General features: G+C 37.7%; 2 protein-coding genes across 4 annotated transcripts in view; one reads left to right on the top strand and one right to left on the bottom strand.

Annotated features, from left to right (window-relative positions):
- Nucleotides 1-5,289: 5,289 nt before the first annotated feature.
- nat16 (N-acetyltransferase 16) lies at nucleotides 5,290-38,506 on the bottom strand. 2 transcript variants are annotated; one of them, XM_059354586.1, is made up of 5 exons: nucleotides 38,322-38,506; nucleotides 9,620-9,845; nucleotides 8,220-8,444; nucleotides 7,760-8,097; nucleotides 5,290-7,494 (listed from the first exon to the last, which is right to left on the bottom strand). In XM_059354586.1, the coding sequence occupies exons 2-5, from the start codon at nucleotides 9,833-9,835 to the stop codon at nucleotides 7,266-7,268; spliced, it is 1,008 nt and encodes a 335-aa protein (XP_059210569.1). In that variant the 5' UTR covers nucleotides 9,836-9,845; nucleotides 38,322-38,506; the 3' UTR covers nucleotides 5,290-7,265. The 2 variants fall into 2 exon arrangements, with proteins under 2 accessions (XP_059210569.1, XP_059210568.1); XM_059354585.1 differs by lacking the exon at nucleotides 38,322-38,506 and adding an exon at nucleotides 16,441-17,211.
- Nucleotides 38,507-59,775: 21,269 nt separating this feature from the next.
- The window catches only part of mtm1 (myotubularin 1), a 53,654-nt gene continuing 52,347 nt past the window's right edge, over nucleotides 59,776-61,082 (top strand). For both annotated transcript variants that reach the window (XM_059354577.1, XM_059354576.1), the window contains exon 1: nucleotides 59,776-59,836. The gene's annotated coding sequence lies outside the window, so the exon portion shown is untranslated. The remainder of the gene's footprint in view (nucleotides 59,837-61,082) is intronic.

Genomic DNA, 61,082 nt, shown 5'->3' with positions numbered 1-61,082 from the left:
TAGTGTAGTAGAGTAGAGAGTAGTGGAAAAAAAAATTCCCCGTCCACGCCACAATGTATTGAATGACCTAACGGGCACTGTCGTCTACAACACAGCCTCCGCTTTTGTTTCAAGAGGTAGATTATTACAACCTGCTCCACTGTCGCCAAAGTTGTTGTTATCAGAAACTTTTGACTATGAGCTGTGCTGCCCTCCAGTGGATAAATTGCTTAACATCCATGCCAACATAAGGGACGCATGAATGTATGTGGGCAGTGACGGTTGCATTGTGATGGACATATCTATAAAAAAGGGAGCATAAATGAGGCTTAACTCTTGTAAATGAGTTTGATGGCCAAGAGTACTTGCTTTGTTTAGGGTTTGGAACCTCTTCTTCTTACTTTGTGTACTGACTGAAAACAGCCATACCTGTTGCTAGTGATGTACGAATGAAGCTTCATGAACCGTTATTTTTATTTTCTGAGCCCACTAGATGGCGGTCTCTGTTCAAAAACAGGCTAAAAGCACACTCAGTTGCCATTGCTTGAGCCTTTTTCTTTAAACCAAGAGCGCCATCTAGTGGGCTCAGAAGAAAAAGAAAAGGTTCATGAGGCTTCATTGGCACATCACTACCTGTTGCGCCAACTAAGTTGTAGCCTAGTTTGTTCGCTCTGAACAAATTGATGGATACATGCCTCGGAAGTTACCAAAAAATATACTAGAAACATTGCTTACAAGAGCAATGGAAGCCATGTTATGATGCTAGCTTTCATGTTGTTATTGTACCATTATCAAAACCTGGATGGGTCGACGCTGTTGTATGGGATAGGGCAACAAGTAAGTGACCACTGTTCGTTCCCCATTTCCTACCAAGAGTCAGCATTTGTTTTATTCATCCAATATTCTCTTGACAGAGGTTTCTTAACCTTGACGAAGTAGCTATTTACCCCAAACCAAAATATTTTTGCACCAAGCAAGTATTTGATAGGACATTAGGTCTAAGCAGGGAAGAGCACCAACGCCATTGAAATGGATAGGTAAAACTCATTAATGTGCCCATCTGTAGCAAAAGCCCCGTAAGATACTTTGCCAGAGTGCTGAAAAATTATTTCAAAATACAAGACATATTTTGCTGGAAGATGATATACGGCATGCCAAATGGGTTTTTCACAATCCTGCAACCCAAATGGGTGACATACCATTGGTCTGATGACCCAACAGTCCAAAGAAGAGTTCTTTCTCCAACTCTAACATAATGCTTTTCGTGCCATTCCTCAACCAGTATTTATTTTGCACGTCACCAATGCATCAGAACAATGGGATGGCACAATATTGAGTAGACCACTTCAAATATCCTTATTACTAACCTATTAAGCATGAATAAACAATTTAATTGTTAACATTAATAAGGTTATTAGTTACAGTGTGTAAACCCTTTCTAAAGAATTACTTTAGATTATACATTAAATTTATATTAAAAAGATCTCTTTTGGAATGTGTTTTGCTATCAAATTCCCTCAATAACTGCTTTTGTTAACTCTGAAATAATAAACAATTTAAGAACAAGCATCCCTTGTCTGAAAATGGTTCTGTAAAGGGTTAGTTCAAGAACTCTGTTGGGCTATGAGTTGTCATACAGAACCATACTGTAGTCCAATTCCAGTGCAGAGATTCCTCCAGATTTTCTAAGCAGAAGTGCATCAAGCAGAGTACAGATAATTGGACCACTATAATACTGTATAGTCTCAAGCCTTGGTTAAATGATCTTATTCTCCTTTATGTGGTATTGAGAAGTGTTTTTGATCACATTTATATTGGCGATCTCTGAAGTTCATCAAAACACATTTGTTGGATTGATCTCAATCTGCAGAACTCAGTGGCAGAAACCTGTTTTTTAAGGACTTTTATAAAGACTTCTGCTAGATTCATTGGCATGCCAATGCCAAATTGATGTGATGACTGAGTGAACTTTATGAGAGTGAGGAGAGTTGATGGGGAAGAAAGCCTTAGGACCTGAACCATTTACCAGACTGGTGGACCAACAGCAGATCACTTATGTCTTCAGTCTGTTGTGGAGCTGATAATATCAGGTCTCAGAAAGCAGAGCATGTTGAAATGGTGCTAAAAGTGAAATGGCAGCAGGGAGCACTGAGTGAAGATTGAAAATAGAAAGTTTTATTTCTTTTAAAAGTGAGGTGATCAGTGATGGTTTGACAGGTTTTCAGAGATAAATTCATAACTGGCCACTGTTTGTTTCCTCTGAATAAGGCTATCATACGCTTTTTGGCCATTACAGTGTTAACATTAGTTCTTCATTCTGGCATCTCACAAGCTCCAGTGGCTTTCCACACAACGTACAGTATTTACATATACATTATAATGACAAGACAACAAAAAATAAGTTAATGGGTATATTTATCAATCTGTTGAAGGGACCTCCTACATACTATTCTAGTGTTAATGTTATGTAAAACTTAACAGAGGGTGCATTTGATTGTGAGGAAAATATCTAGCTAATTGTACAAAGTATGTTTCAAAGATTACTCAGCTGGTTGGAGAGTACCATACTAACTGATTGTGTGTGTACGTGTAGTAAATCATAACATTTTAGGTTACAGACTAAGGTGAGGTTAAGGTCACGGTCAGGGTAAGGGTTGGGGTTAGGGGTTAGGGTAGGTCTCCAGGAAATTAATGTAAGTCATTGTAATGTCCCCAAATGTGATGAGGACTAATGTGTGTGTGTGTGTGTGCGTGTGTGTGTGTTAGAGAGAGAGAGAGAGAGAGAGAGAGAGAGAGAGAAAGAGAGAGAGAGAGCGAGAGAGAGAGAGGGTGGGGTATGTAGAGAACAGCTGCATATGTACATTTGTACATCACTGGATAAAGGCTTTTAAAATCTTTATCTTCCTAGACATCATCTTCATACAGAAGGCAGTAGAGCACATGGGTTAAGATGATTGTTTTTGTTTTCTTTCAAATGGTAAAAATGAACAAGCTTGTTTTTTCGTGAAAACAAAATGGAAAAAAAACCTTCTCATGATTATTTAGACAAAGATTTCATGTGTGGCAGTTCTGCTATGCTTAGCACCGCCAATAAACTCATGATACTAAAAAGGGTGGATTGCCATCTTTAGCCCCTTTCACACAGCCGGTTCAGAATTGGAATGTTGTTTTTTCGTCTTGGCGTTCTGTGTAAAGGTATGAACACGTAATGTGGAGACAGAGTTGTTCCGCCATTAAGCCGTCAGTGGAGGTAGTAACAGAGCCAAATTGACATCTGTGTAGAAGAGACAGCCAGCATGGTGGGACACCGACGTGGTTGCGTTACACACCACGTCTCTTTTGCTGGCAGAATGCTGGCACGCTATCCAGATCACATGTTGGGGCAGCATTATGCTGCCATGGTTTGGTTCAGTGTAAAAAAGCAGTGCCGGCATAATGGCGGATCTTCTTTACTGCAGTATTGCGGTTAATCTCTGCGTGAAAGGGGATTCTAAGTCTGAGAACAAGAAAACTTCCAGTTCCAAGAATCTTAGGGTCTTGTTTACAAGTGCCAGAAAATGGATTTACCAAACTGTCTTCGTAAAGAGATACTTGAAAGCGTGGATTTAGCACTTTTGCCTACTGTCCTGATGGTTATGGGTGACTCTGGATTGAGACAGTTAGTGCCTTAAGTCAAGGAATACTCTTGACTTGGTTATGTGTGCCCTAATAATTGGTCCTGACCAAAAGAATGAGATACCCCGCTACAAGGCATCTAGAAGGAACTCTGAGTTAAACCAATGCTAATGACTTAGTGCCAAGATCACAAAAAATGGTTAATAAGACAGAGATTTTTATAAATAGATTATAAAAAAATATTCTGTGATCACGAAAAAACTTAAAATAATTACACCCATGGCCTTCTAAGCTTCTATATCTTCACTCCTGGCAGCAAATGATAGGGCATCGGTTTAGATGAGTGGTGACTTTCTTTGGTTACAAACAATAGGGCAAAAAGATAGTCCTCTTGTGTTGTTATGCTCCCTGGAATATGTTGAGGATTATGGCCACTCTTATAGGTCCTTCCTAAAATATTAATAATTCCTGAAAAAGGATTTCTGTTTACTCATTTCCTTTTTGTAAAACTTAACTACTGAAGGATTTGACTCATCGTTTATCTTTCTTCAAAAAAAATAGGCCCAGTCATCCTCACACCTAGAAAATTGCATACCAGAAGAAGAAGAAGGGGGTCAAGTCAAGATGATAGCTGGTAAAGGCATCAGGGAGGTAAATTCGTTCTACAACAACTGTGATGCTTTTCTAACAAGATATTTCTGTCTTGCTCAGACTACTGGTTTTGTGTCACACCCTCTGCATGGGCATTTAAAGGGAGATTTAGAGAATGCAACAAGTGTGTAGTGGTGCTAAAGATGTGCATATGATGTCATTTTAATGTCACAGGGGCAATTATGAGAAAATGTTGAAAACATTTTTCAGCATGCTATAATTTATGTCCTCTGGTAGAGGTTAAATATGGTGGTGATAATGGACTATGTGTAGGTGGAGGCCAAATAATGTGAAGTTGAGTGTTGTTTCCTCCACCAAGTTAATTATTTTCCATATTAGACACATCGGTGTCTGGTATTGTGCTTATACCATGACCACTTACTAAGGAAAGTGTGAAAGTGTAGTCTAGATATCAGCTTTGTGCGGCATATAGGTAAAGTGATGCTTTGAGCTAAATGCTAACATCAGCATGCTAACATTCTCTAACTGACAGTTAAAGGTTGAGAAAAGAAAGTTCCACTCTTCTTGTTTTTTTTGTTTTTTTTTTCAACGTTTTACATCAATTTGTAGGTTTCTAGTAGTGTTCCCTATGCATTCAAATCCAAACATTAACATTTTGGTTAAAGTATCTATGTTTTTGCATCTGTACATTCCCATTCCTTGTTCTTCAAACAAGGAATGGGAACAAATTACTGTTATTGTGTGACTTTTTCGATCCTAATAAGTCCACATCAGTATTCTGAGCCTTGATTCCCAAACTTGCTAGCTAATGCTTTTTCATGTATACCGGAATTAGCATTAGCTAAGTTTTTATTACTAGCATTCAAAGCTTACTGTGGTTTATCTACGTCATTGCTATTTGCTAATGATGGGTGGAAGTTTACATTAAAAGAACGCAGATGGATCTGTCTGCCTTTAAGGCAATGTCTAGCAGGTAAAATGTTTGCGGTCTTAGTTTAGCGTGTTAGCATTCTAACATTAGCATTTGCTCATCAATTAAAAAAATAAGACCTAAGGCTGATGGGAATGTCATTAGTTTTGCCAGCATTTGGTCATAAACTAAAGTGTTGGAGAAATGGAAATGTAGACCTGATGATGGCGCTACATCTAAAGTCAGAGGACCACCAAAGTTATTACAATTTACCCTTAGGGGAACAGGAATTTGTGCACAGATTTTGGACTAAATTGTGGGCCAATCCTGTCATAGATATTGTGTTATTTCACAGGATAAGTTAAAACCATCACTAGCACTATGCCATCTACTATGCTGGTTGTGCAGGAATTACTTCTATCCTTGGCCATGGTATAATTCACAATATTTTGTCTGGATAATAAACTGGAAAATTGGTTAGCTGTAACAATGCCGAAGCATCTTGTAGCACTGGTCTTGTATAGTCACAGGGAACACTACAAAAGCTGTTTGCCAGCTAATATTAGTGATGGTTAAAACATATGAGAATATTTCTGTTAATTCTAACACAGTTATTTTCATTCTACTTCTCCCTGCATTAGCTGAAGCCAGTGGTAAACTGCACAGTAGTCTGTTAAATATGTTCAAGCATTAGCATTTTGTTTGGCATTATGCTAGCAATCTACAAAAGTAAGCCTAGATTTCACTTACAGCTTCAGAAGTTAATAATTTCTGTTAAAATTTATTGCAGCATTTAAGTGAAAATATTAAATTAGTAACATATATATACAGTCAAAGATCTGAAATAATAAAAAGACAAATGCTAAGACATAAGTTTGACGATAACAAAGGATAAATTGTCAGCCTTTTTGAAACCGTACATGTTCCTTTTTCTAACAGGCTTTGTTTGTTGTTTCTGCAGGGATTTGTTGTTGAAGTTCCTAAGGTAATACTAGTTAATAGATGCACCCATCAACATTAGAGTGATGGGATCTGTAAATTACCCCTATTTGATCCTGAACTATTCCTTTTCATTCTAATGTAGACACAACCTGTCTGTGTAGTTTTAATAAAGTGCCTTCAGAGTTGTGCAGATTTAGTAACCCAACTCAGCTTGTGTACATATTTAGAAGGTTCATATTTACAGAAAGAACAGAGATAAAAGGTTTGAGATGCCCTAAAGGTACTTGATTTTTTTCTTCAAAGAATAGCATTTGCATGTTGACTGGGTTTTAGGTTTTAGGTTACATCACTGCTACCGGTGTGAGAAAGCCTCCCCAAGCTCTTCACTCTTTATACACCTTCTCGTGTCATACGGCATACAGAGCGTGGACATAATAACAAAAAAAACCTGTAATCATTGTTATAAAACTCAAGGTAAGCTACTAAGGTGATGATTCAACACTATAATCACTTTTGAAGCTACAGTTTGCAATATTGTTGACTGCATTTGGGTCCAGTCCGATCAGCATTTAATAAAGCAGTGTATTGGACCAAAAAAAATGCACCCAAATTTGCACAGTGGACCAATTTTGAATGATAATGCTGACCCATTCATTCAAATTTTGGAACCCATTTCAGGGTTGGATATCTCAAAGAAAGAAATGTATAAACTTTGAATTTTGTAATGTTTTCCATGGGTCTGTTTTGGATCCAGTCCAATGGTGTGAAGACTTATGTTACAAAAGGGTGCTGGTGCTTTTTAGTCCCACCCTTGTTTATGTACACGTAGTACACCTCAAAACTATGGACTTAGAAATGTTACTTAAAGAGATAAAGTTGTATCAACACCTCTGACATCAATTAAATATTTTTTACAAATATATTTGGAACAGATCTATTGTAGCTGATTACACGATCTGTTCATGATTTTATGTCCACTCCCTGTATTTGTTTGTGTATTGTTAAATTTAACTTACTGCACACTTAGAAGTTGTTTTGTTTTGTAGAAACTACATTTTGTTTGCTTGGTTCCTATCTCCTCATTACAGAGGGGTGTGTTTTTCTGTTAAGTGTAATTGAGTTGTGTCCATTCCTTGTGGTCTAAACCCTTGTCTTCATTCCTTTCGTGCTCCTTCATCTTCTCCTCCATTCTATCCACCTTCTGTAACTAGATGACGTCTGACTCCACCACGCATTGCTCGGTGTACTCCTTCACCAGCTCCACATTCAAGGTGTTGTGGCAGAATTCGGCCATGGGCTTCCAGAAAGGTGGGTCCAGGAACATCTGGCACATCACGTGACCCTTCAGGGTGGAGGTGTGGCGCTGCAGGTGGCACAAGAACTGCTGCCGAACCAGGTCCAGGTCTTTACCGAACATGTCAATGTTCAGGTAATACCTGGTTGAGAAAAAGTGAAAAGCACGTTTTATTTTGAAAATGGGTTAGGGTTAGGGTTACCGTTACAATAACTTGTACTCTTAACGCCCCAATGTGTTTTATCTAATAAATGTGCAACTCTGGCATAATGGTCCTATCAAAAGATGCTATGGTAGACAGCAGCTTATGTAACTTCATTGCTGTACACTTTTTTAAAGACAGTATTTGTCCCTGACTTAACCAGCATTATGAATTAATAATGAAGAACCAAAGAAAGAATAGTTACCAGTCATCTCCAATGGGCACCCTGAAAGGGAAGGTGCAGAGGCTGGCCACAGTAGGGTTGGACACATCATCCACCATCCAGTCAATGTCCTTCTTCAGTAGGATAGCCATGTTACTCGGCAGTGGCTTGAATGGCTGCCAGTCTTGAATGATGGTGGAATTAGGAAGAACCTCCTGCAACAGGTCATTGGTCAGGTACAGCCGGCGGACGGCTGTATGGTCGAGACGCACTGGAGGATTGGAGGAGGTGGAAAAAGACGATTGGATGTCTGCATCCAGACCAAGCTCAGACAGACGGAGCTTGAGGTCTTCAGCTCTGAAGCGCACCAGCAGAATACCCTGTAGAGAAACAAAAGCCAATGTATCTGTTGACAAAGAACTAAAACAGTATAGACACTAGGCCTTGTGCATGAAGCATGCTGATCATTATTGTTGGCTGTTCATTATTTTGTTGCTGGTACCTGCTTGGTTATGAGGCGATACTTCTGGAAATCCTTGGGTCCAAGCTGATCATCACGGGTCAAGCGGGTTACTTTGACCTCAGGGAACTTGGATTTGACCAGCTCGGAGCAAAAGCGCAGCAGAACTCCTGCCACACCCTTGCCCCTTTCCTGAGGGGCAACACGTAGGCCTTCCACCAGCATAGTCTCCCCATCGTCAATGACAACCACTGACTCCAGAGCAATCTGTTGAGTATCACAGAGAAAGACGGAACAATTACACTGACATGTTCTTTGATTTTTTGCTGTTTATTTGTGTCCAAGTTGAGGTGGCAGCAGACCAAGCAATGTGCCAACAGAACCACATCATCTGCAAAAAGTAGTCTTTCTGTTGGTGTCGAGGGGGATCGCAGTTAAACGGCTGCTGCTTCGTGTCAAAAGGAGCCAGTTGGGATGCTTAAGGCTTGTGATTAGAATCTTTCCTAGACACCTTTCTTTGGCTGTGTTCTAGGCATCTCGTCTTGAAGGAGAACCCAGGGAAACTCAGAAGAAGCTGAAGAGACGACACATCCCATCTGACCTGGAAATACCTTGGAATATCCCAGGACGAGCTGAAGAGAAGGCCTGGGCTACTGTTCTTAGACTACTGCCATTGCAAGCCCCCTATAGCTCAAAACCTAAACTTGCCACATTGCAGAGACTGGTGAACTCGTAGTTATGAGATGGATGTAGAGATAATATTGCTTGTCCATATGGTTGGGATCGTAGCTTATATCAATATCCTCTTCTTTTTCTTCAGTTTTCTGTTGACGTTTACGTTTTGTAACCTAGCAGCATTGGTAGAGTCGGCAAGAGGAGAGCCCCTTCCCTGATGTAGCCATATGTCATCATTGTGCAATGTCAATCCCCAAAAAATCCAACAAATATTTGTTAAAAAAAAAAAAAAAAAGATGCAAGAACATATATTTGCATAGATTTTACAAAATTTCAGAGGAGTTGACAGAGGGGTGCCAGGATGGGAGTATATCTACACTGTCGCCCATAAAGTTGGAATAATTTTGTTTTCAGACACAATCCTTTGTTTTATTTTTATTGTGATCTGGAAGAGATTGATTAATGAAGTTTTCAGAAGATGTGTACTTTATCCGTCAAGACTTAATCACATTGTCACAATCATTTCATGGAAAAAGATCAAAAATATTGATTCCAACTTTGTGAGCGACTGTGTATGTTCTCAGGGTCCTATGTTCGCCAGTTTGGATCTAATATAACACACTTTAATTAATTAATTAAGTCCTCATACCCATGAGTCAAGTGATCTTATATAGTCTCGAGTGCCTATAATTGTGTGAAATTACTCTCACAGCCAGAAGGGGGAAACAAAACTTCTTAACTTTTTGCATAACAGTCATTGAACTTACCACTTTTCCCTGTTTGCGAGCCAATATAACTGTGCGGTTGCTCTCCTGCAGCCAGTTGGTGTATCTAGTGGGCAGGTAGTCAAGGCCTCCATAGATGTCCTGGCTCATAGCCATGATATCATCGAAGTCCTCTTCAGTTGCCACAGTGAACTGAAGGCCTGCCTGGGACAGGGCCTCGGGCAGCTGGAGCATAGTCAGGCTGGTGTCAATCTTCATCTTGAAATAACTGATGAGATACAAAGTGGAGGAGAGGTTATTATAGATTGTATTTATTTTCTTTAACAAGGGTTATGGAGAGCCCAAGAGTAGAGGTGGTGCTGGTGCTGGTGCAGAAATACAGAATGCACATTTTGATCCCAAGCAACAACAAACCTCATCAAAGATGTCTGCTTGGATATCAGCTGTTTGTGGCTGTTGTAATCACATCAACAGGAACAACTGTGTCCACTCCACACAAATGTAGCATCTTGGTGCTTAAATACAACACATTCAATCATGTATCTGACACTTAAAGTGATTTAATGCAAAGAATAATCACATTAGTGTACAAAATACAGAATAGTGTACAAAATACAGGCATCCAATACAGAAGCCTAACCATTGACTTACAATCTTTATCGAGTCATAAAGCATAGCCAATTGTAATTAGACCTTCTATGATTTTGGTTAAGAAATTTGTAATAGTCAACATTTTCTCAGACTGAAAAATAAATTGGGTGGAAAGGGATGAGATTGGTACATGAACTAATAACTAGTGGGACAGGAAAAGACAAACACAGCAGGGGACAAAAGTTCATCATAAACACAACAACTGACTGCCACATTTTGAGTCAGGAGAGAAAAGTAAAGCAGTTCAGAGACATGTGAAGGGGAAGTTGGGTGGAAAAAAAGCAAGACAGAGGGAAACAAACCATTGATGAGACAGGCTGGATAGGCAGCAACAGACAGAAAGATAGGACAAAACACATAAATGACAACAGACGCAGGAAGTGGAAGACTGGCACCTATCTTGATCCCTATGTCTTTTCCCATAAATCCTATAAATCCATACCCTCACCACCCTAATCCATACACTAATACCCTCTGATACCCACTCCACATTACAAACATTGGTATTTGTCCAGAACTTGGCTGGATAATTTCACAAAGATTTTGAAAGCTGTGAACAAATTTGTGTCATCAAACAGTTATGCCCTAAAAGCCCACAAGTCTCCACCAAATAAGATACATAAGGGTCATCAGAAACTCGAAAGAAACTCAGATGGGATGAAGGTCATTGGAGGGGGTGCACACAGTGTTCTGGCACCAAAAAGTTGTGGGCTCTAACCAAATCGAACTAATGTTGAATAATACTGAACAAGAGTGTACAGGTGACTGGTGTAAGGGCTCTGCACCGAGGAACACACGAACAAGATGCTTGCTCTTGTAAAGATTTTTGCATTTAATTAAGTTGAGGTACAATGCATTAACACATGATGCAGTACAGTGTGATCAAATAAAATAAAACACGCTTGTGCAAAAAGGACACATGCAACATAACATAAGAAGCCATACAAGAGAGAAGTGATACAATATGATAAGATACAACAAAATATGACATACAATAACAAATAGAGGAATCGAGCGATTGGGTGTATCCCCATGTGGCGTCGCCGCCATTACTGCGGTGTCGTGGTGACTCGGTGTCGGCTGCTGATAGCAACATGGCTTGACGAAACGAACAAATTCATTACTTTGGCATATAATGTGGACGTTGTTGATTGTGTGCAAAAAAAATGTTCCATGTTAAAAACAAAATCGCCCCTACTAAAAAGAGGGTTGACGGTAGTTTAACAAGTCACAGTATTAATTGCTGACTTTCAGCAGAATGCATCTTGGTGACTCATAGTAACTTACATAAATGTTTGGTGGAGATAGTAAACACAGATGAGTATGTGTTTAAATTAATTACAGTAAGGCTGAAGGCTTTTACAAGGACACCTACCTGCTGTCACTACAAGCAACCATGACGCATTCGTCTGAGAGTCACCAGTTAACAAGGTCCATCTAAACCATAACATCGGACACCATGATTTGTGTTTGCGATGTCATCCGAATGATGTGTACTTTGTCGTCATTACGTTGCTCAACTAACTTTACATTTCACATTAATGCCAGTTAGTTGAGTTGAGTGGTACCGATACAGTTCCTAGGCAGTGACATAGCCCACTAGCTTTAGCTAGCTGAGTGTTAAAGAGCCACTTTGCTAATTTTAAGCTAGCTTTGTGTAACCTCAGTGTTTGTAGTCTGCACAGATGAACAGTGTATGTGTTGCTCGAGCCCACAGTCCCCACAAGCCTCTAGTAGCAGATAGCAGAAGGATGTCACTCAGCAAAATTTGCTGACGTGAGACGGGTCATGCAACACATTTCTGCTGGGACGGGGTCTGGGGTGCGCGGGCGCTCGCAACACGGATGAAAGCTAAACGCCATTTATCTCACACTGAGATAACACAAAGATCGTTAAAAATCAGCAAAGCAGTTCTTAAATTTAGCAAACGTTTCTTTCTTCGCCATGTTAAGCTAACATAGTAAGACTGTTCGGAAACATTGTTTCCCAAAATAACATAAGTAGGTACATAATGAGTAGAAAATTGTATACTTCCTAGGACAGCTTGCATTAAAACGTGTGCATAACACAAGGAGACGCCACCGCAGTAATGCCGACATTTATGTTTACTTTCACTATTTTCCCGGATTCGGGTATAGGTGGGGCTGGGTATGACATCTCAATAGTTCTTGAATACCTAAACAAATTTTGTTAAAATTTATTTCAAACGGTGTCAAGTGCTGTAATCTGCCCCCATTGATCGGATGTTGGATATTAAACAAAATTTGGGTAATGTGATTCCTTGTCTCGTGTTTGCGTTGTATACCGTATGTTTCACTGAGAGGGAATAACACTTGAAAGATTTACATTATCTCCCTCCAGGTCTGCCCCATATTGTGCAGGTGTACCAACCCACCAGAAGGAATGCACTACCATGAACATTGAGGAGCATAGGAAATTATGTTTGATGGAAATCGAAACCAAGTGGGAGTACCTGATGGGCTCTTGACCAGAGTGCTACCTGTGCACATAACCAATACAAAGAAATAATTTGATATTGGCTGCAACACTGAGGTTTTGCATTGGCACTGATGACAAACAATTTCAAATGATACCCAGCCCTAACTATGGGAGATGGCAGCGCAAGAATAATGAGCAGAAGAATGCAAAATTAACTGAATGAGGTCCAACACAGTTCTGTGAGCTCGCTCAAAGACAGGTCCTGGATACTGAAGCTGTACAATTAAATGGCCATAACTAAGGCTGCTAGCCAGACTAAAACAACTCTACAGAAGCAGAGGCCAAAAGACGTTGACAAGGAAAAACCATCATCTACTGATCCATATACCTGCCTCTTCAGAGAATTGTTTATTGCTACTCCCACCAAGCTAAATAGACATGCACTATCTGTCAATACATGATGGAAAACTAAAAGTCTGTAACACCAAGCGCACCGGTTTGGATTAGTGCCTGAACTGACAGCAAGAAAGCTTTCAGTGCAATTCAATACTATTCTCTACTATCCATTATTTAATGCCTGGCACCTGCAAAGGTCAATAAGACATGATCTTGTCCGAATCCCATCACACTCATAGTGCTCTCCATATAATAAAAAGTAAGCATGGTTGACCCCCTCAACCAATTTTTCATGCTAATACCAACCAGACACAGATCAAAGGACACAAGGCACATACTCTGGATACTGTATATGCTCTCTCTTTCTATCTATGAAGCATCAACGAAAGTTGAGAACAACCCGTCAAGCATTTCATCTACTGAGGCAATGAACTATTACTACTGCTTTTCTGCATTAGCTTCAGCCTTCCCAGTTGTTTTTGACAAATAGTGAATACACGTTCAAGAATGGGACTACTATTAGCCTCCTCTTCTGCATGGACCAGATCTGCCCAATTGTGGACGCATGATTGCAAAGAGAGAGGGGATTACTGGGACTGAATAGCTTAAACTAACAGATGGCCACACAGACACACAGGGCAGCTTTATACTTAAGGATTTCACAATCACAATGGGGCCCTGAATCAAGGAAGGCAGAGAGAAATAGTAGGACTGTACTGGAGTGCCACATCAACGGAAAGAACTAGAAACAAAGCAATCAACATATAAGACATATCAGTCTTATATGTGTAGTAAGTTGGCCAGTGTGGGACAACAGCAGACATCAAGCCCTCAAGACTCTTAACAAAGATAAGATGCGTTAAGGATGTTTCGTTGGCAGCGTGATGATGATAGAAGAGAAGGCTGGATTCAAAGATAGTACCGAGTACAAGAGCAGGCATTAAACACCAAGTCACTACAAACAAGAGTCTAAAAGCCCAGTAAAACCCAAGGTACAGACTGTGTACACCACTCAGAATTCAATGGCATGACCAAGGTCCTGTTCACATCTGGCATTAACATACATCTTGGGTGATCTGATCACAAGTAGACAGCTTGAAGTACATCAGTTCACACCTGGCACTAGAATGCATTTCCACATGTGTCTCAACTGAGACCAGATCTCACAGTCTGAGTCTGAAAAGTACAGAAGTACAAAAGCGTTGTAGTGTCCGCCAGAAAATGAAGTTAGAAGAAGTAATCAACACAATAAAAATAGAGACTGGGTTGCCCAAGATATTGATTCAAAAAGTTGATTCAATTAGTTTATCAGTTAATTTGAAAAGGCTGTTGACACACAGAGTACTATTTTCGAGACCACCTTCGCATGTGGTTTCAATGCACTTCAGGTCCATTAACAATTCTACTCTAAGCTGTCCATTTTTCATCAAGTCACCCAAGACCCATGTTAATGCCAGGTATGAACAGGGAGTTGAAGAAGTTGAAGAAATTATAATGTAGAGAATTATGTTGAGAATGCTAGAGCACTGAAACTCCAAGAGGGGGACAGAGAAGGTCTTGAGAGAGGATATGTTACATGTTTCAAGCCTTGAGTAAAAACCCTATTTATATGATACCAATTTGTCCAAAAAAGTGACAAAATGATGAAAGGTTTTGCAAATTACATTTATTTCAAGATCTAGCATCCTGAACATTTTAAACACAGCTTTTACCACCTATTTGATACATGAGACATGTCTACAGGTCATGTTGGTAACATAACAACAAGAATGATAGCAACACTAACTGTGGCTAGCTACATGCTACAAGGGAACCATTACTTCTCCAAAACACAACAGGCAGTTCCAGTAAGTCAGTGAATCTAATACAATTGATTTAGTTTTTCTGTTCTCTGCCTTATACACATCTAATACAATGCCTAGACTCTTATTTAGTACAGTAATTTACACCTGCCACATACACATGCCGTTATTTAGCAAGGGTAGATAGCAACATAAATTAATATGGAAGACTTGGGGGGGGTCTGGTGTAGACACTGTGAGACTTCACAGGGAAACTGGAAAGTACAGAGATGCTCAACACTTCGTCTGCACTTGGTATTCCTGAATAAACATGGTGCCTATGGACAAGAGTCTCCTCTACAAGGATCCATGTCCAAAATCCAACCCAACATAGTGATTCATCAGTGTATGACAAATGGATAATTTCTTTAAAGATTTGTGTAAAAAAAAAAAAAAAAACGGACACTTTGGTAAAACACAACTGCCTGTGTCCATTTTTAGTTTGTTGAAATTAGTTATAAGCCCTTTTTCAACAACACCTTGTTCGTGTTTAAGCACTGTCTTTTTAAGCCATTTAGAGAGGGGTTGTTGGTTTGTAGGGGCTAAAACAGAAATGCGAGACATGTTCCAATAATCTATCAATGGGCCATGTGAGCTGTAAGGGCATTTGTAGTGAAAACACTGTCTGGTCACAGCAGACACACACGTACACACTGTGGGCACTGGTATTTTTCCATCATGCTTTGATGCTTTGAGATGAGGTGTCAGGCTTGGCTGGGTAGTCTGGTCCTGCCAATGAGAGCGATGCTGTTTTGTTTTTGTGTTTCTCTCTCCCGCTCTCTCACACACTCATTGATTCACTCTCCTCCTATTCACTCTCTCATGCTCTTACTTCCTCCCTCTCTTCGGCTGGCAGTGTACTCCAAACAAAATGGAATTTGGCACATTTGCAAAAGACTGTTGAACTGCCATCAAATACGCCACTGAGGGCAACTGCCAGTATGCTTGCAGCAGATTGGGGTCCAGTTATTTGACGATGCCTGTGCCAGATTGGTGAGCTTTGGAATCGTGATGTGAAAAGACACAATGGAAATGAGAAATTGGTAATCCAAAGAACGCACACAAATAAGCACATTCCGCCACATGACTTTGTTGGTCAAGTGACCAACATACCCATATACTTGGCAAAAAAATGGCACCAACAACGACCAGAAAGAAGAGCTACCAATGGTTATCTTCAGCCAGAATTGGTGATGGAGTTTCAGCAATGCCCAAAAAGCATCAATCCCATTAGTTGCATTGTAGGAATTATATACTGTGGCTCCAAAAAAAATGTTAATCTGATGAGAGCGAAAATTTAAAACACCAAGACAGGTCAAGTGGTATAAAATCCCACTACACACTGACGATCAAAGTCAAACACGGCACAAATTCCTCATGACCATGCCATTTTGTGTCTGTTAAAACACCAGATTTGATTTATTTGGAGTACGCTACCAGCTCTCCCCTTTGTCTTCCCCCACTTCAACACAGAATAGATATTGAAAAAACAGGTCTCTTGAGCATCCGAACAATACAAAACTCAAAGGAACACACCATGTCTTCAGTAGATTATCCTGTTGGTGTGATGACAACATGGACACCAAAATCATTCATGTCTCCTGGGAAGATCCTTGGCTCCAGTGCTTCGTGCCAGTAGGCTCCATGCTGACGCAAACACATAAGCAAACCACTCTGTTGCGCGATAGCAGGCTCCATGTCATTTTTCCCACGTAGCCCCATCTATACATGAAACAAACCATTGACACAGAGGCACCAGAAAATGATTAGTTGGTGAATCTGTCAATCATCACTCTGTGTTTGTTGCCATGAAAATAAGACAGCTGTGCCATATACTTTGAAATTGTGACCCACACTAGTCGGTTCTGTCTACAAGTTATGCTTTCAGAAAATTAATATGTAAGATAAATCAACTTGTTTCTACAAATCATGTATAGTGTGTATTTGCTTTAATACATAATATCAACAGTTATGGAAATTTGATATTCTTTAATATATTCTGCTCTGATTATAATCTCAGATAATGGCATGATGCCAGTACACAGTGCTCTCACAGCTTATTATTACAGTATAAAACCCAAAAAAGCATTGTTGCAGCAAAGACACACAGACATAAAACATCCTGTGTCTCTCAACAGACAACTTAAATCACTTGCACCCTTATAGCAGCAAGTGTCTTTTTAAAACATAATATTTTTGTGGTTTCAGGGTATATTTTATAGATATCTCCCAAATACTATTAATGTTATTATGAAGGGTGACATAAAATATAAGAAGTAAGAGAAGTAATAATGAATCTTAAGTCTTTTTTCTTTTAAGAAAAAATGATTGAGGTTATATAGATAGACACAGTGACGACACAAGATACAAATAACTTCTAACATCTGTGTCCAGTAAGGTTAACTTGAGAGATGCAACTTACCATCCTAATGTTTTCTATATAACATCAGGTTGATAAAATGCTAAAAGCCATAGGTGTGACTTTAAGCTAACTGGGGGACCTCTTATCCTGTTAGCATGTGACTGTAAAAAAAAAAGAAAAAAGAACTCGTGCCTTCTAAAATGTCCTTGTGTAATGGTATCTTAATCTTGGGGGCTATCCATTATATGAATGACTCTATAGCCAGACATTATAAAGTCAGAGGTCATGGTTAATGGCATTGGTTGAATTTATTGGTACTAAAGGCGTCCTTCTCCTCGAGGTGACCCCCATTGGAAATAGATTAATACAAAAGTGAACTTATGTAATTTTAATTAAATAGCATGAAACGCCACAGGCTAAATTAAATGCTTTATTAGATGCTCATTGTTTCATCAACATTTGTGAGTTACAAATGTTACTGTATGAAATACTGATTCACAAATTGTGAATTGACAGTCCTATGATTTTATATACATATATATTAAGCTTTTTCAGCTGTCTTCAGCTGTTTTAATATTTTGGTTTATTTTAGGGCCCCATTTACTATTAAAGGGGTCATATTATGCTTATTTTTAGGTTTATACTCGTATGTTGTGTGTTTACTGCAATATGTTTACATGCTTTAATGCTCAAAAACAATAACTTTCCTCATACTGTCTGTCAGAATATACATATATTTAGTCTCTGTCTGACACACTGTTTTAGCACCCCATCCACATATGTGCTCTGCACCATCATTGCAGCTTGGGAATGACTGTAGCAAAACTCTGTACCTATATATATAGTCTAGTTTTGACATCACAAACATGTGAAAAATCAAACATTTCTTTAAAGGCACAGCTTGTGAATACGAACTGTGTGCTGCTGTCTGGATTGAGCACTTTGATACTTAGTTTATAACTATATTTTTAATTAAAATGGACATGGGAATCAAAATGGGACCTTTGAGTCAAAAAATGTATTTAATGTGTTTACATTACAAAATCCATGTATAGTTGTTAAAGCATTATATGTTTGCTAAAAATAAGCATTTTTAAGACACCTGGTGTCTATGCAACAATATGCAGTAAATATAAATCCCATTTAAACCCCAGTGAAAATGACCTTAATGTGCAATCTAACAATCAATAGCTGCCATGTTAAGAAAGGCAACCAATACTGGGTCTCATGCTGCAGCAGACGGTTTAATAGGTCATAGTGTGAGTCCCCGGTGCTGAAATAAAGTCCCAATAAATCACTAGTCTAATCAGTAAGTGTGTTTACATGTATAGTAAAGTAATTGTGTTTTATGAAACTGCTACAAGGAAAAAGCCTGGAAACCAGACGAATCTGCAGGTCACATTTGTGTTAGCTCTGGCAGATTAGTTTGGTCACATTTCCAGCTGCTAAGTCCCCCGCAGGGCAAATCAGCAAGTTATATAGGACGAGTCACAAGCAACTCACCAAACTCAGGTCAAACTAGGCTGATCAGATCTAAATCAAAATTTGATGACTGCATTGCCGATGTCTTGCCTCAAATGTTTTAGAAACACCTTTTAGTGACTGTAATTTGAGAAAGTCACTATGTTTTTTCTTCTTGAAAATACTAACTAAGCACCACCCCAACTGCAGGCGTCACATGCTTCGTTGCTCCAATTTAGTTGGGGGTCACATTTTCTTGCTCTGATTGGTTGTAGGTCTATTCAGGGGCACTTTTGTTTGCATGCGTTGATAACGACCCTTGGAAATCACAAATGAACTGAGACGTTCCAGACTAATACGCATTCTTGAATTATCATTAGCGTTAGCCCTATGGACGTGAAACTGACTGACTCACTGAGTCACTGAGTGGCAGAGTATGCCTTTGGTCAACGTCAGCACTGACTCAAGTTGGTCAAGTTGGAGCTTCCTCATTGACCATTGCTCTTTCAAAATGCATTGGCGCGACTGTAGAATTAAAATAGGATAAAAGGGACATTGCAGTGCTGTCTTAGGTCGTTTTTCTACCACAATCAAAAGACATGCAGCTCAGGTAAATGCATGCAGTTGCCTGTCCAGGGTGTACCCCGCCCCTCTCCTAAAGTCCGCGGGGATCAGCTCCAGCCCCACGTGACCCAGGTTCATATTAGCGAAAGGAGAATGAAAAATTCAATGACCGCGACAGTCAACTGGATAAGTTGTTCACCTTTGCGATTGCCAATCAATCAGCTGATCAACTTGATAAGCCACTGATTAATACGAGGTTGTTGTTGCTGTAACCACAGTTTACATGCACAGGCTTACCGGGGCTTGTCTCTGGGACCGCTGATCGTCCTCAATAATTTGTCTCAAACCTAGCTTAACCATGCCATGTGATATGCTACTTCAGTATACTTCAGTAACAACTATTACTGAACCACTACAGAAACATTTAATATTCTGGCAGCTGTCTATCCCCATAACAACTTGGCCACAATTTAGCACATTGACAGGCTCTGGCCTAATACTAGGTTTTGACCTAGTCTTGTTTACTTTGGAGCCACCTGGTGCTACTGCACCAACCACCACCGCCACCACCACACACATACACACACCACCATCATCACAAGCACACACACACACACCACCGCCACCACACGCACAAACACAGACATAAAAAACATTGTAACTTTTAAGAGAGGTTTAATTGTTGTTGAGTTTCCGCATCCAGGATACCTCACAAAAAGCCGCCGGGAAGACCACCACGTCCGAATACTTAATCTTCTCTTAAGTAGTTCTTCATTGATGTGTTCCCTGTTGCTGTGGTGTTTGACTTTCATTACATTACATAACGCATGCTGCGAACGACTGCAAGCTAATACTGGTCCGTCTTGGAAGGCCATATGATCGTATGGACGGATCTAGCGCGGTCTGGTCCAAGCAGGAGAAGAAGTAAGTTTTGTTGAATTTCTATCTTCCCCATTGAGTCTTCAGGTGAGAAAAGATGAAATTATACAAAATGCATCACTTTGATAGTTGGAGGAAATCTCAGGTAGCGTTTGATGTAGAACATCAAATGTGGAAGAAGCTAGATGCTCTGCACGAGCAACCAGTTTTTCTCATAGCTCACCAAAGTCGAACTTGATGTGAAAAATTCGCAAACTTCATCTTCACAAGTGAATCCGGTAGTTGTGGCTGTTCCATTGTAATTCATTAATTTTGCCACAGAATTTTGCAGTTTTAAAAGCTGGTGTGACCGGGCCAGCTGTGTAAGAGAAACCCAATGGTGTCATCTCCTTGGTAACAGAAGATATCCCCAATTGCCTCTTAAACTTTTTCAAGAACAAAAGCTCAATAAGATCTGTAGGCTGACGAATTTATGAAATCCAAATCCAAATCCAATGTTCTGGGCGGTATTTTGATTTTAGAAAGTTCTCCAAAGTAAAATTCTTCAGGAACAACAGCTCTATCAGATCTGTGGGCTGATGAAATTTATGAAATCCAAATCCAATGTTCAGGGCAGTATTTTGATTTTAGAAATTTCTCCAAAGTAACCAGTTGAGCCAAACAGCAGACAAAAGAGTCAAACACCATTTTGTGTTCACATTTTTATTTTTTAGAGCATTCACATTTCTTCTTCCAATGCAATGTCATCCATGTCACCTAGGTCCATTCTTCTTGCCTTTAGCTGGTACCCGACAGCGGCTCGGGAGATGGTAAATGGATGTTTGTCCTAGAAATAAAGATAGGAAGATGAATTTAGACATTTATATGTAATTAACTACCAAATGAATATAAACCTCAATTTATTCATGATGCCCTTACCTTGGCAAGAACTCTAGAGTCCATATACCAGCACCAGATGAAGCATTACCCCACTATTCGAAGAATTACTTTCTCCAAGCATTCTTTCAACCACTTCAGCAAATTTGCTTAATGGTTTATGACCTCCACCTGTACAATGTAGTCAGTCATAAATAATGCGTTATTTGAGGCACTATGCATAATTCACAATGGAATAGTATAAGCTTACCAGTTGGTGCAGTACCTTTCTTGAAAGCTACAACTCCCTGATGAGGTTTGACATGTTATACCACTTCTAGCATTCCTTTGAGTTACAAATACACTAAAGCAGAAACCCAATACTGTTTTCCATTTTCTTGTGCTTACATTTTGCTTCAAAGTTTGATATCATTATATCTAATGTGAGTTAGCCACCAAATTCTATATCTGAACTGCCAACTGGGCTGTGACACTACATAATCTGACCCGTGGCTGATCCCAGCTCTCTCCTTGGTTAGAGTGTGATCCACCAACCAAGACAAGTTTTTTTTCCACCAGCACTAGCAGTGATTATGGTACTGCTACAGACTGCTGTACTACTCATTTTTCTAAATTTTCCACTGGACATTTCCATTGACCCAGTACCTAGAATCAGTTTTTCTTATATTTATGTGTAAGAGGGAGTGTGTTTCCTTAAGAGAAAATAAAGCATTTTATCACATCATATGGTCAAGAAAACATTATTCTGCAGCTTTTTGTAAAACATTGTAAACAGGGCATCTTTTTGCATCAGTTTTGGACATGTCCAGGATGGTGTGTCAGTTTTCACTCGCTACATGCATAATGGCTTTTCAAAACAAATTTCAGTGTTCATTGGAAACAGTTAACTGTAGGCGATAAAATTAAATTTAATAAGGTTAGGGTAAAAGAATAGGTTTGAGCTCAAAAACAACTTCTCCCACACTGAACTACTTGCCGTTACGCAGATTGATTCCAAATTGCAACACTGGCTGTTCACCTTCACGCTCTTTTTATTATGTCCGTTACTCTTATTATCTTATATTGCTGTGGATTAATGTTGGAGTGGGCTCTGGTTGCATGCAGTTAAACAGTCCATGTGGAGAGCAAAAGAGGCGGGACACATTGGCTGAAAAGCAATATTGGAACCAATCAGCTATCGTCTGGTGACTATTTAGCTTTTAAGCAGCTTTCTAAAATTCACCTGCATTCATAGGCACATAAAAAATATGTCTTCTCTCAACTCCAACTCGGCTCTTATGTCTCAAGTTGCCAATCAAATAATGGCTGGCGCAATGGAGAGGATGTCATTACCCCAAGAGGCTAAATTAATTTCAGACTGGCCGCCAATTGATTCCAAAATTGCTGATTATATCATCTACTCTGTGCCATAAAAGTTTCATTAACAGGACTGTAGAGAAGAAAACCCATACGCATAAAAAAAAATGCATACTAAACAGAAAAGCCCCCTTCACACATGCAGTCTATCTCTGAAATATTCAGAAACATTTCTTGCATGGGGTCATGTGTAATTGGGAGCAGGGATTGATAGTCCAGGAGATCAGCTTTGGGCAGATTTCTCACATAAAGTGTTCACAACTGTGACTCTGCTTTATATGCAATTTTAGTTCACATGCTGTCAGTTCATAATGCGATTTTTCACTGAGCTCTTAATATATCTGTTAGTTTATAGCTGAATTTACTGTGACATGGTTGCAAAAGTCAAATCTGCAGGTCATGACACACTGCTGGGCTCAGATACTTTCAATATACACCTACAACGTAATACAAAAGAGCTCAAATATTATATTATGTATAAAGATATTATTTTTGTCCCAATCCTGTGGGTGGGTAGCTCAGCCAGGGGATGTGTCATGGGCTAAGAAGCAGAAAGTAGGAAGTAGAAATAAGTATTTTTGGCATATGCATTGGGTGAGCGTGCTTTTTACTGCATCTTCGAGGCCGCACATTTAAAGTGAAAACAAACTAGCTTTCCATTTCAGCGTCTGTGGTGCTCCCCAAGCCTGTTTGTTCTTACTGAACATGTAAATCATCACACACAATGGAAGCATGAATCTTTATAAATGGTCTGCAGCAAAAACAAATCTGTGCAACAGCACTTCTAAAGCTCACTTATTAACACATTTCATTAAACAGAGGCGTATGTGTCGGATTGTCTCCATGACTGTTTCCAGTCTGTATGCTAAGCTAAGCAAACCATCTCCTGGTTCCAGTTTTATATTTATAAAGAGATATGACAGTGGCATCTCTCTTTTTGTTTTATCTCATGGACGATGCTATTCATTTTTGATAGAGCAGGAGTTTGATGATTTGTCAACTGTTTCTTGCTAATCAAGCTAAATAGCTAGTGCTAGTGTTAGCTGATGGCGTAGCATCATTCCTGCTCCCGATCCGTTTTGCACATGAACCGGTCCCAAAAAAACTGTAAGGTGAGTTTCCTTTTTCACAGGCTTGAGACCCACGTCATTACATCAAGGTATTTCTCTGAAAACTCTCCGCAATTGTAATAACAACAATGGAGACTACGTAGTCTCTTTACAAATGTTGCTCCTGGCTTTGTGAGCCTACATTTCCATCCAAACACAACTGGTACAACACATTTACGCATTTGTCTTGAATGCGATGGACGGAGATTACGTTTTTATTTACACTGAATGTAAGATATTAATGTTAAACTTTGTTGTAAGCTAAAGCCAGCCCGCTAACTTGCTAATGCTAACCCGTATCACTCACATTGCAGTTAAACAAATAAAATAATATTAATGATACTCGTTTTACTTGGTCTTATTGGTCAGATAACCCCGCCCACAGCCCCTGACGTAAGTGGTTCGTGGTTCAAGACCAGCAAAGAGTTGGTGCCGCTCTGGAACCAGTTTTCCTGGCTGAGAGCCGGTTCTTTGGCAGTTGAAAAGCGAAGAACTGCTTCGAAGATTCGAGTTTGGGCACCTGCTCCAAACCAGCCCTGGAACTGCCTTGGTTGAAAAGGGGTATAAGTGGGTGTTTCTAAATTCTCCGTTTCTGCCCTTCCAGACCAAAACATAATCCAGGAGTTTTTAAACTACAGTATAAAAAAAATTTTGGGGTAAGAAAACACGTGGACGCAACATTTGAATCATCACCATCATTTTAAAACATGTAAAATTAAAACCTTTTAGTGTGTATGTAGCCAAAGAGCATTTCCCAGAATATTAGACAATGTATTGTAAAAACTGTCTAATTAATTAATTAAAATGGCACACACATACTGTTTTTTGGTCACAGCTTTTTAAAAAGGTTACTTTGAGTGGCTGTCATCAAAACTGCCTATATCATGTTTGTGAAGAGCAAAAAACCCCAATGTGATATATCATTGTCTGACTTTTTATAGAAAATATAGATTTCAGTTTTGGCTCAGTAATTCACAGGTAAAAAAAAAACCCCACAAAGGATCTTTCTCAGTTTCATGGCATCTCCCTGTTCTTGCCTTGAAAAAAATACTCTTACTTTTTTTATAGAGTTTGATAGTCTTTGGCCCCAGTGCCTCAGCTAATACTGGGTGAGCAGTTTTTTTCCCCGCCATGATAAAAATCAGGACGGAGTAATGCATTTATTTATTTTTGTCTGTACAATTTGTGGCCCATTTTTGTGTTTTTAACTACTACTGCTTTACTTTTCATCCTGCTGTTATATGAAATGGGTCATCATTATGCACATATGTTTAGGTTCATATCAATGAAGTTTATAAATGGCCATATAAATGTTGCTGTGTAAACCTGGTTCCGTTCAAACTGTGGTTCTTATTTACATGACGCTTCAGAAACCTGGATTATGACGCAACAGAAGTAGACGCAGTGAATGCTGGTGGCCCAAACTGCTCCTGCTGTAAAATGAATGAGGGTCATGAGGAGGAAAGGATGGCTGTGGGGGATGGGTGGGGATTACGTGTGTGTCATTACACCCACAGACAGCTGCGGGTGTAATAAATATGATGAAGCAGAGGAAGACAGCAGAAATGAGGGCTTTGTGTTTTTGCATTTGTTCGGTCCAGTTTCAGGGAGGAAGAGTGAACAAGGCAATGCATCACTCTGCACACACACACACTCACTGAGCCCTATTTGACTTTGCAGTGGTTCATCACGAGTCAGGCCGATCTGCAAACAATAAAACTGCTCAGGCAGACAACATTCTTTTGCACCTCCTCCTGGTCTCCTCCTAGACTCTCACCCCTTCTTTGACTCCTTCTATTTTAGACCCAACCTTATTCCTCATCTCCTAACCTCCTCCTAGTCTCCTCTTGGCCTTTCACCTCTTTTTGCCTAATTCTATTTTAGTCTTAACCTTCCTCCTCATCTTCTAACTTCCTCCTAGCCTCATTCATGCTTTCATCTCTCCAGAGCCTCCCCTTCAGCTCCTCTTAACCACCCCCCACCCTCCTCTTTCCAGCCTTGTTACCAACCTCCCCCACCCCCCACCCCACCTCCTGCTTCTCTCCTCCTCTCCTAAATCTATCCCTCCCTTCTCTTGTCCTCTTCCCCTGGCCTCCCCTCTGCACTGCAGCACCTATACAGTCATTAATCTCCAAGGTCCCTGTAGTGCGACACACAATGTGTGTGTGTGTGTGTGTGTGTGTGTGTGTGTGTGTGTGTGTGTGTGTGTGCCTGTATGGGTGTTGATGTGCAGCACAATGTCACACTTAACACTGCCTGAAAAGTCACATGCACTATTAAAGGAAGATTTATACTTCTGCAACAGCCTATGTGACGTATATTTTTCTAGGCTGCTTAAATTCTGCACAGTAAAAAAAAAAAAAAAAATCCCAATCTTCTCTCCAGGGATCGGATTTACAAAATTTGCAAAAAGAGACGATTTTCTCTCACATTCATATTTGACACTAATCAAAAGCCGTAGTTGACCGCTCACAGGCACGACATCTTACTGGTCTGAAGCATATGATGATGTGATGGTCCAGTAGTTTGAAAATACAAACTGGAGTCCAGTGACTGAAAATGCTTCTTAAAAAATAATGGTGTGCCAACACTGTGAGAAGGGATGTTTACATTTAGGCACAAAATAGATCTCTTTTATATATATATATGTATATATATATATATATATATATATATATATGTATATGTATATATATATATATGTATATGTATATATATGTATATAAATATATGTATATGTATATGTATATATATATGTATATATATATGTGTGTGTATATATATGTATATATATATATGTATATATATATACACATATATATATATATATACACATATATATACATATATATATACATATATATATATATATTTTATTTATTTTTTTATTATTGTTTATTTAGCTACTGTTCACCCCTCCTGTTTTTCTTTGAGGGGGAGAGAGTTGTATTTTCTCATTCTCATTACTATTTATTGTTTTTTGCTTATTTTTCTCTGGTTCGGGGGTGGGGGGTTGTTCTAAAAGGGGGGAAAAATGGGTGAATTGTACCTTTTCTGATTGAATATGTATTATGTCCTGACAACCCAATAAAGATATATATGAAAAAATAGATCTCTTTTTTGGGGATGCTGGAACAATAGTTAGTGGCCCATGCGTGAGAGCTTTGTGGACTCATGAATGATTGTCAAATTGTGGAGACATTTGTGAGACAAGACGCTGCAGTGATATCCAATATAGTCCTCACACAGCGTTCTCATCCTTGGAGCTCTTTCTAGTGAAGCAGGGTATAAATCCCTGATTGGTGTAACAACACGCTCTTCTGTCAGCTGCTTAAAGTGCTTGGGATGATTTTTCTCTGGGTGTTAACATCGACTTCTTTCTGGAGTTCCGCATCATGCACTCCTGTCTCTGAAAAGTGATTCATCCGCACAACAAAACTGCACAAAAAAAAAAAAAGTTTCGAAGAGCCTATTTTCTCCCGGATTACGATTGCATTTTTAAATGGGACTAGTCTCCCCTCAAAAACCACAATATAAACCGTTTGCACAGGCAGAAAAACACGAGTCACGTTTACGTTTTCGACTCTCCTCCGCCGCCATATTGCTGACATAGGGCGGGATGGGTCAAACCAATGGCATACTTCACACAGGAGAACAGGGTTCATGTCCCATGTGAAAACAAAAGTAAAGGACTTTTTATGTCACTGGTGATTCAAATTTTTTTCCATAACTTCTGTGTCTCACGTCACCCTCGTAACTACTTTATTCTGGCATTTAGGTACATTTATTTACTGTTTAAACTGTCTTTTCTAACGCCTTACGAGGAAATGTTTTGCCTTAAACCTGGGTCAGTAGTTTTGTAGTCTAAATTCACAGAAACTGCAGCTTTCTTTACAACCATGAATCATATGTTCATGTATAATGACGTTTGTGCTAATTTTAGAACACTTCGCTGTACCGTGAGCTGTTACATGTGGAGATCTTTTTGTTTTAAACATGTGGTTAACTCAAAAAGATGGATCACATAAGGTCAAATAAGTAAATTTTGTCCTTTGGTTTCACACAGATTACATACAGCCTTTGTTTGTTTGACCCATCCATCCACTGACCTCCCTAAAAGCTGTTCAATTAGAAATGCATTGGTGGTACCTAAAAAACAAGCGTAATCAGGGAGATAGCACAATTCCCAAAAAACGTCATTCAGAATGCAGTAACGTTGTATGGGAGATGGGACACCTGAAAAGCGTGATCAGAAACCTAAACCTTAAACTGGGCTTAGTAAACACTTTTAAGGCTGACACACGGTGGCTGACTCACACAGTTCTGGTTTCCATTTGTAGCTGGTTTGTAATCTGAATAGTATTGACCAATCACTTTTAAACAGGATTTGGATGCAACAGTCCACATAGAAAGCCAATGAGGCGAAACACATTAGCCAAAATGGATTCTCGCAAAACCATCGGCTCTCGCCTGACAACTACGTCACTTTTTATTACCTTGAAAATGTAATGTATCTGTGTTTCAGTATTTACATTTTGTCATTTAGCAGGCGCTTTCATCCAAAGTTGTTCATTTTAATGCCTGGTACAACCAAAGGTACATTTGTTTGAACAAATATAATGATAACCAAAACACCTCAAAATAGTTGGTAACGCTTTATATTAAGGTCCTTGTAATAACCATTAATTAACAAGTAATAAGGCCCTTGTAAGTCCTTACAAGATGCTTATTAACATTATTGTGTGTTTATAAGCTTATATAAGTGTTAATAATGGCATTACAAACACCCATGACCCACCCATTATGTCTTTGCCATGCCTTTATTAATCTTATTTTGTTTGCTTATTGATATTAAAATGTACTTTATTGCTATCTATTATAAGTTAACTATAAGTTAACTATGCTTTTTGCAACTACCGGATCTAAAGCGAGAACAATGCCTTATTACTTGTTAATTAATGGTTATTAAGGACCTTATTATAAAGCGTTACCAAATAGTTTAATTTAAGAGCTGATATCTAGCCATTTTCCATGGTTTTATTGATAATAACCAAAATCATTATCTCAAATCAAACCCATATGAGCTATTTTTGTTGTTATCATGATATTTGTCCAAACAAATGTACCTTTAGTTGTACCAGGCATTAAAATGAACAAGAAATCAAGGAAAACGAGAGTGGTCTAAAACATTTTTCCATTTTTCCTGTATGTTAAAATCTTGTCTATTGCAGTGGACAGAATGCTTTTCCATCCAGATGTTTTTTCTAAGAAAAGCTGATGATTCGCCCCATGACTTGATGGTAACAAGAGAGAAACAACCATGGTCAATTGTCTAGAAAGCATGTCATCACGCAACACTGTCTTTGCAAACCAGGTCAAATCTGGTGCCTTAAGACATTAAAAGTGTGTTTTCAGCATTATTTTATTCACATGCACTGTTTCACTTCCTGTAGTGCTATTTCTCTATTTAATTCTATTTTCTTTCTTGATACTTAATAAATATTACTACTAAGTGGTTAGGGGTGTAATGATACAGAAAAGGCAATGTTCATTTGCAGGTTTGGGAGTCATGGTTCCATATGGCAGGAGGGGGAAAACAGACATTATTGCAGACAAAATACTTTTTCTGGGGACCGAGTTAACATTTTGCCCATTGGGAAGGTAGACTGCTACGACATCCCATTGGTCAGACGCATTGTTGTATGGGTCCAACAGCCCAAAAGTCAGAAAGTACACACTGGAGTCCAGTAGCTGCCTACGTACTTCTTCTTCTTCTTCTTCAAAAAAAGTAACAACACTATGGTCAAGGAATGAAACCAAAACCATTTGGTTAAAGGTAGAGAAAGATTACTTTCTGACTACTGGGCTGTTGGAACAATGACATAGTATCCTGGTTACTATGGTAAGCTTTTTTCATTGCAAAAATAGAGAACATTTCAAACATTCTTTCAAACACACTGTACGAACACTGAAAAAACATTTTCCCAAAAGGCAACAGTTGACAATAGCTTCTAAAACTGAAAACCATCTCCTATGCTATGAAATTGAAAATACAAAATAAAAAGAGGTAACACTTAGGAGTGTTTCAACTCGTTTTACTTGGCTATATTTAAACATTCAAAAAAGCTCAAGCATTTATATATCTAGGTGATGCTGTCAAATGTGCATTAGCATGCAGCACCAACACTTGCCATCATGCAACTGACTCACTTGCCATTCTGCTTGTTGTGCTTCAGCATATCTTGGTAAAGGTGTGTGGCTAAAAGTGTCCAGGATTAACTTTGTGAACTTTGGTTCCACATGCATAAATCTACATACTGTGTATTCTCTGTACACCGGACTGTGCTCCGGTCCTGTGTCCAACCATATCATTAATGGACTTTAAACCAAATGGTAAAAATTACATTATAGGGATTTATAATATGCATCACGGAACAGCAAAATGTTAAACTACACATCCTTCGCTTGACACCACAGCTACAATAGTCATGTCACACACACCAAGGAAGCCATGTAAGAGGTCACATGACGACAAGAGCAAGAAAGCATCCGTCAGAGTGCACAATTCAACAGGCTTTTCACACTCATAACACCAGACTTTAGATCTTGCATGACAATGCACATAACCAACTAAACCCCACATGGAATGTACAGAACCATGTCCCCATCCCTGGCTGCATTATCCTGCTCGATTGTGTGGGGAGAGGGACAGAGAGACTGGACTGTGTGAGTAAATGTGTTGACAAAAGTGGAAAGAATAGGATGTCCATGTTGTGCTTTCCTATTTTTTCTCTCCCTTCCATGATTAATACAATAATGCCTGCACGCTTTCAATTCCAAATACCAAACTGTCAAAAGACATCAGATCACATACCCCCCCCCTCTCTCTCTCTCTTTCCCTTTCTCTCTCTCTCTCTCTCTCTCTCTCTCTCTCTCTCCCTCCAGCAGCTGTAAAGCTTGCACGACAGCTAGTATATCATTCGTGAGTCACAATGCAAAAGACAGAAGGGTAAAATTGATAGTAAGAGCGTGATGATGATGATGACAATGCTGATGATGATAGGGATGGATGACCACCAACAATACACCTGTCCCGTCACTATTATAAGCGAATCAATAGTTTTATATTGGAAAAAGAAGTCATTCATTGTGGTGAACCCGCAGAGGATAATAATCCACTGTCCTGTGTTTGTCGGCTCTACGGAGCTTTTTAGCCTCTTTGTTTTGGTTTTAGAGCTAACGGACATTTCTAGCAAATTTCTTTGCGAGTAGCTAACGAGGGTTAGAAGGGGAGTAAATATTTTAAAAAATTAATTAAGAGATTCATGTGACGCTGTGAACAAAAGGCTTCGAAGTCTTGACTGATGTCCTAATGTTGTTGAATCAGAAATTGAGGGAAAACTATTTGTAGTAGGCATGGGCCGATGTTCGATTGAATGGCAATTAACAAGGGTTTTAATCAATTAGCAATGCCTATCTAGGTGCTCTGATGCTTTTTTTTTTTTCCGCTGCCATTGTCAATTTAATGTTGTACATATATCCCTTTTAGACCAAGGCAGTTCAAGGGCCCGGTCTAGTTGGTGCCTAATCTCGACCCAGTTCTTTGCAAACCACGAACCACTTACGCCGGGAGCTAGAGGCGGGATTATCATGACTAACCAGACCAACTAAAACATGTATCATTCATTTTATTAGATTTGTTTAACTAGATCTGTTTAGGTGCAATGTCATTGCTACGGGTTCGCGTTAGCGGGCTAGCGTTAGCTTACAACAAAGGCTAACACTAACGTCCTACGTTCAGCGTAATCATTGTCAATAGCAATCAAAATGAGCAGCATTGCAAACAATGACCCATTTTTCTGCACCCAGAGCTCTGTGATGGTACCTCTTAGAGACCGGGTGAAAAGAAGAGTTACTTTGACAAAAGGAGGCAAAAAATACGGACTACCTGGTAAGGTTATTTAAACACAATGAAATTCTAAAACTGGCACAAGTACAGCAAGGGGATAATTTGCATTTGGTGTGAAAACGCATTACACATTGACAAACCAGCATGAAGAGATAAAGAGGCAGCTAGTTGGTTAGTTTCTTCAGAAGTAGATACCAATGAAGTAAGCTCCAATTGTTAGTTTAGCATTTAGAATTTTGCTTTCACTTTATCAGAAAATCAGACACAACAAAGGAATAATGTTGCTCTAACACATTTTCCTTATCAATTTCATAGGCTGATAATATGATAGATGGTGTTTCAGCTTGTTTGCTGCACCCAAGTGGCCAAATAATAAAAGGATGCTTTATGTTTAAGTCTCTAGACGATGAGACACATCATGCCTCCCAACAGTGTTACATCCTAATTGCAAAGGAAAACCAAGCAATAAAATATTGCTTTAATATTACCTGTGTATTAATGTCACATCATCTCAAAGTCACGTCAAGTATGCATGACATTTAATGTGATCACTAAGAATGATCTATAAGCAATCTTGCTCCTATTCCTCCATTTTGTGCACTCTCATGTAGTGTGGTGTGTCCCATTTCTGTTCGGGATGAAGGGGCAGTGGTTATCTAGAGTCCAGATGGTCCGCCAAATGGAGCACTTCCACATGCATAGACAAATCAAGTGAGAGAAGACTTTTCCCAGAATGCATTGCAACTGTGGCTCTGGGATGGGAAGTGTAATCTAAATGTCTTTATATATTTTTTTAAAAATCCAATCAAATGAGATATCTGATGCACATAAATGCACTAAATCTACGCACGACACTTTGCTATGTTATTAATATTATTACTATTATTATTATTAAATATACTGTTGCTGCTATTACTATTATTACTATATACTGCAATATACTACTATTATTATTATACTGGCCTTACCGGCCTTATTTATTATTATTATTATTATTATTATTATTATTATATATTATATATCATATTATTTTATCATATTATTTTACATATAATTACTTTATTTATATTTTTCATTTTATTTTTATATTGTTTATTATTTATTATTACATATTATATTATATACTGTACTATTATTATTATTATATACCGTCTAGTCACTATAGCATGGTTGCCATCATATCACCAGTTTAATTATTACCATCATCTTGCCAACCATCCTACCAACTGATGTTCTTTTTTAACTTCTTAAGTGTCCTTGTTCTATTCTGTGTTTTTTTCTATTGTTGTTTTTATTCATGCTACCTCAGTATTTTATTCTATTGTATTTTATTGTACTTGAATACCGGACTGCTGTGACAACCGAATTTCCCTTCGGGGATGAATAAAGTTGTCTATCTATCTGTCTATCTGTCTGTCTATCTATCTGTCTATCTGTCTATCTATCTATCTATCTATCTATCTATCTATCTATCTATCTATCTATCTATCTATCTATCTATCTATCTATCTATCACATGCAGTGGGTTGCTCTTCCTGATGAGCACCTGCCAGTTGGTGTCTGTTGTATTGACAGAAGCCTACAGTAGTTTCTATTCTCTACTACTGCTGGCATCCAAATTTATGTTTACAGATCTACCCCTTGGCTCTTATAACTCCATTCCTAAGGGCCATTACCAAAAAGCACTTTAAGATAAGTGATAGTGTAACAGGAGAAGTGATGGAATAGAGTCCATGGGATAGAATGTTTGACATGAGTCTTATATATCTCCTTTTACCGTTGGATGCTTGAGTACCAGCTGGTTTAGTGTGCAGGTAGGGGTACCTGGAGGTTTTAGGTTGATTATAAATTATAAATGTTGTGAATTAAACATTATTAGGAGTTTTAAGTTGTCTCGATCTGCTGTTTTACAAAATAGAATTTTACAGGGAAACCAGAAGAATAAAACATTAGTAAAATAAAAATAAAAAAGGCTGTGTATGTATGTGTAAATAATAATGATGTTCTCAATGTACAAGACTTGAAATATAAACATTTAACAGTTGAGTTTTGCTTTCTGAGCCTAGCCCAGGATATGTTTTGTCTCTGTCCATAAGAGATGGTTAGGATTCCACAATTTCTGATTAACGTTTGGGCTTGAGAAACTTTGAGACATACAGTCATGGAAAAAATATTACACCATCTTTTTTTTCTCTAATTTCTTGTTCATTTTAATGCCTGGTACAACTAAATGGGCATTTGTTTGGACAATATAATGATAACAACAAAGATAGCCCATAAGAGTTTAAGTTAAGAGCTGATATCTAGACATTTTCCATGGTTTTCTTGATATTGATTTTGGTCCTTATCAATAAAACCATGGAAAATGGCTAGAAATCAGCTTTAAAATTAAACTGTCATGAGCTATTTTTGTTAATATCATTATATTTGTCCAAACAAATGTCCCTTTAGTTGTACCAGGCATTAAAATAAACAAGAAAATGAAGAAAACAAGTGTTGTCTAATTATTTTTTTCCTTGACTGTACATGATATATTCACACTGTCAACACATACAACTATATTTAACCTTTATTTACCAACTGACTGTTTATTGATCGCCTTAGTCCAATCCTTTTATCTTATCAAGTTTAACCATAGTTGTCTTTGATTTTTCTGACTGGCAGTGGCAGAACATTTTCAGTCGGCTATGTAGCCTACTATTTTAGGTGATTTTTTGGTGATTTTTCTCAAATTTAACCCTTATTTTGCAATATTTGCAATATAATATTATATATCTCCAGCGGACATCATGATGTAATCATGACCATGGCATTAAATTGTCTATAATGAGTGACAAAGTCCTCACAGGCTGCACGTCATGCATTTTCCGTCCTGCCGGCTCCGCCTTTTCACAGTCAGCATGTTTACATGACACTTGAAAAAAACAAATTATTGCCTTAATCCGACTATAACTGGACAACTGAAGTGCATGTAAACGTGTTAGTCTGACTAATATTGGAGTTCTCCAACTCCGATTAGGACACCCAGATAATGCGTTTGGAAATCGATTTTCGCCGCCATGTATGACAAGACAACACATGTGCGCATGCTCCACCCCCCCGACTCACCGGAACAAAGACATCCAAGAAAGCCGGTCGCAGTAGCCGGTGTTATTAGCCGGTCGCGTTAGCCGGTTGCAGTAGCGACGGCACAGTGTGTCGAACTGAGGTCAACCAGAAAGGGCGCCGTATTAACCCGCTGAAACGACGCATATCGCCACCCAGTGTTGAGAAGGAGGACACGTTCCCCTCAGTTATTCAGTTTTCTCAGTTGCATGTAAACTGGGACAAGGACAGAAGTCCTATTAGACGCCAAAATCGATTTTTAAGCATAGCTGTATTAAACTGTGCATGTAAACGCACTGATTGATCCCATTGTCTCGATCAGTCTCGTCGACTTAACGCCTCGGTATCTACCTCTGAAGGCGATACAGAGCTGGGAATCACTCGGTCCCCCATATTACGCCTTTGGGACGTTCAAACTGAAGGTGAAACGTCACAGAGGCGTAAATATTGCAGCTTGAAACGGCAGTCTGAAAGGGGCTACTGTCACAAATATAACTACATCATCTGTATAACTATGGACTTTTCTTAAGGAAGCATTTAATTAAACCCAAGCCATGATCTTTTTTTTTAAACTTAACCAAGTAGTTGGTTTTTTTTAGTTTTTTAGTTTCACAAAAATAACCATGTGTTAATGCAACTATTTCAAAACTCTAAATAATAGTTATTTCATTACAGAAGTACCAAATCCAACAAAATAAGCAATATTCCAGAAATGGGAGGTTCTGGATCATGCTCAGGTAGGATGGGATCTGTGGTTGACTGTTTTAAAAAAGAGAAACCTGAAGACATTTCATCATTGGATTTGGCTGCAGACTTCATCCCTACCTGCCATCAATAGGTAGGTGAATTTCTGCTATTTTGTTTACATAGGCAGAAACACAAAACATGATGAAATTCAGCTTCAAATCAAAATCTGACTTTGTCAAAGATATGTACCAAGTTCTCTGTTGTCGAGGGCTTGAAACATTTAGCTAACTTGTTTGTTAAACAGTAAATTAAGCATCAGACCTAAATTCATGGGGGTTATTTTGGGGGATAAGGAAGTGCCCCATCCCACAAAATAAGTCCCAATAAGTAGCAGTCTGCATGTTCTGGACTGGGTCCAATGTGTCTGACTGGTTTGGAAATGAGAGCCATGAAATTATTCCACATGCAGCCTGCATCCTCATTATCGCTTGCCATCAATAAAGAGGTGTTTCTGAGGTGTTATTTTCTCCAAATTTAAAAAATCCTATCCAACAAAATCTGCAGCCTAAATAGAGACCTCCACTAGATAAAACATTACTGTAAATTGTAATATAAATTCTATGTTATTAGTCGCTGATGTGATTAACCAATTAATTATCTAATGGAAAATAAATGTACAACCTTTAAATCATTAGCAGACAAAATATTAACATATTCCTTAGCTTTTCTCTGTTTGTCAGACTGAAGAAGTTCGCGGCTTGGGCTTCAGAGAAATTGTGATGCGAGTGACATTTTTCACTATTTTCTGACAATTGATGGAATCACTGATTAATGTAACTGTCTGAAAAATAATAAACAGATTCATCTGAGGCTGCAACTAATGATTATATTGATTCAGACATCATTAAATATGGTTGTTTTGTCCATAAAATGTCAGAAAACTGAGTGAAATTACATATCAGTTCAAGGTGCAAAGATATTTAATTTACAGTATATCAAACAGAGAAAATCCATCATGCCTAGCAATTTTGCTTGATGGATAAAACCATTTTCAGCATAGTTGCTGCTTTATTTCCTTCAACAAAAATAGTTAATAGACAAATCCATTAGTTGTCTAATCACTGAAGCCCTGGATTTAAGATAAATTTAAATACTAACAGTTAGTTGTAGCTCTAAGAACGTTTTGATCCCATTCTTACATGTTCCAAAATCAAATGCCTTAAAGAGAACAGTTATTTATCGTGCTATCAGTTATTGGAATAATTGCCCACTGAATATATGTGAACTGAATAGTAAAGTATCTTTTAATTATAACTTGAGAATGCACTATTTAAATTTGTGATAAGTGAATTAACATATTTACTGTATGAAAGTGAGAATTAATGTAATAGATATGAATGTAATAACTTATTCAGAATTATTTCTGATGACGTATATAATGATGTCTACAATGTTTAATTGTTAAGTGATTTTTGTTTTGTCTTGTGGACTCCAGGAAGACTAGCTCCTCCCACTTTTGGTGACAGCTAATGGGGATCTTTTTAACAATAAACAATTAACTCTGTCTCCTAAAAATGACATTCCCATACAACACAACTGGATTCTCAAATATATTTTGAGGGGAACGTGTTTTCTCATCATTACAACTCAGTTTTAGACGGGTGATTAACACTGAAACATGAATTTTGACAAGGAACAGAACCAGACAGAACCTCCTTCATGTGTTAGACTCCAGTGGGGGCTCTAGCAGCCATCAGCCCGCTGTGGACACACTCCAATCCAGTTTTGCTGCCACCTCCGACCTGCAGTTGGAGCTCCAGTGTAAGGTGTCGGGGAGAGCTTCCTGCACGCAGCAGCACAGCTTCATCCTGCTTCTTCACCAGCTTCCTGGGAGCCAACACTGACGCCACGCACAGTGCTGAAGGCTCGTGCCCTTTTGCTGAGCATGCTGAAGATATGTGAGGCATGGGGGACCAGAACAATAAGAGGTTTTCTAGTGGCAGTCTGGTGCTCATGGAAACACAGGCTACCCCCCCAAACTCAACAGAAAATGAAAGTTCCTTATAGCTGCTGTAGTGTTTTATGTATCAGTTAAATACACTGTGTAATCTAACATATGTACCAAAGATTGAACCAATAAACATTGATTTTTGGTTTCACACGGGACACGAACAGCAGCCTCCTGACTCAAAGTCCTGTGTTTGTTTGACCCAGTCATCTACCCTATGTGAATTTTTTTTTTAATTGTGAGAAAATGCATTTCCCTCCAAAGGTAATTGAGAATGCTGTTTAGTTGTATAGGAACGTAATATTTACGACAGGGCTGGATGTTCTGGATCGGGATAAGCCTAATTTACAGTGAATAAGGTGTTCTAATAAGCAGAAAATGTTTTTTAAACCAAAGCCCTCTTACACAGACAAAATTAAAATAAAATGTGTATCGACAAAAAAAAAAAACATTACCTCCTAAAATGTTTGTTTTCATTGCATTATTGTGCATGTTTGCCTTTTTATGCATTTCACGTTCAATCAATCGTCATGCAATGTGTCATTTTTTATTATGATGTATTACAGCATCACCTAAGCAGATATGGATGAATGGGACTACATTGAATATGAACATAATGACCTTAAGCCTTGTTATAGAGCATTATATGTTGAGCAATGTGTTAACCTGGCAGCCAAAGGTTGCAAATCTGCCTCTTCCATGAATATAATGATGCTATAATAATTTCCCAGGTTTAATATTCAGCAATGTGTGTCGTCATTAGTGATAGATAGAACCGTGATAACCGAGCACAGAAGAGATGAAAGAGCCTAAATAATCCCACAAGGTCACTATCCTGTCATTACTGAGAAGCCTACAACACATTTTAAGAATATTACATAATGCGACTGGAGATTAAAATCAAACAATACCATAAAATCCGATACGTCACAATGTACCCAGCGGGCCTACTAAGCACCACTGAACACCGCACGCGCTCCATAGCCCATATAGGGATGCTGTAGGCTGGTAATTTTCCTTCACACAGCCTATAGGACAGCACTGAGCCATCCGTTATCTAACCGGCAGCCGCTTTCCAGCCGTCTGCTCTGCGGGTCTTACCGCGGATGATGGCCGGCGGTGGTGTCCTTGGTGTCGGTGGTCAGAGGAGACAGGATGGCAGACGGTATCGCGGCTGATGCACGAGCTGCAGAGTTCCGGTGATGAATGAAAGACAGACAAACCGGCTCTGTCGGTGATACACTGGAGACTCAACACGATCCTCAAGCCCCGCCTCTCCCAGTTCCCTACGTCAAGCCTCCGTACTGGACTCACTGGAGCGGCTCAGCATCACCGCAGCCCTCCCCCCTCCGCGATCCGTGTGTGTGTGTGTGTGTGTGTGTGTGTGTCAGTATCAAAGGGACGTGCAGAGACTCCCAAGAAGGACGAGCAGTTGGGAAGCACACCTAATTTCTGGCCTTTTTTTTTAATTTTATTTGGCAGTTTTGTGATAGAGGGGCAGAAATGTGTTTTTTAGGTTGATGAAAATCCCATCAGACCTACCAAGATTCACTAAAAGATACCGTAATACGCTTTGGACGTCTTACGTCTTTAAGCATGATGTTTCAGAAAGAACACATCAAAATTACCCTTTGGTGTGACCTGAATTACAGAAAACTCACTTTATGCAGTTTTACTTTCATGTTTTTAGACTCTTCATATCTTTAAGCTTCAAAGGTATGGAATTTATGACATTATTTTCCCAATTATCAGTTAGCTATAAGGCTAGAGAGAGAGAGAGAGTTTGTTAATGGGGTGCCGCAAGAATCTATTCGAGGCCCACTGCATTTTCAAATTTCAACAAGAAAAAAAAAATTACCCTTTGGTGTGACCTGAATTACAGAAAACTCACTTTATGCAGTTTTACTTTCATGTTTTTAGACTCTTCATATCTTTAAGCTTCAAAGATATGGACTTTATGACATTATTTCCCCAATTATCAGTTAGCTATAAGGCTAGAGAGAGAGAGAGTTTGTTAATGGGGTGCCGCAAGAATCTGACTCCCAAGAAGGACGAGCAGTTGGGAAGCACACCTAATTTCTGCCTTTTTTTTAATTTTTATTTGGCAGTTTTGTGATAGAGGGGCAGAAATGTGTTTTTTAGGTTGATAAAAATCCCATCAGACCTACCAAGATTAACTAAAAGATACCGTAATACGCTTTGGACGTCTTATAAAGAACGTCCTGTTTAATCATCAGCATGATGTTTCAGAAACACATCAAAATTAGCCTTTGGTGTGACCTGAATTACAAAAAACTCACTTTATGCAGTTTTACTTTCATGTTTTTAGACTCTTCATATCTTTAAGCTTCAAAGGTATGGGATTTATGACATTATTTCCCCATTTTTCAGTTAGCTAAAAGGCTAGAGAGAGAGAGAGTTTGTTAATGGGGTGCCACAAGAATCTATTCGAGGCCCACTGCATTTTCAAATTTCAACAAGAAAAAAAAAATTACCCTTTGGTGTGACCCGAATTACAAAAAACTCACTTTATGCAGTTTTACTTTCATGTTTTTAGACTCTTCATATCTTTAAGCTTCAAAGGTATGGAATTTATGACATTATTTCCCCAATTATCAGTTAGCTATAAGGCTAGAGAGAGAGAGTTTGTTAATGGGGTGCCGCAAGAATCTGTTCGAGGCCCACTGCATTTTCAAATGAAGATCCCCAACCTAAACAACAGAATAGATTGTTCTAAGAAAATAGCATGCACTTCATTATACATTCACATACGGTTTGCAGTTGTAAAAAAAAGCTGCAGTTTTTGTGAATTTATACTTTAAAATCACTGACCTAGGTTTACGTCAAAAAACATCTAGTAATGTGTTCGGCCCATCCACCTCCTGTCCCTCCTGCCCCGAGAGTGACATCCACCATTTAAACTCTGCATCGATCATCGATCATCACTGCTTCGTACACAAGATGCTGGCAGAGAACTATCGAAAACATAAATGTGATTTGAATTTTGCTGCATGTACAAACGCTCTATATTTATGTTTTTGAGAGACCAGTCTGCAAATTTCCGCCAACTAGTACAAAACATATTTCTTTGGAAGGGGCCAGTTGCTCGGCCTGCTGTATTGTTGCCTGCAACTTTCTAGAGCAGTAGTTCTCAACCTTTTTGAGTCGCGACCCCTAATTTAACATGCATCTTGTCCGCGACCCCCGCTCACTGAACAGAATCTCACACGCACACAGTTCAGATCACCCAAAAAAGAAAAAATGACCTAAAAAAGGAAACAAAATGACCAAAAAAGACACAAATTGACCACAAAATGACCAAAAAAAGACACAAAATGACCAAAAAAAGACACAAAATGACTAAAAAAAGACACAAAATTACAAAAAAAGACACAAATTGACCACAAAATGATAAAAAAAGACACAAAATTTTCACAAAAAAAGACACAAAATTACCAAAAAATACACAAAATGACAAAAAAAAAGAAACAAAATTACCAAAAAAGAAACAAATTGACCACAAAATGATCAAAAAAGAAACAAGATTACCAAAAAAAGAAACAAAATTACCAAAAAAGACACAAATTGACCACAAAATGATAAAAAAAAGACACAAAATTACCAAAAAAGACACAAAATGACTAAAAAAAGAAACAAAATTACCAAAAAAAGAAACAAAATTACCAAAAAAGAAACAAATTGACCACAAAATGATCAAAAAAACACACAAAATGACCAAAAAACACACAAAATAACCCAAAAAAAGATATTAAGTGGCCAAAAAGACTAAAACACATTAACACATGAACACTTTAACACAGTGGAGACAGAGCTGACTTCCAAAATGATTTGGCAACCCCCAGAAATCATCTCGCGACCCCAATTGAGGTCCCGACCCCAAGGTTGAGAATAGCTGTTCTAGAGAACCGCTCATCATTTGATTTTACTACAATGTAAAATATCTGGTGTCTCTATTTCTTTGTCTGCTCTTAAATGTACAGTAGCGATATGGGTTCCATGCTCAGTACGCTACACAGTGTGTACATGATGCATTACTAATAAACATGATCTCAAGAGCTCAACAGAACATCAAAGTATGACGTCAATCAGATGAAAGGCTGTCGAGAAAATCATTCTGACAGACAGAAAGTCCTTGCATTTCAGTTTGGGCTAGTTCACACTACCCAAATTTAGCCCTGATTTTTTTCCCATCAAAACAGTTTTTCGGGCTCCCTGCCCCAGATCAGAATCAAATTGGCATTGGCCTCCATGAGCCATGAAAGCTGTGTTTGCACTGTTGAATGACAGATGAGCTGCCTGTGGCTAAATATCTATTTTTCCTTTTTGCAGAGGATAAAAATGTTGCAGTTTCACCCTTCAAAGGTTTTAGTACACTCATGCAAAATAAAAAATGGTACAAAGTTACTGGTTTCAGTTGAAATAACATTTTACAATTATCAAAAGATGAATCTTTTTATGTATATAAATAGATATATATATATACACTACCGGTCAAAAGTTTTAGAACACCCCAATTTTTTCAGTTTTTTATTGAAAATCAAGCTTGTTTTTTATTGAAAATCAAGCAAATCAACAGCTTGAAAGGGTACAAAGGTAAGTGATGAACTGCCAGAGGTAAATAAAAAAAGGTAAAATATAACGTACATTTCAGAATTATACAAGTAGGCCTTTTTCAGGGAACAAGAAGTGAGTTAACAACTTAACTCTATGGAGTCTTGGGCTATTTTGTCCATTTTTTAATTCTTTTCATGTCTTTGTAAGTCATTTTGTGCCTTTTTTTGGTCATTTTGTGTCTTTTTTTAGTCATTTTGTGTCTTTTGGTGTCTTTTTTGTCATTTTGTTTCTTTTTTAGTCCTTTAGTCCAACATAAAATGTGATTTTGAATCTTTTTTTTACTTTCAAAACACTATCATGCTCAATAAAGAATTTTAAATGTTGCAAATGTGCATTAATTTCAGAGTACACTGAGACATTAAACTGCATCATTTTCAATTAAATTCTGGAAAAGTTGGTGTGTTCTAAAACTTTTGACCAGTAGTGTATATATAGGCCAGATATTTATAAATAACACAATTTTTTCCCCATTGTCTATGAAGTCCAAATTAACAATTACAATGTCAAAGAAAGTTGACACTGATCCACTGCTCCTTATTTAATTTAATATTTCATTATTATTATTATTATTATTATTGGTGACCCTCTGTGGGAGAGATGGGGTAGACGGGTGTTTAGCGGGGTGGTCCCTGAATGGAGGAATGGAGGAGATGTTTCTTTACAGTATGTAAAACTACTATAAACACAAAGAGACACAAAAACATAAAAAAATAGTTGATGTTTTTATTAAGCTGGAGTAGTCTGAGAATCTAATTATGTAAGTTGCAAATATATAAATGTAAATTATGTAAATTATGAACATATTATTAATTTAATGTAGGCATTAAGACACAATGTTCAAAATAATCGGCTATTAAAATAGGAAAAATAAGACAATAAAGAGTTTTCTTTTCCTATCTTTAAATTGATGAATAATAGAATGTAAAACTGACCAGCTGTTGACCTCTGACCCTGTGCAGCCCGCCACCTGTTCCTACTCACAGCAGAAGGCGACAGCTGGCCAATCAGGGTTGTTGTTGCTACTCTGTGGGTCAGCCCTCATTTCATTTTTGCACACGGCGAACATGTCTTTAAATAAAACAGAACAAATGCGAACTGGGAAAGCAGAGGTGGCATTTACACCATTGGAAAAAAAGTAGTTTTCTTCCAGAAGATATTCACTCATCTGGTGTTTTGATGATAGCGGTGAGAACGTGGACCATAATCTTATCTAAATCTGACTTAAGTACGCAAAGAACTTAAAAATAGTATCTCCATTCTACTTCATACTTCTGCTGCTCTACATTTAACAGGAAATATTGTACTTTTTACAGCCTACATGTAAGTGACCTCCTTAGATATTTACCAGTGTTGGGAAAAGTAACATTTAAGACTAAAGTTAAGTAAAGTTACTACTCCAAAATAGTAACTAATTATGTTACTATGTTACTCTTTATTGAAAGTAACGAATAAAGTACTTTCAATATTACTTATATAATATGTTCTTAAAATATCCTGATTGGTGTTTAGTCACTTTTGTTGTAAAGAAACCCACACTACCAACTCTTAACAAAAGGAAGCTTACAACATACAGTATAAAGTGCACATCACTAAATACAGTTAACTGTGTGAAAGTTACACATTATAGCGGATGATTGTCCGCTGTATTTACACCTACGCTAGATTTGCTTCAGCATTTATATCTCCCTCCTTCTTGTAGCGACTTTATTGCTAATTTCATCTGTTTGTTATTCAGCTCTGTTAGCTGCTTAGATAGATAGATAGATAGATAGATAGATAGATAGATAGATAGATAGATAGATAGATAGATAGATATACTTTATGTATCCCAAGCTGGGAAATTACAGTTACTTAGCTTAGCGGCTAGCAATAGCTCCTCTCTCTCCTGTGCAGTGTGTTAATATTTAGCTCCTCGGCTCCTTTACTGATAATGTTACAGTGTAGCGCAGTAGTTGTGTTGGAGGCGAGGCTTATTGATTTGGAAGTGCGGCTCCCCATAACTAAAAGATACCGTAATACACTTTGGACCTCCTATAAAGAACATCCTGTTAACCATCAGCATAATGTTTCAGAAAGAACACATCAAAATGACCCTTTGGTGTGACCTGAATTACAGAAAAACTCACTTTATTCACATTCACTTTCATACTTTTAGACCCTTCATATTTTTAAGCTTCAAAGGTATGGAATTTATGACATTATTTCCCAGTTAGCTATAGGGCTATTGACAGAGAGAGCTTGTTAATGGGGTGCCGCAAGGATCTATTCGAGGCCCACTGCTTTTTCAAACTTCAACAAGATCTCCAACCTAAACAACAGAATAGATTGTTCCAAAAATTAGCACACACAAAATTATACATACACGTACGGTTTGCAGTTGCGAAAAAAGGCTGTAGTTTCTGTGAATTTATTCTACATAACCACTGGCCAACCTAGGGCAGCGGCCATCCAAAGGAAGCATAGCTGCTGTCCAAAGGAGTGGTTGAGGGTTGATAAACCCTCGATGGGTGGGTCCCCTATGATTTTTTATTTTTCAGTTAGTTTTAGATATAGATATTTTTTCTCTCTGCAGCTGCCCAGTAGTGTCCCTCATGTATTCAAATCTAAGAATTTACATTTTGGTCAAAATACATATGTTTTAGAGTCAAAATGCTATTTTCCAGCCCTTCAAAAGAGTTTTTCCCACATGGCTGATGACGTTGCTAGTTCCTTATTTGGAGCAGAGTACCAGCATAGGAGCTAAGCAATATACTCCTGTGGACACCATGCTAGTTTGGATCTGAGACTGTAAGTTACACAATAACAAACTAACAGGATTTGTTGGTCCACTGCCTCAATCTGTGTTCTGCAATGTAAAATGTATGTTTTTGTCAAAGGGACCTAGCTTTGGGGGTAGCTATATACAGTGGTGTGAAGTGTTTGCCAACTTCCTCATTTCTTTTTTTTTTTTGCTTTTATGTCACACTTTAATCTTTCAGATCATCAAACAAATGTAAATTTTAGTCAAAGATAACAAAAGTTAACACAAAATGCAGTTTTTAAATTAAGGTTTTTAGAATTAAGGGAAAACGAAATCCAAAATCCAAGCCCTGACTTTGAGTCCTACCCAAAGGTGGCCGCACCGCGGAATCAGAACTAGTCAGTTAGGTAAGAGCAAACAAGAAAAAAAGATACATAATTTGATAAGTTAAGAGTTCTGAATCTTCGGCGGGTGCTGATAATCAGCGTGGGAGGCCAAATCTGAAATTGGAGGTAATAAATAGGTTCAATTTAATTGGTTCTTCAAATTAATCCAAACTAATTAACATAACAAGTACTAATCTGATAAAAATCATCTTTGAGTGTATGAGTATGGTTGTGTAAGAGAGCGAGTGAGGAAAAAGGAATTTTCTGTGCAGAGAGAAAAGAGTGTGAATAAGAGTGAGATTGAAAATTGCTTGCCTGCTGGATACCAGCCAGAGAGCTGAAGACGCAGCGGATAATCAAAGAAGAAAAGGGAAAAAGGAAGGAAAAATCAGAGCGGGATCTGATTTATGGTAATAAGTGTATGAAGTAATGTTTAGAAACTTCATGGCGAGTAGCAGGCATGAAAAGCCAAGAGGTATAATACTTTAACTATGATTATTAAAAATATCTTTCTAGACACTAATGAATAAAAGACATCAAAGTGAAATCTCCCTTATATAATCATTGCTTAATGCTCAGTGTTCCTCGGACAAATACTGAATCTGGAAAAACTGCTTTCAATTTTCTGCTGCATCTACCTGGAACATCTTACAACATTCACTCAAACTCAACACAATTATAACTATGGGCCAGTTTAAAACTATGATAATCAATAACTCTGCCATTCACTGTAACTGTTTTTAATGTTTCTGCATGTGTTTTGTCTGTACTGTTTTGTGTTTTCTCTGTATTCTGTTTTGTGTTTTCTCTGTATTCTGTTTTGTGTTTTCTCTGTATTCTGTTTTGTGTTTTCTCTGTACTCTGTTTTGTGTTTTCTCTGTACTCTGTTTTGTGTTTTCTCTGAACTCTGTTTTGTGTTTTCTCTGTACTCTGTTTTGTGTTTTCTCTGTATTCTGTTTTGTGTTTTCTTTGTACTCTGTTTTGTGTTTTCTCTGTACTCTGTTTTGCGTTTTCTTTGTACTCTGTTTTGTGTTTTCTCTGTATTCTGTTTCGTGTTTTCTCTGTACTCTGTTTTGTGTTTTCTCTGTACTCTGTTTTGTGTTTTCTCTGTACTCTGTTTTGTGTTTTCTCTGTACTCTGTTTTGTGTTTTCTCTGTACTCTGTTTTGTGTTTTCTCTGTACTCTGTTTTGTGTTTTCTCTGTACTCTCGACATCATTGCAAATGAGGGCCCTCAATGATTCCTTGAGAAAATAAATAAAGGATAAATGAAAAAAAATGAAAAAAATTGCATGCACTAAGAAAATCATAATATACTGACAAATTGAGACAACAAAATGATAAATTGGAATGCTAAAATTATATAAAATGAATGGTCAATAAAAAAAAATAGAGAAAATTTAACAGAATTAAAAGAATTGCAATTGGACAAACTTTGCTTGAAAAACTAAAAGGACTGAATAAAAAACTTCACTGCGATTACTGAAAATGATTATTAATATCATTATTAATCTCGTCGAAAAGGTGTATTTTTGTTATATTTGTGGTGTTTTGTTAATATACTGTGGCATAGTGCATTGAAAAAGTTCAATACTTGTGTGTCATTATAAAAAGAGAACCATAAAATAAACTGAGCTGTGAACTTATTGTGGCCGCAAGAGTTGGCAGTTTAAATATAGTTTTCTACATACATATAAATCCAGCTGGATTGGCTGTGTGTGTGTGTGTGTGTGTGTGTGTGTGTGTCTGTGTCTGTGTCTGTGTGTGTCTGTGTGTGTGTGTACTGGAAGTTGCTGGTGGATTTGGGTGTTTGATGTGGAGTGGATTGTGTTCTGAGATACTATAGTGTGTCTTACAGTCTGGTGTTTAGTAAAATGGGGAAAAATGTATTAATTAAAGCCGATTATAATATATCTTTTCCTCTACCACAGGTAAAAATGGCAAGAGAAAAGCATGAAACAGTCATTAACAAACATTTACCTTTTCACTATATGTTTATGATTGTTTTTTCATGTCAGCTCGTGTTGACCGGCAGAGCAGAAACAGCTGACCAGTCATGAGTTAGTCAGTGCTTCAGGACTTTGAAAAAGACACAAACCACCTCAAGCAACTGTTAAAACTATCAAGCTTTTCTCATGCACATTGACATTTGATGATGGAAACACAGCTATTGATTCTAGTTTCCATTCACATATAAACATTAGTGATGTCACAGGTTACTGGGAGTGCTTGTACATCACTGCGGCAAGGTGAAACATTAAAATAAGGGGTTAGAGGAACGAGAATTAGCCTAAATGGCAAAAAAAAAAAAGATTTTTTTTAACCTTATCATATTTCCTCCACTGGAAGGATTCCCCTAGAGAAAATGTCATCATTTTTTCTGCATATAAAAAGGCATCCTACATGAAACTTCATCATGTTCTTCCACTGGAAGGGAAAGCAGGAGTAGTCCATAATATATTAGATTATAAATCATATCCTGATATATTTAGGCTGAATATCGATACACGATATATATGCCAATATTTTTATCTCAAAGTGAGAGCAATGTCAAAAGAGAGTCAAAGTCAAAGCTAAAAATTACATGTCACAAGTAGTTTTATCGAAACCGTTTATTTAAGTGAACATAAATACTGTTTAACAACAGGAGTACCTCTTTTTTTTTTTTTTTTTTTTAAATCAAAGCTCCATAAAGTGCACATTTAACCCTATAAAGCCTGAACCATGAAATAATTGCCAGAAAATTCAATTTTTATAAAAACTGAGTGCTTATTAACCTGCTGACGAATTTAAAAAAACAAATAAATTGCATATATTAATTCTTATTTGTATCATATTTGATACATCAGGTTTTTTTGTGCAATTTGTTGCTCAGTTTTTTTTCTTGAACTAACAAAAACATATAAACCCTAACATTTTTAACCTATTAAGACTTTGACTTTACCTTTTTCCTCAAACATTCAAAATACATATTTTTTCCATATAACACAACATCATACATCTGCTGATATGACGTTTTTTAATGCAGCAATAACTTTTGCTACATCTGGTATTTTTGTGCAATTTGTTGCTCAGTTTGTTTATCTTCAACACATGTATACATCAGGTTTTTGATGATGTAGAGGTCTCAAAAACTACTGTATCTAATATGATACACTTGGCTTTATAGGGTTAAAATAAAAATATCTTAAATAAAAATAGCCTATGAAATAAAATAGGCCAATCTTTTTCTGAAATAAATATATTCATATGAGAAAAGATTAACGAACATTACAAAAGAACTAGAAATGACAAACCCTAGTAAGGGCAGCATTTATATATAAAGAAAGTGGGACAATTGAACTATATCGATATATGCGATATGGTCTAATTATATATCACATTTAAAAATATATTTATATATTTTATATCGATATATTACCCAGCCCTACGTAGGAGGTCATTTTATCACAGTATTTCCACTGAAAAGGCACCTTAGAGGACACTTTATCATGTTTTCTCTACTATAAGGAAACCCTAGAGCTCATTTCATCACGTTTTCTCCATTAAATGAGCCCTAGAGGTAACATTATCATGTTTTCTCAACTAGAAGGACACCCTAGGGGACACACATTTTTTCCTTTGACATGGGAGCACCTACCCTGAGTCCACACAGATCTATATGTTTACAGTATTTTGTTAATTTCTCTTAATGCATTAAATTGAGTTCTAATACAATTGTAGAATTGTATCTGCAGGGAGACAACATGTGTCCTGTTGGGAAAGGAGTGATAACAGAGTCATAGCAGCATACAGTCATGGAAAAAAATATTACACCATCCTTTTTTTCTCTAATTTCTTGTTCATTTTAATGCCTGGTACAACGAAAGGGACATTTGTTTGGACAAATATAACGATAACAACAAAAAATAGGCCGTAAGAGTTTAAGTTAAGAGCTGATATCTAGCCATTATCCATGGTTTTCTTGATATTGATTTTGGTCCTTATCAATAAAACCATGGAAAATGTCTAGATATCAGCTCTTAAATTAAACTGTCATAAGCTATTTTTGTTGTTATCATTATATTTGTGCAAATACATGTACATTTAGTTGTACCAGGCATTAAAATGAACAAGAAATTGAAGAAAACAATGGTCTAATATTTTTCTCCATGACTGTATGTATGACATGTTATTATTCACACATGACATACAGTGTATAATGGCTCATAGCAGGTGAATTCTCCCTAACCACAGGTATCAAATCATTTCAAAGAATAAGACATAATGCACAGTATACCTCCCTATCTCCTCCCACAGAGCTTTTAATAATAGAGCTTGTGGAGTACATCAGTGGAACCTTGTGTGAGGTAATGTATTGACTGGGAGAGATGTCCCCATCTGTGTAATCAATGTGTCCGCACAGGTCCGCGCTGCTGATAGGACCACAGTCAGATTGATTAAAAAAGTAATTTAGTTCATTTGTGCTCTCCAATCCCCTTTATAGGATGAGTCCGACCTCATGGGTCATAAACTGTAATGTGCCTCTTACTGTTACTGCAGAACTCCCTGACATCATGCTCTCTTTATTCCTGTATGTGCCCTTTATTTTTTATGTTCTGTTGTCAAGTTCTCATCGTGCATCAGGATTTTAATTATTTTATTATATAATAGGTAGAACATGTATGTTTAAAAGTAATAGAAAACGTTGATTAATAAAGATTTAGGATCTCCAAAGGGAACAAAAGAGTGCTGCTGCTCTATTATAGATAATACTGCCATTCTGTCTGACCTCTAGTGTCACGCTGTTGTGTATGAATACACATAACACAATGGATTAATGCAGTTTTATTGTGTCATGCATATGAGCTATTGTGTCATGCAGCTCAAACTGGACATAAAGACACCAGATGTATATTCACTCCAACAATAACATGCAAAACAATTTGAACAAAAAGTAACAATAAGACTAATTGTCTAGCATTCTCATGAATGGGTCCATGTGATTTCTGATGAAATATGACTGGTTGCTGTTTTAAACATGCTGTAAATGTTGTGAAGCAGAGCTATAAGATTTATCAACCAAAATGACTTGGTTAAGGTTAGGAGAAAGGGACAGGGTTAGGTTCATAAGGGTTTTCAGACAAAGATCATCTTCAGAGCTTTGTTGATGTTCTTAAAGGTCCTATATTGTAAAAAGTGAGATTTTTTTATCACATTATTATTAAATGTCATTTAGCTGACGCTTTCGTCCAAAGCGACTTACAATAAGTGCATTCGACCTGATGGTACAAGCCTCAGACCACAGGAATCAAGTAAGTACATAACTTTTAAAAGGAACATGGTCTCACAGGAATCCGTGAAATAGTCACGGATTCGCTTAACTCAAAATCCGTGGAATAGCCACGGAATAACTCAAATTTCCGTGAAACTGACACGGATTTCACTACAATGCAAGTTAATGACAGTCATATCCTGGGGAGGTAGCAGATCAAGCAAGTAATTCAGTCCGAGACCATTCAGTGCCCTGTAGACCAGCAGTAAGATTTTAAAATCTATCCTCTGACTCATAGGAAGCCAGTGTAGTGATTTAAGGACCGGTGTAATATGGTCCAGTTTCCTGGTGTTTGTGAGGACTCTGGCGGCAGCGTTCTGGATCAGCTGCAGCTGCCTGATTGATTTTTTGTTAAGACCTGTGAAGATGCCATTGCAATAATCCAACCTACTAAAAATAAATGCATGGATAAGTTTTTCCATGTCTTGTTTGGAGAGAAGCCCCTTAATTCTAGCTATGTTTTTCGGGTGGTAATAGGCAGATTTAGTGATAAGCTTTAGATGGCTGTTGAAGTTCAGGTCTGAGTCAATAATTACACCAAGGTTTCTGGCTTGATTTGTAGCTGTCAATGACATAGAGCCAAGGTGAGTGCTGATCTTAGATCTTTCATTTTTAGGGCCGAAAATGATCACCTCTGTCTTCTCTGCATTTAGCTGCAGAAAGTTCTGGCACATCCACTCATTGATTTGATGAATACAGTTACTCAATGAGAGTAAGGGACTGTAGTCATGTGAGGACACTGAAATGTAGAGTTGTGTGTCATCGGCATAAGTATGGTAGGAGATGTTGTGATGTTCCATAATCTGAGCTAGCGTTAGCATATAGATGTTGAATAGAAGCGGCCCGAGAATAGACCCTTGAGGAACCCCACATGTGATCTTAGTTCGCTCAGACTCATGGTTTCCAATTGGCACAAAAAAGTCCCTATCTTGTAAGTAAGATTTGAACCATTGTAGCACAGTGCCGGTGAGCCCCACCCACTGTTCCAGTCTGCTGACTAGTATGTTATGATCAACTGTGTCAAATGCAGCACTGAGAGCCAGTAAAACCAGAACAGAGGATTTGCCTGCATCAGTGTTCAGATTAATATCATTTAAGACTTTGATAAGTACAGTCTCAGTGCTGTGGTGTCGCCGAAATCCAGACTGAAATGTGTTAAAAAGATTGTTTTGCATCATGAAAGCATAAATTTGCTCAAAAACAACCTTTTCAATGATTTCCCCCAGAAATGGCAGATTTGATATTGGCCTATAGTTACTAATTGTTGTGGAATCCAGATTTGATTTTTTTAGAAGGTTTTATTACTGCAGTTTTCAAAGCCTGTGGAAACTGTCCTGCTTGGAGAGAAGTATTTATTATCTGCAGTACATCCAGAGCTATGCAGTTGAAAACAGTTTTTAAAAAGTTTGAAGGCAGAATATCAAGGCAGCAGGTTGTGGGCTTTAATTCTGAAACCGTTTCTGTTAGTGTTGTGTAATCTAGGAGGCTAAAATGTCCTAGCTTGACTAGAGGATGGGAAGGCACCAGTGGTATCATTCCTGAGCTGGAGCTGCACACTGCTTGTCTTATCTGTAATATTTTGTTTGTGAAAAAGGCTGCAAAGTCATTGCATGACTTGTTAGACAGCAGTTCAGGAGGGACTGATGCTGTGGGATTGGTCAGTCTGTCTACTACAGAAAAAAGTGTGCGGGCATTATTACTGTTTCTATTGATAATCTCTGAAAAATATGACTTGATGACCTGATTATAGTTGCGATAGAGTCGATAACAGTCATAACATTGGAACTAAAACTGTTAACAAGGTCATCAACTAGAGCTGAGGGCAGGGTTGGTGATGGTGTAAAATCCTGGGTGAATAATGCAGAAGTGTTTTCATTTATATAGCGCTTCCTGATTACCTCTGCTTCACCTTTTGTAGGATTGGCAAGGGTGGTCATTTTAAACAAAACACAGTAGTGATCAGAAAGAGCAACATCGTTCACCACAACCTCAGAGATATTAAGACCTTTGGTAATAATTAGATCTAATATGTGTCCTCTGTTATGTGTTGGATCTGTGACATGCTGAGAAAGCCCAAAGTTATCCAGAATATTTAAAAGTTCTTTAGCATCCATTATTTATTAGTTATTTATGAATACATTTATTTATACATTTTAACATTATTGAGACTTTTTAGTGGGCTACACGGTGGTGTAGTGGTTAGCGCTCTCGCCTCACAGCTAGAGGGTCGCCGGTTCCTGCGGCTCTTCTGTGTGGAGTTTGCATGTTCTCCCCGTGTCAGCATGGGTTCCCAACGGGTACTCCGGCTTCCTCCCCCAGTCCAAAAACATGCACTTAGGTTTAATTGGTGACTCTAAATTGCCCGTAGGTGTGAATGAGAGTGTGATTGTCTGTCTCTATGTGTCAGCCCTGCGATAGTCTGGCGACCTGTCCAGGGTGTACCCCGCCTCTCGCCCAATGACAGCTGGGATAGGCTCCAGCCCCCCGCGACCCGATTGCGGTTAATGGTAATGAATGAATGAATACTTTTTATTGTTGAAGTGGTTTTACTGGCCGGTCTGAAACCGGGGACCTTTCCCCCGCTCATCTATTGGTTGTTGATTGTGTTACATCACTGAATATCAAACACGGTTGATATGATCCAAACCCAAGACTAGGAAAAGACTGATGTGAAACAGGGCAGATTACTACCTTAAACTTAACGATGGAGATGACAGGAGTGCGCTGTGACCTTCAGTTTTTAGTCTGGGACTGTGAAAATCTTTTGATGTAAGCCCAGCATTCACAGCTTATACGAGCTCGGGTCGCATTGGGCGAGAGGCCTGTACACACTGGACAGTTTGCCAGAGTATCGCAGACACATAGAGACAGACAATCACGCTCTCGTTCACACCTACGGCAATTTAGAGTCACCAAGCTGGAGGACACAGTGAGAACCCACACTGACACAGGGAGAACATGCAAACTCCACACAGAAGAGCTGCAGGAGTTGAACCGATGACCCACCATCGGGATGACATCACCATATCACAACTGGACTACTGTAACGCCCTCTACACCGGCATGGATCAATTGCAGCTTCGCCGCCTGCAGTTGGTCCAAAACTCAGCCGCCAGACTCCTCACCTGCACTAAAAAACATGATCACATCACCCCGGTCCTCGCATCACTCCACTGGCTCCCCATCCGTCACCGCATCAACTATAAACTTCTTCTAACTGTTTACAAATTCCTCCATGGTCTGGCCCCTACATACCTGTCTGACCTTTTGCACCACCACACCCCCTCCAGAGCTCTACGGTCAGCTGACCAGCTGCTGTTGGAGGTGCCCAGGTCCAGACTAAAGACCAGGGGCGACAGGGCCTTCTCAGTAGCAGCCCCCAGACTCTGGAACTGCCTCCCCCTCCACATCCGTGCAGCGCAGTCCCTAAATGTCTTTAAATCTCACTTAAAAACCCACCTCTTTTCTCTTGCCTACAATTAAAGTTTGTTTGTTTTGTTTTGTTTTGTTTAGTTTAGTCTCTTTTTTACCTTTGTCAATTCTGTATTTTATTGCACTTTTTGCACTTTTATGTGAAGCACTTTGGTGCGGCTCAGCTGTCTGTAAATGCGCTATATAAATAAATTTGACTTTGACTTTGACTTTGATGTAGCCCAATCTTAAACCAGTTTTTGCTTTTCGACTGCAAAAGAAACTCTCAGCCAGGAAAACTGGTTCCAGATACCAATGTGCCAATCTAGATACATGGTGGTGTAGTTGGCACTCTTGCCTCGCAGCAGGAAGGTCACAGGTGTGAATCCGGCCTGCAGCTTTTCTGTGTGGAATTTGCATGTTGTTAGCGTGGGCTCTCTCCGGGTCCTCTGGCTTCTTACCGCAGTCCAAAAATATGCAGCTTAGATTTAATTGGTATGAATTAATTCTTAACTGTAGGCGTGTAGGAGTGAATGAGAGCATGAATGGTTGTCTGTCTCTATGTGTCAGCCCTGTGATACTCTGCTGACCTGGAACATGGATGTATTGTGCACTCTTACATTTATGATATTGTTTGTAATGTGTAAATTCCGGATGTAATTCATTTTTTTTCCTTATATAATATTAGGTTCCCATGACTTTTGTTGATATTTTTTCACTATTTTGTATAGAACCCTCTTCTTTTTTTGTGATTTACATTTTTATTGTCCGAAAATATTAAGTTAAATTAAGTTAAAATGGATAATATATATAATGAATAGGAGAGACAGAAGACATCTGGCATCTGGCTTTTTCCATGCTCTCATTAAAATTCAGTGTTATACATTTTGTTACAGCTGTTGTAACCCTGAAGATAATCCAAACCTGTTCCCAGTGATTTTCTTCATACATTTATACTGTTTCCCCCAAAAGTCTTGAATTTAATTGTATTGCCAGAGACAATGGAGTAATGTACTATCTGTACTTTAACATATCTTGCAGTCCGCTGTAGTTTTGAGGCCTAGTCAGTTAGTCTAGATCAGCCTTTAAAAACAAAAGAGCCATTGTTGGCCAAAAGAGAAAAATAAATGTTGGAATGGAGCCACAAAACACATTTGGAGCCTTACAATGAAGAATGATGGAAACAGCCAAGCCCTAATTAGCCTACCAACATTACTGATAGGTCACAATTAGCTTTTATTAATATGATTTTGTCAGAATGCAGCGAGGACTCAAATGCAAATATTGAATTGAAAGCTAGCCTAGTTATGGAAAACTCAAAACTCGACTTGAAGTTGGCAAAATTTTGAGGTTAAGTAGACTTTCGTAAGCTATGATGCACATTTTAATTGTCTAAAATATAAAAAAAAACAAAAAGAAACATCTTTTTTAATGAATATGTATGTATTCTCTACACTTTTATATATAATGTCAATATTAAGTGTAAGTCTGCTGGATTGTCCTGTCCTGTAATGTATGGACACACACACACACACACACACACACACACACACACACACACACACACATCCTTGTACTTCTACCTTTGTGAGGGCCCTCCTTGAAATAGTAAATTCCCGAGCCCCTTACCCTAACCCTTAACCGAACCTTCACCATCACAACTAAATGCCCTATTTGTAACCCTAAAACAAAGTCTGAACTCTCAAACAAGCCTTTAAAAAAGTTAGGACCGGCTGAAATGTCCTGACTTTTAAAAAATGACCTCACTCTGTTGGTTAAAAATGTGTTCCGGTCCCCACCATGTACAAGAATACACACACACACACACACACACACACACACACACACACACACACACTCACACACTCGCACTCGCGCACACGCACACGCACACACACACACACACACACACACACACACACACACACACATTCTTGTCTTCTATCTTTGTGAGGACCCTCATTGGAACAGTGAATTCCCTTGCAAGGTTACAATAGTTTTGGATTTTTCATTAGTTTTAGTTTTAATTTTGTTGTGAATTTTTGTTTTCAAATTCAGTTAGTTTTAATTAGTTTTTAGAGTGAGTTTGCCAGTATTAGTTTAGTTTTTATTAGTTTTAGTGTTAGTTTTAGTTTTCTGTAATGGGGTATTTGTTTGGTGGGAGATTAAAATAAGTCACAGTAAATTTTGCCTTTATTTCCTTTGTCTTATCCATCTTGATTATGTAAGAAAGAGTTGACAAAGATGAAAACGAAGGACATTTTCACTATAATTTTACTTTTGTAACCACACAATACAGTTTCAGTTAATTATCATTATCATGTAACCTTTAACCCTTAAAACAAAGTCTGAAATCTCAAAAAAGCCTTTTAACAAAGTGAGGACCGGCCGAAATGTCCTCACTTTGCAAAAATGTCCTCACTCTGTTGGTTAAAAACATGTTCCAGTCCTCACTATGTAGGAAATACAAGAACACACACACACACACACACCCACACACACACAATGCTGTGCATGGCTGCAGAGTTCACTTGGTAACATAGAGTCACCAGACTGCAGCACTGCTCTCACACCATCTGTGCTGTATTGTCCTCTGTTGTTACAAGTTAGAACTGCAGTTAGGAGTGTGAAGGTGGCACATGTCTGCTCCGGCTGGTACTGCTACACTTTAGTATTATTACCGTGTCATAAAGTCCCTTTTTGCTCAAAAAATCCTATGAAGGAGGGGGAGTTCATAGAGACAGGCGCTAAATTAGAGCGTTTCAGAGAGGGAATACATGTATCTTGAACATTAAAGCACATGAACTTGTTCTAGTAGTAACTGCATCATTTTCAATTAAATTCTGGAAAAGTTGGTGTGTTCTAAAACTTTTGACCAGTAGTGTATTTCTGTTGAATCTAAATTGCATCCGTACGTCTATTTAGCTGATTCTTAGCTGATTTATATTATTCTTAGAGGTGATCCAGGGCTTGTGTTGCTGCAGTGTTTTAGATGAAATAGTTTTTCTCAGCAATTTTATATGCTCCTCCAGGTCAGGGTGAAAGTCCGGCCTGTAATCTCTGTAGCATCTCTGGGCTGCAGTGATACGACCTGTATAACCTGTCAGACACGTGGTAGTCACGTACCAAACTCAAAGATAAGAGAAGATAAAAAGTCAATCATATACTGTACGTACAACTGAAACTGGTCATGAAAAAAATAATAAAACCAAATTATAATAACATTTTATAATATGTAGTGGCATTACACAAATGCACAGTAAACAGAGGAATAATGCTGTTTACATTGTGCAGAATAAAATAAAAAAAAGGTTGAAATGCATTTAAAAAAATCTGTTTATAATTTTTAAGTTTAAAAAAATATTTGAAGTCTGCTTTTTATTTTACAATTAATTTAAGATGAATTATGAAATTATATAAAGCAAGAATAAAAATCATAATATATCCAAATATTAAAATATGCAAACCGTAAATAACAGCAGATGAAAAATCAACCACATACATAAAATATATTATTATTATTTATTTTTTATTTTTTTATTTATTTATTCATAATTTTTTCCATAAAAAAATATACTGTTAAAAAATAATCTCAAAAGCAATATAAAAATATAACATTTGAACTTTTATTTACTGAAGAAATGATGTGCATCATTCTAGAATATTTAAAATACAATTGATACAGATTTGTGAGCATTAGTGAAATGCTCACAAATTGGTACAGATTAGTGAAATATTATTAGTTTGATCTCAGAAACCAGATGGATGATTTATATTAAGTTTAAACCTTAACAAAAAGCCTCGCAGTATATCCCTTGAACTTCAAATAAAGCTCCTAGATCTTATTATTTATACCATATGTGTCTTATTCTCCTGCCCTTTACATTTTTCATTTTCATTTTGTTTTTCTCTCTAGAAATAATTTGCATTTTTAATTTTATTTTATTAAAATAACAGAAAAACCCATCTGTCTATCAGAAAGTTACACAAGATAGTAACTGGAACTGCAGCTAGATAATTAATGAGAAACAATAATGAAAAGCAAATTTATTAAATACACTTTTTTAAATCAGTTTGTGTGTATTTTGTGTTTAATACAACCTATCTAGCTGTTGTGAAGACATTTAGGCTATTTCCAAAGTCACAAATTACAAACCAAACAATGCATTGATTAATTGACAAAATAATCTGCTTTTACATTAATGCATGAGTTATAATAATCTAATGAGAAATATATAACAGTATAACAGTCACAGGGAATAGTTTTCTGAATGACTAATGCAAGCTTATATTTTCCTTTCATACTTACATATATTAGATTTTGGATGCAGTATTTTCACTTTTAAGGACTATTTCTACAGTGTGGTACAAGGTTATTATAGTTAATGAAAACTAACGAAATAACAAAAAATAGAATTGAAAAAACATTTTTGTTAACTGAAATAAAAATAAAAAGGAGAGTATTTTTAAAAAAAACTAACTGAAACTGTATTATGTGGTTACAAAACTAACTCAAACTAACTAAAATTATAGTGAAAATGTCCTTCGTTTTCGTCTTTTTCAACTTTTTTCACACTGAGATGGATAAGACAAAGGAAATAAAGGCAACATTTATTGTGACCTTATTGAATCTCGCACCCAACAAATACCCCATTACAAAAAACTAAAACGAACACTTAAACTAATAAAAACTAAACTAAAACGAAGCATTTTCAAAAAATAACAACTAATTAAAACTAGCAAACGCACTCTAAAAACGAATTAAAACTAACTGAATTTGAAAAAAATATATTTTGTATAAAATGATAGAACTGGATGCAACCCTCTTATATGTTATATGTGCAACCTTTGTTCACATTTGCAACATTTCAAATTCTTCATGAAAAAAATAGACTAACATGGCATTTAAACATTTTTTAAGTGGTGTATACAGGCAGGATAATAAAAGGATTCAAAAATGGACAAAATAGCCCAAGACTCCATAGATTTTAAAGGAATATGACAAACCTTATTTATAGTCGACGACAACTACCCATTTAAAATCTAAAAACTAAATCTATGCACTAAATCTACGCACGACACTTTGCTATGCTATTAATATTATTACTGTTATTATTATATATACTGTTGCTGCCATTACTATTATTACTATATACTGTAATATACTACTATTATTATTATACCGGCCTTATTTATATATTATTATTATTATTATTATTACTATTATTATTATTATATATCATATTATTTTACTTATTACTTTATTTCTATTTTTCATTTTATTTTTTATTGTTATATATTATTACATATTATATTATATATATTATATACTGTACTATTATTATTATTATTATTATTATTATTATATACCGTCTAGTCAATATAGCATTGTTGCATCATATCACCAGTTTAATTATTACCATCATCTTGCCAACCATCCTACTAACTGATGTTCTTTTTTTAACTTCTTAAGTGTCCTTGTTCTTGTTCTATTCTGTGTTTTTTTCTATTGTTGTTTTTATTTATGCTACCTCAGTATTTTATTTTATTTTATTCTATTGTATTTTATTGTACTTGAATACCGGACTGCTGTGACAACCGAATTTCCCTTCGGGGATGAATAAAGTAATCTATCTATCTATCTATCTATCTATCTATCTATCTATCTATCTATCTATCTATCTATCTATCTATCTATCTATCTATCTAGTGAAATCCAGTGAAATTCCCACTCCAAATTAAATACCTTGGCAATTGTTATAATTGTTATTATTATTAATATTATTATTATTATTATTATTATTATTATTATTATTGTAAATACCTAGAAGACAATTAACTTAACTGTTGTTTTATTTCATTTTCCTATTTTCCTATCTATCTATCTATCTATCTATCTATCTATCTATCTATCTATCTATCTATCTATCTATCTATCTATCTATCTATCTATCTATCTATCTATCTATCTATCTATTTAAAAACTACCTCTCCCGGCATGCCTTGCGAGCTCCAATTTGACAAGCAGCCAATCCGCGCCATGACAGGCCGGCACGTGACGTAGGGTAAGTTCCTGCTGTGGCTTGAGGGAAACATATCGACGTTGAGCCACGGGAGAAACGCACTTTGCGGGTAAGTTAAGACATTTGACCACAGCGAGGCCATCTGAGCCCATATTAGGTGTTCTTCGGAACCGGTTACCGGAGCTTTCTGTCCACTATGGGTCAGAAATAACCCGAATTTCGAATGGAACAAGCTGTCGTACGGTCTGGGCCTTCGCTATTTCCTGGTGCAACTCCACAGCTGTGTGTATGGGAATGGCCAAGTTGGAAAAGTTCAGTTCAGGGGCTTTTTGGTGGAGCTTTGTTGTCCTCCACTCAGACTGTAACCGCTCTGTTTGATCATATTTAGCCATGAGCGCCACCTGGTTCTCATGGCGACTGCGTTGTGGATAGTGAAAAGGAGTGAAAGGCTCCCTTTGGCTCTGTATTGATACCTTGGAGATATACACACCGCAAACTGCTGCTTTACTTTAGGGGCAGTCCGTGGCCTAGAGGTTAGGAATCGGGCTTGTAACTGGAGGGTCGCTGGTTCGAATCCCCCCCTCCACAGCTCCCCGGGCGCAGTAATGTGCTGCCCACTGCTCCTTGCATGGTGTGTTCGCTTGTGCAGAGGTTGAATTTCCCCATTGTGGGATTAATAAAGTACTCTTCTTCTTCTTCTGTCAGTCTGTTGGTCCGTGGATAATTCTCGCTAACCGTGCCACCCTCAGTCACACGGCAGCACACGCCTTTTAATGGCTTCTCATAACAACTCATGTATTTTTACTCCTCGCTCGTTATTTGACCACACTATTATTTTATCCATTTGTGCTCACTTATAAATAGATAGATAGATAGATATACTTTATTTATCCCAAGCTGGGAAATTACAGTGTAGCAGCAGCATTACACACAGAGACAATAACAACACAATTAAGTAAAAAAAACAACCTAGGCATACTTCAAGCAATAAAATATAAAAATACAATAAAATATAAAGTGTCTAAAGAAGGAGTAGAATAGAATTCCAGTGCAGAATAAATATGAATATACAGTATAAAAATGTTGGTGCTATGAAACAAATAAGGTGCAATGAACAGTGTGCATAAAAAACACATAAAGTGCATAGACAGTATGTAAAATGGACTATTTGCAGATACAGTCTGTGTTTTCGAAGACAAAGTGTTTCTGCTTTCATGTAATGTGATTGGGATCATTAGTCGCCCAGCTGCTGGTGTACAGGTCAGCAGAACTCAATCAAACAATTATTAATATTATATGTGATTTACCCAACTGTAACTGAAGGGGAGAATATGTCTGTGAATATCGTCACACTG

The sequence above is a fragment of the Centropristis striata genome, chromosome 17 (genome assembly GCF_030273125.1).
Source record: "Centropristis striata isolate RG_2023a ecotype Rhode Island chromosome 17, C.striata_1.0, whole genome shotgun sequence".
Lineage (NCBI taxonomy): Eukaryota > Metazoa > Chordata > Actinopteri > Perciformes > Serranidae > Centropristis > Centropristis striata.
This window is presented reverse-complemented; position numbering and strand designations above follow the sequence as displayed.

Excerpts from the sequence above, each read along its gene's own strand:
- nat16 (XM_059354585.1), bottom strand. The coding sequence starts at position 16,496 with ATGATTTTGGTGTCCATGTTGTCATCACACCAACAGGATAATCTACTG. Across the intron at positions 8,445-9,619 it reads CTCGCAAACAGGGAAAAGTG|ATTGCTCTGGAGTCAGTGGT; the intron begins GTAAGTTCAATG and ends GATACTCAACAG. Across the intron at positions 8,098-8,219 it reads ATCGCCTCATAACCAAGCAG|GGTATTCTGCTGGTGCGCTT; the intron begins GTACCAGCAACA and ends GTTTCTCTACAG.